The sequence below is a fragment of the Scyliorhinus canicula genome, chromosome 10 (assembly GCF_902713615.1).
Source record: "Scyliorhinus canicula chromosome 10, sScyCan1.1, whole genome shotgun sequence".
NCBI classification, from domain to species: domain Eukaryota; kingdom Metazoa; phylum Chordata; class Chondrichthyes; order Carcharhiniformes; family Scyliorhinidae; genus Scyliorhinus; species Scyliorhinus canicula.
Genome location: NC_052155.1, coordinates 165,989,935 through 166,062,023, shown reverse-complemented (window position 1 = coordinate 166,062,023; position 72,089 = coordinate 165,989,935). Strand labels below are relative to the sequence as shown.

Sequence of the window (72,089 nt, the reverse complement as noted above, 5' to 3'; positions counted from 1 at the left end):
ATTGGAAGACACTTCCAAGGAGCATTCATCAGACAAAATACGATATTGAATCACAAGAATACAGCTTAGGACAGGTGATCAAAGACTTGGGGCAGGGATTTCTGGTCATTCACACCAGCCGGATCTTTGGGCCATGCTGACTGCGCACCCCCACCACGGGTTTCCCGGCGGTGAGGGATGCATTCAACCGGAAACTCCATTGACAATGGCGGAACCAGAAGCACCCACCACTGCAAAAAACATGGAACAAAGAACATAGAGTGCAGAAGGAAGCCATTCGGCCCATCAAGCCTGCACCGACCCACTTAAGCCCTCACTTCCACCCTATCCCCGTAACCCAATAACCTCTCCTAACCTTTTTTTGGTCACTAAGGACAGTCTATAATGGCCAATCCACCTAACCTGCACATCTTTGGACTGTGGGAGGACACCGGAGTACCTGGAGGAAACCCACGCAGACACAGGGAGAACGTGCAGACTCTGCACAGACCTGGCACTCTGGCTCTGTGAAGCCACAGTGCTATCCACTTGTGCTACCGTGCTGCCCTACTGACTGCAGCAGGATTCGAACCTGCAATCTTCTGTTATCATCATGACATTTACCGAAGTTAGACGCCTTATCCATTAGGCCATGCGGGTTGTATGGAAAATCCCACTCTTGGTCAAAGAGGCAGATCTTAAAGGAGGGAAGACAAGTAGGGAGGCAGAGAGATTTAGGGAGGGAACTCCATAGGTCAAGATCTGAGCAGTTGAAGGCATGGTCACAAGTAGTGGAGCATCGAAATTGTGGCCACAATTGCAGGAGTGCAGGGATCTTGGGAGGTGTGCAGAGCTGGAGAAGGTTACAGAAATAGTGAGAGATGAGGCCATGGAGTGTTTTGGAAATAGGTGGCATAGCTTTCATTGCAAAACCGTTTTTGCAATCATGATGAATGAACGAAATATCACAATCAAAATGTAATTGTCTATGAGAAGTTAGAAAACTGGAGTGCCCAATCAAGTACTAAATTATAATTTTTGATTAATTGGCTGTGAGCTCGAGATTTTGCAAGTGTTGACAGAACTGGTTTGATTGATAAGCTACTCTGGCTATCAATTAGATGTTGAAGTACTGATGACATTGCATTAATTATAATCCATTGGCTGTCTTGAATGGATTGTGTGTGCAACTTTGCTGCTCTGCAAGGTTGTGAAAACAAGTGAGAAGGAATCACATTCGAAGAGGACAATAAAATGAAAACAAGGCTCAGTCCACACCAGGGCCAGGATTGTCCCCTACCCGGCGGGGTGGGGAGTCCCGGCATAGCGGAGTGGCGCCAACCATTCTGGCGTCGGGCCTCCCCAAAGGTGTGGAATTCTCCGCACCTTTAGGGGCTAGGCCCACGCCGGAGTGGTTGGCGCCACGCCGACTGCCGCCGAAACTGGCGGCAACGGCCTTTGAAGCCCGTCGCCCGTCGTCGGGGCAGCCAAAAGGCCTTCGCTGGTTCGCGCATGCGCCGGTGCGTCAGCGGCCGCTGATGTCAGCACCGGCACATGCGCGGTAGGGGGGCTCTCTTCCGCCTCCGCCATGGTGGAGGCCGTGGCGGCGGCGGAAGAAGAAGAGTGCCCCCACGGCACTGGCCCGCCTGCCGATCGCGCCTGTCAGCGGCGGGACTTCGGCCCATCGCAGGCCGGAGAATCACCGCGGGGGGCACGCTGACCGGCGCGGCGTGATTCCCGCCCCTGCCAATTCCCGGGTGGCGCAGAATTCCGGCCACGGCGGGGGCGGAACTTACGCCGGCCCCAGGCGATTCTCCGACCCTGCGGGAATCTTCTATGATTCTTCTAGTCCCCGGAGGTGCGGAGGATTCCGCTACTTCTGGTTGGCCCGACACTGGAGTTGTTCGTGCCGTTTTTGACGCCGGCGTTGGGTCATCGCGCCGATTCCGGAGAATCCCGCTGAAGGAGTTTGGCCTGAAATTAATGTAGAAACCACCTACATCCACTTCTGTTTTGGGTTTTGTGAGGCCACTGCAGGACAGTGGAAAATAGCATTTTCTCAAATCTGTACAATATGCATGGGGCGCAATTCCTCCATTGGGTGACTAAATCCCGACGCTGGAATGAAAACCGAAGTGTTTCATGACGTCACCCGCGCATGCGCAGGTTGGCCGGCACCAACCCACGCATGCGCGGTTGCCGTCCTCCCCGCGGCCGCCCCGCAAGAAGATGTCGGCTGGATCTTGCGGGATGGCGGAGGAAGGGAGGCCCGCGTTTCTCCGAGCGGCTTGTCACAAAACCGGACACACCATTTTGGGTGGAGTGGGAGAATAGCGGGAGGTGCGGGAGCGGACCCCCCGCTATTCTCCCACCCATCGTGGTTGCGGAGAATCGCGCCCCAGCTCTTTTGTCCATGTTTGAACTGAGGTTGTAATGGGGTCAGGAGCTGGGTGACCCTGGCGGAACCCAAACTGAGCATCAGTGAGCAGGTCATTGCTAAGCAAGTGCCACTTGATTACACAGTTGACGAGGCCTTCCATAACTTTACTGATTGATGGGGCAGTAATTGGCCAGGATGGATTTGTCCTGCTCTTTGTATTCAGGACATACCTGGTTAATTTTCCACATTGCTGGGTAGATGCCAGTGTTGGAGCCCCCCCCCCCCCCCCCCCCCGGCTCCAGCGGGTCTCCCGGCGGCATAGAATGGCTTCAATGGGAAATCCCATTGATCGTGGCGGGAACAGAGAATTCTGCCACCAACGAATGGCATGTTGCCTCCCTCTGCCAAGCACCATGTGGCTGGGAGGCTGCAGAATCCCGCCCCTGATGCATTGATTGTGGAATCACTTAGCTCTGTCTATTGATTGCTGCTTCTGCTCTTTGGCTTGCAAGTAGTCTCTTGTTGTAGCTTCACCAGATTGACACCTGAAACATTCAGGCCGTACTGGGTTGCAGAGCAGAGTCATCCACCAGGTTTCGAAAGGGTATTCCTTGCTGACAAGCAGCCATCCTCTTTTGCAACATGGAGGCTGAAAGACTGATGGAAGAGCGATCTGGAAGAGAAAGTACTATTCATGGCTATTGCCAGGATAGTGGGCATTCGCCAGCATAATGTTCTCAGCATGGATGGGTGCCAACTGTTAATTGACTGGCTGGCAAGTTTTATGATTTCAGTGCATGTCAGTATTAGAGATGCAGTGTCAGAAAACTGTATGAGTTTCTGCAGAGTTGTTGGAGCTGCACTTATCCAGGCAAAAGGAAAATATCTCATCATCCGTCATGACTTGTGCCTTGTGCATCATGGACAAGCTTTTGGGAGTCAAAGGATGAGTTATTCACCACAGGGTTCCCAGTTTCTGACCTGCTCATGTAGTCATAGTATTTATACAGCTGAACCCGTTCCGTTTCAGATCAATGGGTCAACAGTGTTAACAGTGAGGGTTTCTATGATAATAATGCAGTTGAAAGTCAAGAGGAGGTGCTTAGATTTTTCCTTATTCGAGGAATTGCCTGACACTTATGTGGCACAAATACTTGTTGTCCTTTATCAGCCCAAGCTAGTCTTGTTGCAACAACAGCTTCACTATCTGAGGATTCACAAATGATACCAAGCACTATGCAATCATCAGCCAAAATCTCCATCTCTGACCTTATGTTGAAGGGAAATTCATTGATGGAGCAGCTGCAGATGGTTGGGGGCCAGGGTATTGCTTTAAGGAATTCTGCTGGTAATGTCTTGCGGCTGAGATTAATGGCCTCCAACACCAGAACCATGTTTCTTTGTACTAGATATGACGATAGCCAGTGGAGACTTTTTTCCCTGATTCTCAGCTACAGATGTGCAAATTGTATTTATTCAAGCTAACAACACACACAGATATGGTAATATAAAAAGCAAATTGACTTTTTTGCATCTAGAGGCATAGAATACAAAAGCAACAGGGGAGAGTTGAACATATATGAGGGCGTAATTAGGCCTCAGTTGATCTATTGTGCAGGCATTTGAACATCAAATTATAGGGAAGAGAGTAAAGTGTTGGGAAAAAGTGCAGCACAAATTTAGTTGAATGTTATCAAGGACAAGAGTTTATAGTTGTACACTTGAGAAGTTAATGTTTTCTCACGAGAATGAGTAGTTTAAGGTAATGCCCAGAAGAGGCCTAAAAGCGAATGAAAATTTATGATAATGTCAATGGTGATAAATGTTTCTATTGGCCCATTAGATGGCAATGAGAGTGTGGCTAGAATATAGAATTCTGCACACAAACCGTTTTGAAACTGAATGTTTATCTTTAGTACTGTTGCGGTGAGCAGTTGCGATATTGCAACGTTTTAGAAAAATCTCTTTTGAAAGTCGCATTTTGTAAACCTCGGATTGAGGAAGCAATGTTCTCATTTTTCAAGCCATGTGGCCCATTGGATGGGGAAACCGGCATGGAAACTGTGGGCCACAAGGATTATTCACTCCACTATACTGTTAGCCACTTATATAAAAGAAGATTTAAGGGTAAGGGGGCGGGTCCCATGACATCACGCCCACCCCGCCAGCAACTTAGTTTTTATAAGATTGTGGCGCTGTGTTTAAAGGGAGCTACGACACAAAAAGAAAATTGAACCCCCCACACCTCCGGAACACCCCCCCCCCCCCACACCTCCGGAACACCCCCCCCCCCCCCCCCCCCCCCCCCCCACCATGGAGATCTCCTCTCGGGACCTTCCGCCATACAATATCCCCTGCACAGAACAACCCCCTCCGGTACTGTTCTTGCACTTCCCCTGGCACTGCAACCTGGCACAGACCAGGCAGAAGTACCCAGGCAGTTCCAGAATGCAGGGCCACGGGGCAATGCCAGGCAAAGCAGGACCCTTTCCCATCTGGGGATTGTACGCAGTTGCTGCCTTCGGCGGGTTCACCTCACTGGGCACACATGTTTGTAGCAATAAATATTTTAAGGACCATTTTACAGTTCTGCTGGAGGCAAGCAGCCTTTCTGGTGCTGAGCTCAATTCTTTATGCAACTCTGCATGTAGATCAATAGGCCTGTGTTACAGACAGGAATGAAAGAGAACTGAAACCCCTGTTCTGTTACTGTTCACATTCAGTGTGTGTTTTGAGAAAAATGAGGTGCAGATTTCTAAACCCCTGAGTGCATGGACAATTTGAATAATCAGAAGCAAGCTTTTCATGGGTTTAAATAAAAAAGATTATTCATTCACATATTCACCCCAAAAATCTAATGATATGTCACTCAACACTCTAGTGTGCACACACACACATAGACATTTGAGGAAAATATCCTTAAAGAGAAAAGTGCACTCAAGAATAATTAGTAATTCATGTGATTGGTTCATCTTGAAATAAACATGGTGCAGGCCTGGTGAAGAAAATATTTTTACCCCCTGACAGTTAGGTGAATTCTATACCTAAAGTCAAATATCAGAGTCATTGCAGGATTCTCTCAAGGAGATAAACTTTCTGCAGGTCACAAAGTGAGTTACTTGTTGTCCTGTTACCAGGAAGTCAGTAGTAGTGAACTTGAAAAAGAACAGGCTTGGAGACCTTCATTTCCAATTCCCAGCTCCCAGGGCTTAGGTTACTGCCCCTCCTGCTGTGGCTCTTTCTGCAGTTATGTTGTTCTGCAGATCGGACTTAAAGATTAATAAAGGGAGACCAAATGGCTGACTTACCACGTGTTTTCTCACAGTCCTCTTTTGCAAATATGGTGGTGGCTTTGTGACAGCCTGGGCTCCTGTTTGCAGGCATTCCCCCTTGGTGTTTGAGACAAGCACTGTCTTGGTTTCACGTTCACCCATTCAAGACAAGCATGCCATTCGGATGTTCTCAGGATATAGTTATTGACACTTGTAAGTCTAGATCGTTATCTTAAGTCCCTGGAGTGGGGCTACATGAATCCCCAACCTACTGGCTAAGGCCTGACGGTGTAACCACTGGGCCATAAGTGCTGGGTAATCATGCTATTACCTAGAAGACACCTGCAGGCAAATGATATCACTGAGATAGCTCACTTTGCCATTTTGCTGGCCACTACTGCATTCAACTTTAACATTGGCACCACCACTAATCCACCACGGGCAACATATACCAGGTTTGCCCGTCAAAACTTTATTTTAAAACCGGAAGCGCATTTAGCAGTTTTGGAAAGAAGGGATCAGATTGACAGGGCATGAACTGTTTCCCAGGTAGCATTCTGACGTGTCCAAATGTATATTACAGACAGTGACCACCATTTGTTCTCAGACACATGCACTGCCATCTTCTGCAGTGGATGCCCTCTGCTGCTTTCTTGCAATCAAGTCATACAACAAAATTCCGACTGTATACGGCTCTGGTCAGACCCCATTTGGAATGTTGTGAGCAGTTTGGGGCCCCACGTTTAAGGAAAGATGTGCCGGCCTTGGAGGAGGTCCAGAGGAGGTTCACTAGAATGATCCCGGGAATGAAGGGCTTGTCATATGACAAGTGTTTGAGGACTCTGGGTCAGCACTCGATGGAGTTTAGAAGGATGAGGGGGGATCCCATTGAAACTTACAGAATACTGAGAGGCCGAGATAAAGTGGATATGGAGAAGATGTTTCCACTTGTAGAAGAGACCAGAACCGGAGGGCACAACCTCAGATTGAAGAGACGATCCTTCAAAACTGAGATGAGGAGGAATTTCTTCAACCAGAGGGTGTGGAACTCTTTGCCCCACAAGGCTGTGGAGGCCAAATCACTGAGTGCCTTTAAGACAGAGATAGATAGGTTCTTGATTAATAAGAGGATCAGGGGTTATGAAGAGAAGGCAGGCAAATGGGGATGAGAAACATATCAACCATGATCAAAAGGCGGGGCAGACATGATGGGCTGAAAGGCCTATTTATCCCCTTGTATCTGATGGTCTTATTGTCTGAAGCCAGGCACGTCATCAAACAATAGGCTACATTTCTTTCATTTTTAAGCACTCTTGCTTGACCAACCTGGACCATTTTGTAATCTATATGTGTGCGCATGTGTGAACTTTGTGTGCGTGTGCATGTGTCTGTATGTCTGAAAGTCTAGAGCATATTTTATTATTTTAAGATATGTTCAAGCATTATAAAGATAATGGGCAGGATTCTCCATTGTCCGATGCCGAAATCGTGTTCGCCGATCAGGCGCAGAATGGTCTCCGACGCCGGAATCGTGGCCGGCGCACGGTCAGCCATGCTCTGCCCCATCCAAACTGGCATCGTCGCTCGTCGTTGCAACGCCGTTGGCACTTCATCGGCCGGCCCACCCACCTGCGATGCTGCGCCCCCGATGGGCCGCGCTCCCGACGGCACGGGACATGTGTGGTCTCAGCCATGTGGGAACCCGGCGTGGCGGCTGCGGACTGTGTCCAGCGCCGCCACACTCGGCCGGGATCTGTGCCACTGGCTGAGGGGGGGGGGGGGGGGCTTCTGTGAGGGCTGTGGGGACTGGTGGGGGGGGTGGTCAGGAGGTGGACTGTAGGGTCTGATGTGTTGGGTATGCTGGGTCTGTGAGGACTGCGTTTACCAGAGCAGTGAGAGAGACAGGCTTCCAACACTTGTAGAAGTATAACTCTATTTTATTTAACTATGAGCTGTTAAACATACTTGCACTGTGGGTTGACACAATGTTAGGTTTACTGGAAAGATGTAGCGTTCAAAACTTTAGTTGACTTCGGTGTCACAGTGGCTGTCGAATTTGAGCAGGATTGTCTTGAACTTGGACTTGTCCTCACCTTCAGCGAATGTGAGGGAGTTGAAAATATGGATGGCGTGGTCCCCGGCCGTGAAGAGAAAGAGATCAATCTTTCTGGCATCTGAGGCAGCTTCCAGATCTGTAGCTTCGAGGTACAGTTGAAACCTTTGTTTAAAAATCTTCCAGTTCGCACCGAGGTTGCCGGTGATGCGGAGTGGCGGGGGAGGGCGGACGCTGTCCATATTACCGGATGGCTGATCGCTGGTCGAAGGCAGATTATTTCAGGGTAGATCCATCAAACTCTAACATCATGTACTGGTACCATGGTGTGTTGGGTATGCTGAGTCTGTGAGGACTGCGTTTACCATAGCAGTGAGAGAGACAGGCTACCAACACTTGTAGAAGTACAACTCTATTTTACTTAACTATGAGCTGTTAAACATACTTGCACTGTGGGTCGACACTATGTTAGGTTGACTGGAGACCTGAGGCTAACCTGACCAGACTATACTGCTAGCACATGGTAGATGTTCGTGTTACTGATTACGGGCTCTGAATGTCTCAGAGGCTGCATCCCGAATGAGCGGGAAAACTAGTGCCCTTTGGCTTTATAGTGGCCGTTTCCTGTCTGGTGATTGGCTGCTGTGTTCTGTGTGTTGATTAGTCTTTCAGTGTGTCAGTCAGTGTCTGTCTATGCACCATCATATACTTGTATGTATATTATGACAGGGTCGTGGATGGCGGGTTGGGTCTGCCCAATGTTGTATGATGCGACCGTTGCTTGCAGTCAGCCGTGCGTATTCATGACCCGGGACCCGGCCATTCTCCGGCCGTTTTCAACGTTGGAGGTGGAAGTTTCACCCGGCACTGGTGCTTGCCCTTCACCGGTGCTGGAATCGCTGAGAGTTTCACGCAGATTTTTTGCTCGTAAAAGACCATGCATGCTCCGCTGGCGCTGGCACTTAGCTGCTGAAACGGAGAATCCAGCCCTGTATCTTTGTTAAACTCAAGAGGAACTCAATAATTTGTTATTTTATGATCACAGCACAGAAACAGTTAAGCACTCACTAAATTTAGAAATATTTTTTTTTTACAAAGTAGCTGCCCCTGTTGTAGTTAAATGATGAGAGGGACTACAGGGAAGATTTTCAATCCCTTCTCACCCGATTATAACAGTCTGGATGTTGGCAGTCTTCTTGGCTGTTGATGAGTAGGGGCTGGTTTAGCACAGTGGGCTAAGGCAGCTGGCTTGCAAGACAAGACAAGCAGCGTAGGTTCAATTCCTGTACCAGCCTCCCTGAACAGGTGCCAGAATGCGGTGACTCAGGGCTTTTCACATTAACTTCATTGAAGCCTACTTGTGACAATAAGTGATTATTATTATTATTCACTGCGAGAAGCTGCTGAGAGATTTGCAGGATGCTCTGGAACTGCTCTGGGCCTAGATCTCCCAGGTTGACACTACATCACCTTGGTGTGGGCTTGCTGTCAGGCAGAAGAAAAGGCTTGTCTGTGGTGGGAGCATGAAGGCAGATCATCCTGTGATAGGATGGCACTGCAGGGGCACGACCACTCCTCTGGAATGGCATATCAGCAATCCCTGTAATCTGGAGAGTGGACTGCTGGGCTGACATGAAAGCCTATACGCCCCTTTCAGCACTGAGATAAGAATAATAATCACTTATTGTTACAAGTAGGCTTCAACTAAGTTACTGTGAAAAGCCCCTGGTCGCCACATTCCAGCGCCTGTTCGGGGAGGCTGGTACGGCGCTGCCGGCTGTGTGCTCTGCATTACAAGCCAGCGATTTAGCCCACTGTGCTGAACCAACCACAGTGGAAAACCTGGAGGATGATGTCCGTGCTTTGACTGGTCGTATACAAGGCATGGATCATTCGATGAGAACCATGGCTGAGGGCCTCAATGTCATGTCCCAGTCACTGAGGGCCATATCGCAGATGCAGGCGGACATTGCCGAGGCACTGCAGAGCATGGCCCAGTCACTTACGAACATTAGTGAGCACGTTGACACCATGATACAGATAATGTGGAGCCTGCAGGACTGGCAGTGGCAGATGACTCAGAGGCCTCTGGAGCTCATTCCAGTTCTCCCTCATTCCATGGTGTCTCCCAGGCCCTTAAGAGCACTGTCAGGGAGGAGGAAGCGCTGGAGGCCAAATTGGGTCTTACCACCAAAGAGACTCCGATGGTCTCCAGTTCTTCCAAATCCCCTCTTCCTGACACTAGTGCATCTCAAGTGCAGCAGGCAGAACAGGGTGGCAAGCCGGCTGGGGTCCTCCGACCCCTGCCCCGCCAGAGGACATCTGCCAAGGGTATCAAAGGGCACAGGGCAGGGTTCGGAAAGCAGCAGGCTGCCACCACTTCCGAGGTGGAACCTGGGGACACCTATACATAGCAATAGATCACGAAAGTTCAAGAAGAGAGAGGAGCACTGGGTGGGCAATGGTCAGGTCACTGTCCATAGCTGGGGGGAATGGAAAACTTTCATAGTGAAGTGTTCACTATTAAAACATGTTATACCTGATACGTGTGAAGCCTCGGTCACGTTAATATTCACAGCAGGCCTGCCCGTACCACCACTCCCGTTCTCCTCTGCCACCCCCACCCCCGACACAGTGATCCAAGATCAAAAGCCCCTGATGCAGACCCCGTTCAAAGGATGGATGTGAGCGCGCTGTCAGCAGAAAGACAGGAGTCAGACTTTCGCAGAAACTGTGGAGCACCAGAGCTTTCCTCACAGTGGGTTATCATCACTCTCCTACCTTGTGTAGTGACCTGCTGACAGTGCCAACACGGGCCCATCACCCTGGAGTGTTGTTACACAGACTCTTGGAGGGGGGGGATATAGGGTGGTCGGGGAGAGGGAGGGAGATGGGTGGGGGGTGGTGTTGAGCTGATGACGCACCCTCATCCTAGGAGAATCTGGATACAATGAGGACTCCTCCAGTTCTCCTCAAATGTCAGACCCTCGTGTAGCATGTTCTCAATCCTTCAGTTCCTCCTCGGCCTCATCCTCCAGCCCCTTCAGGTCCTCCTCAGATGAGGCCACATGTCCCTCTGCCTCCTCCTCCTCCTCCTGCATGTGCCAGATTGTGGAGGGCACAGCAGACTACCACAGAGCAGGAGGCCCTCTGGGGGGTGTACTGCAAGGCATCACCAGAGCGGTGTTGGCACCGGAACCTTATTTTCAGGGTCTAATGAACAGCACAATAACATTATGGGTGGGCCTCATTATAACGGATCTCCGCATCGGTCTCAGGCCTCCGCTCCGGCATCATTAACCATGAACTGAGCGGGTAACCCTTGTCCCCCACAAGCCACCTGTCTTCCTGGGGTGGTCCTCAAAGACACTGGGGATCGCCGAGTGCCCCAGGATGTAGCTGTCATGCAGTCTCCATGGATAACTTTCAAGGAGTGGAACCCATTCCTGTTAATATAGGGCACTCTCTGATGCTCCGGTGGTCACAGGGTGACATGTATACCATTGATCGCCCCTGGACCGGGAGCATCCCGGCGACTGAGGCAAATCCGCAGCCTGGGCATCTTGGTGGCCCTGGCCCAGGTGGTCCCGTCCCAGGGGTGACTTCCAACCTGGAATGTTTCAGCCTCCTGACCAAGCCCAACGTCCCTGAGGGGTCGCTCCCCGCACCCGAGCTGCAGGTGCCTTTCAGAATTGGAGGCTGGTTGGAAAATGTGCCAGCCTCACATGTTGCTGGCCCCATCCAGCTGCACGTTCTGTCAGCTCGCATCATGGGTTAGGCTACGCTCAGTGCTGCCGTCAGCCAGATGAGGTGATGTTTGCATGCTGCCTGCCTCAACAGTGAGTGGGCAGATTGGCCTGGGTGAACCCCGAACACAATCAACTGGAACACATTTTTTTAAAGCCCATTCTGTACAGGGGTGTTCCCAAATGATCTAATATCTAACAACAGAATATGGGAATGTAACAGTGGAACTTCATTGTGATCTGAATCAAATATCTCAGCCGATGTACACCTGCACTTTCCTCTCCTGTCGCTCCAAGGGCAGAACAACAAATCACCAGCGGGGTAGGAGTTGTTATTTCATAGACAGCATGTGAAATAATTCTGATTGAATTCACTTAACTGAACCAGCACGACTTGTTTTCACAAATTTTTAAATTTAGAAACATAATTGTTCATCTTGCTTGACGTCAACAAAATAACTCCAATTTATCCCCTGTATGCACCTTCTGAGGCTAACCAGAGTTTCCCTTACAGCTTCTATTGAAAGTTTTAGAGGTCATTGTTTTTGTTTTCACAGCCAGAGAGGGAGGTTTTTCCGGGAACCAAAGAGTTCTCAACATAATGGATCAATGATGCCTGCTAATTACCCCAAATTACCTTGCGAATTGTTTGTTGTTTACATTTTTCGGAAAAGTTAGTATTTCAATCCCCTTCGGTATCAGTGCCTTTTGAAAACAATGTTGGGCAAATTTTACCACGAGCTCCGAGACTCTGATACCAGCACCAAACAGAGGTCCTGAGTCTTGACTTGCTCTTTTATCTTGTGTCTCCGCCACTCTCCTCGCACTCTTTTATCCGGTTATTGGCCTTACTGTCAAATTCTGTAACAGCAGGGGAGCACCTCAAGTTGAACACCTTCAGATCAATTTGAGATTCCTTGTTTGTTGCCCTCACCTTCAATAAATAAATGTGTATCGTGAAACTAAAGCACAGTTGAATAATATGGGCAAAAATGCATTCGTAATGCCTAAGACTTCAAACAGTATGTCCCGGGGGTGAGCCGGCTAGTTTTGTGTAAAAAGTAATGCCATTAATTCCGTTCTGATAATTGCGACTCACTGGGTGGCCCTCTCACACCTGAGTGAGCATGTTTTGTGTTCAAATCCCACTCTGAGACTTTCAGCACAAAGCCTAGGCCAACACTCCACTGTAGTATTGTGGGAGGGCTCCACTGGTGTCGACCCCGGGCTGAGATGTTAAAGCAAAGCCCCTGCTTGCTCTCTCAGATGGATGCAAGCAGTTCCATGGCACTATTTCAGGGAAAGGCAGGGGCATGCACCCCAATGTCCTGGCAAATCACCAACATCACTAAAACAGGTTACTTGGTCATTACCACACTGTTGTGTGGGCGACATATTGTCTGCTATCTTTTCTACATTACAATGACTATAATTCCAAAGCCCTTTGCTAGCTGTAAATTGCTTTCAGACATTCTGAAGTCATAAACGGTACCCTAGCAATGGTAATTCTTCCTTTTTGTCCATTCCTCCTTTGCAGTTTGCTGTAAAGAGTCAAGTGTTAATTCAGTTGGTGATCTCTCTTCATGCAGCTGCTACCTATGCTTTTGTGAGAGAGTAGCCATCAGACCTAAATAGAGCCACAGTTCCATGATACACATCCTCCAACAGGATTCCCAAATCTTCAGTATCAAAGGGAAAAAAGTTGCTCAAATGCTCTGCCATGCAACTCTTCTGTCGCCGTCAGTAATTGTGCTTTGCAACAACAAAGAGCTGCCGCCTCTGTGGATATTGCACTTCTTAGACAAATCTGCCAAGCTCTTAAGACAAGAGTTTCCTGTGCTGGCAACCTTTTCCCAATTTAAGGGATGGACCCACATTGACAAATTCAGTGTGGCTTAGACCCACATTGCCAGAATGCCACAGAATGGTGCAGCGATAATTCTGCTAGGATAACAAAAACCGGCGTCAACATTTTCTACCAATGTAATTTCAAGAAATACATTTTTTTTGGGAGATTAGGCTAAGGTCTGTGCCCCTGAATCATTCAATGGAAATTATCATGCATTGTAGATTGTGTTGGACAAAACTTGGCATTGAATCTATAGCCCAGCAGGCTCAAACATTTCTTTTATCAACATTGCAGTGATTAGGTTCATTACGAACGGAAAACAGTGGACTTCCAAAGCTCTGTTACTTTACTTGTGGACGATTTAAGAGGGCAGGGTCTATGAACCCCCCCCCCCCCCCCCCCCCCCGGCCTTCTCTTTCTTTTGTTCCTTTTCTTTTCCAGTTCTGTAAAAAGATCCAGACTTGAAGTATGAACTTGTTTGTTCTGCCCACAGACACTGGTGTTTCTGCTGGATGCTTGTGACACTTTTGTTTTTCGTCAGCAAGGACAAATATTGAAGGAAGAGCGACAAACCTATTGGCTCATCAGAATTCCTGGTCCACAAATTTAGTATTTGTATTTCCATTATGTATTGCAATGGCTGTTTATGCATGCGTTCTTTCTCGAAAGGCAAGAGATATTCACCCACCAAATATGGGCATATTTACTGGTGACTATATGATAATTAGGCATTGCATCAATCAATAACTAGCAATGGCTCATCGCTATTCATTTGCACGAAGTGTGTGGCAGTTAAGGAAACATGAAGGCGGATTTTACACTCACAGCTCATACACTGGATGTGTGCATCAGGTTGCCAGGCAAGCTGACCATCCACTTCTCAGGATTTTTAATCCGTTAAAATTAATTTGCCAGCAATTCAAATTTGCGAATGTCAACTCTAAAACCCAGGATTACAGAGCATGAAGGCTCTGAGAAAATAAACAAATGATTCGACAATGATCCATCAGAAATAAGATGGCTATCCTGGTGCTATGAAATTTGTAAATAACTGGGAGGATATGAGGCGATGATTCAAAGCAAATATAGTTGGGGGTAAAGTTAAAGGCACAGAAAGTTATAACGTTGTAAATTCAGTCTCTCTTCAAACTCAGTGACATATGGGGATAACAGCATGTGGAAGGAAATCTGTGTCTCGGCCATGCCAGCTGTACCAGCATTGCAAATATGACTGTAAGCCATCTGGTTCTGAGCTGTTTTCAAATAAGTCTTCACATGGCCTCTCACCAAAGTTATTTATTTCATGACTACTCAGTTTTCTGTCCAATGATTCTGCAACCCAGAGCGAAATGGCTCATCCACTGTCTTTTTTCTCTCAAATCAAAAGTTTTCAGGGTCTGCTTCATCATCGTCTGCTGAGGGAAGGGAAGCCTCATTTCTTCCTATTGTTCTGGGATAAAATCCTGACCAAGATGCATCCACTTCGGATTTTTCAGTGCTGATCCGTAGTGGAAGGTGTGTGGATCACTGTTTCTTAATGTTGTTCATGAGTCAAACTAATAATTATGGGGCATGAAATTGGTGTCTGCCGTTAGTGGGAAATCAGCAGCCTCTTTTACAACTTTTCCATTCAAATCGTTTTTCGATAAGACGAGAACAGGGTTAAAAAGAAAGTAAAAGAGGACCAAACAAATTGGGAAGCTGTGAGTAGTTTACACTAAGCTAAGGAGGGTGAAAAGAATGTGGGACAAAATTACAATGTTTTGAGCTTCTGATTGAATAAGCGGCTTCTGCAGACTATATGGGTCATTGTGACTTCAACATGATTAAGATGCAGGGAAGAAGAAACATTTATAAAGAAAAAGAAAATGCTTGCAATCAAATAGCACCTTTCATAGCATCAGGACAGAACGGTACAGCCTTGGGTGACTGTCTGTGGGGAGTTTGTACATTCTCCCCTCATCTGTATCGGTTTGCTCCGTGTGGTAAACACCACTAGTAGTATATTGTATGTATTACGGCACTGCCTGTATATTACAGATACGGCGGTAAATCCCTGCCCAGCAGGCGGCGTATAAAAGTGTGTGCTCTCCTGCGCTGTAGCCATTCTGGTTCCAGCTACAGGAGGCACAACACCTTGTTCAATAAAGCCTCGATTGTTCCACCATTCTCATCTCGTGGTAATTGACGGTACATCAATTTATTGAACAGGATTTTAAAAGATGGATTTCCTCATCCAGCCTGATCGCCTGCAGCTGAGCCCTCATGCAGCCAATGCCACGTCCACCTTCGACCACTGGCTAGCCTGCTTCAAAGGCTACCTCAGAGCAGCCACTGAAGAACCCTCGGACTCGCAGAAGCTCCAGGTCCTCTACTCATGGGTGAGCCCTGACATTTTCCCCCTCATCTGGGATACGCCCACCTACTCCAAAGCAATGACGCACCTGAAGGGACATTACGTTAAACCGGTGAATCAAGTGTACGCCAGGCACCCCCTGGGACGATTTCTTATGGGCCCTACAGATCCTTGGCAGAAACTGTGACTGCCAGGCGTCCGCCAGCGACTACTGGAAGGGGGTACGCTCGATCTCGTGGAGACTAGGCAGCTTGCTAATTCATTAGAAGTGGCCTCCCGTAAACTGCAGTCCTACATCCCTGACCGCGCGGCACCCTTGTGGGCATCGTGGGCCCCACCAGCTGCTGACTCCAGCTCACCGCAAGCTTGCGCCGCGCGTCAGCCAGACAACTCTGGGGGGCCCAAGTGTTATTTTTGTGGACAAAGCAAACACCCCAGGCAGCGCTGCCCGGTGCGGAGTTCGACTTGCAACGTGTGTGGGAAGAAAGGGCACTTTGTTTCCGTTTGCCAGGCCCGGTCGGTCGCCGCCGTTTCCAGGCCCGGCATTGCTCCAAATCCCACGTGCAAGCCATGTGCGGCCCATAGGTGCTGCCATCTTTGATGCCGCCCGCCATGTGCGCCCCGTGGGCGCCGCCATCTTCGGTGCCATTTTGGACCGTGCCTCAGGACCCCTGCTCATCTGGCCATTCGCCGCCTACTGATACCTCCGCCACCGCTGATCAGCCCAGGACCTCCCAGCATCTTCTGCAGCTCGCCTCCATCACCCTGGATCAGTCTTGGCCCCGCAACCTCGCGACTGCCACGACGACAGTGAAGATCAACGGGCACGGGATGACCTGCCTCTTTGACTCCGGGAGCACAGAGAGTTTCATCCACCCTGCGACGGTAAGGCGCTGCTCCCTCCCGGTACACCCCATCACCCAGAAAATCTCCCAGGCCTCCGGATCCCATTCCGTTGAAATCCGGGGGTACTGTATCGAGACCCTCACCGTCCAGGGCGTAGAGTTCAGCAACTTCCGGCTCTACGGCTCCCCCACCTCTGCGCTGCCCTGGAATTTCAGTGCCAATTCCAAAACCTGACTTGGAAATTCGGCGGACCCCTGTCCACCCCTCACCGTCTGCGGCCTCACGACCGTTAAGGTCAATCCACCTTCCCTGTTTGCGAACCTCACCCTGGACTACAAACCCGTCGCCACTAGGAACAGATGGTACAGTGCCCAGGAGAGGACCTTCATCAGGTCGGATATCCAACGGCTTTTGTGGGAGGGGATTATTGAGCCCAACAAAGCCCCCAGAGAGCTCAAGTAGTGGTAGTGAAGACTGGGGAGAAACACAGGATGGTCATTGACTACAGTCAGACCATCACTCGGTAAACGCAGCTCGACGTGTAACCCCTCCCACGCACATCTGACATGGTCAATCAGATTGCGCAGTATCGAGTCTTTTCCACAGTAGACTTGAAGACCACCTACCACCAGCTCCCCATCCGCCTGGGAGACCGCCAATACACTGAGCTTAGCCATCCTTGGCTATGTAGTGAAAAATTGAGCCCTAGGGCCTGACCCTGACCGCATGCACCCCCTCCAGGAACTCCCTCTCCCCTACTGCCCCAAGGCCCTCATATTATGCCCAGTGGGTCCCTAATTATGCGGACAAGGCCCGCCCACTCATCACGTCCACAGTTTTTCCCCTGATGGTTCAGGCCCGCCAGGCCTTCAACCACATCATGTCTGAGAGCGATGCATCGGACATGGCTCTGGCTGCCACCCTCAACCAAGCGGGCAGGCCCCTGGCTTTCTTTTCCCGCACCCTCCCTGCTTCCGAAATTCGGCACTCCTCAGTCGAGAAGGAGGCCCAAGCCATTGTGGAAGCTGTGCGGCATTGGAGGCATTACCCGGCCGGCAGGAGATTCACTCACCTCACTGACCAACGGTCGGTTGCCTTTATGTTTAATAATACACAGTGGGGCAAGATAAAAAATGACAAGATCTTGAGGTGAAGGATCGAGCTCTCCACCTATAACTATGAGATCTTGTATCGCCCGGGGAAGCTCATTGAGCCCCCGATACCCTATCCCGCGGTACATGTGCCAGAGCACAGGTGGACCGACTCCGGCTCTCCACTATGACATCTGCCACCGGGGGTCACCCGGTTGTTCCATTTTGTCAAGGCCCGCAACCTGCCCTACTCCATTGAGGAGGTCAGGACCGTCACTAGAGACTGCCAAGTCTGCGCAGAGTGAAAGCCGCACTTCTACCGGCCAGATAGAGCACACCTGGTGAAGGCCTCCCACCCCTTTGAACGCCTCAGCATGGACTTCAAAGGGCCCCTCCCCTCCACCAACCGCCACGTGTACTTCCTCAATGTTATTGATGAGTACTCCCGGTTCCCCTTCGCCATCCATGCCCCGACATGATTTCTGCCACGGTAATTAAAGCCCTGCACAGCATCTTCACTCTGTTTGGTTTCCCCACCTACATCCACAGCGATCGGGGATCCTCTTTCATGAGCGATGAGCTGCATCAGTTCCTGTTCAGCAAGGGCATTGCCTCAAGCAGGACAACCAGCTACAACCCCCGGGGAAATGGGCAGGTGGAGAGGGAGAACGGGACGGTCTGGAAGGCCGTCCTGCTGGCCCTGCGGTCTAAAAATCTCCCGGTCTCCCGATGGCAGGAGGTCCTCCCCAACGCGCTCCACTCCACCCGGTCGCTCCTCTGCACCGCCACTAATGAGACCCCTCATGAACGTGTGTTTTCCTTCCCCAGGAAGTCCACCTCTGGGGTCTTACTCCCAACATGGATGACAGTTCCTGGACCCGTCCTCCTCCGGAAGCATGTGCAGAGCCATAAATCAGACCCTCTGGTTGAGAAAGTCCACCTCCTCCATGCAAACCCGCAGTACGCCCACATGGCACACGTCGACGGACGCCAAGACACAGTCTCCCTCCGGGACCTGCCACCCGCTGGGTCCCCACCCACGACCTGACACTGCTCCTTCCCCCCTCCCGGTTGCCTCATTCACCCCTTCGCCACTCACGCTCCCTCCAGCGAACCTCACCGCAGCCTCCACCCCAGCAGGATCTGTCCTCCCACTGGATCCACTCAGGGGTGGCGAAGACGAGGGCAACACGCTCCCGGAGTTGCAGGTGACCAGGTCGGTGCCCACATCACAACCAGGACTCAGGCGATCACGACAGACTTAATTTGTAATGTTTCCGTCACTCCCGCTGGACTCTTTTTAACAGGAGGTGAATATGGTAAACACCACTAGTAATATATTGCATGTATTATGGTACTGCCTGTCTATTACAGGTACGACGGTAAATCCCTGCCTGCTGGCTCCGCCCAGCAGGCGGCGTATAAAAGTGTGTGCTCTCCTGCGCTGCAGCCATTCTGGTTCCAGCTACAGAAGGCACAACATCTTGTTCAATAAAGCCTCGATTGTTTCACCATTTTCGTCTCGTGGTAATTGACGGTACATCACTCCGGTTGCCTCTCATTCCAACTAGGCGCAGGTTATGTTGGGATTACTGGATAGGGCAGGGGAGGGAGCCTCGTTGGGATGCTCTTTCAGGGGGTCAGTGCAGACTCGGTGCGCTGAATGGCCTCCTTCTGAGCTGTAGGGATTAAATGTCTATGTTTCCATGTCTGATGATCAGTGTCTCCTCGTGCTTTACAAACAATGAAGGATTTTTTAAAGTGTGGTCACTAGTGTAGCACAAAAATCATGAAAGAAATATCCCACAAGCAGCGATGAGGTAATGATTCAGCACTGAAGCGCTGGCACATTTGCTGATATACTGCTTTGACACCATAAATGGCATCCGTGCTCCTCATGCTCACTTCTGGTGTGGCCATCTTGTCAAGACCATTAATGTGGGTATTACAGTCAAGTGGCAGAAGTATGTTGAGTTGACAGCTTGTGATATAATGTTGATTTTATGCTAGCCCTACTATTATGAAGTTCACTGCCCCACCGGATACCCCTTCTTACACACAGCTGAACATGTGCTGAGCAGCAGGAAGGATCACCCTCACTTGCCCCAAACATGTGCTACTTGAACGGATCATGAGTTGCATCTAGCCATTGAATGTTTTTTACAGGCCCTTTTCGAGCTTGTTGAAGTGTTTCTGTTTTGAGGGGTCGAATTCCATTGGAGATTTTTGTAAGAAATTCTGTTGTGAGTGGGGGAGGCATTTGCTGTAATTGAAAGGTTTCTGGGTACACTATTTACCCCCAGTCATGATGACCATACTAGGAGACAGCCAAGGGTGCAGACACAACAAGCAAAACAATAAATGGATCACCAAGGCAGGAGGAGGAGAAAAGGGCTCTCAGCTGGCAGGTTATCAACCTAGAATCTTCTGGGAGCTCTTTTCTTACCTTCATTGAGGTAATTCACGAAGGAGATGCTCACAGAACACTGGCACCTCTCGCAACCAGACCTGCAACCTCAGAGCAGGACAAGATCGGCATTGTCACTGGCTGAGGGAGTTTGACCATCGCCCTGAATTTCTTTGCATTGGAAATCTTCCAGACAAATTTTACACCGCCCTCCATCACTGCCTCAGAGAAATGAAAGATGCTCTTTATGCTGGGAGAAGGGAGTTCGTTTTACTCTCTCTGAACAGAGAGAAATATATGGAGCACTCCTTCCTATAGAACAAGGTATCATTGACAACACATTCACGGTTTTGAGGAGCCCTGCATCACAATGTGGTGATGTATTAGGGCCAAAAACTCACAACCTGTGGAGGTGCTGTGTAACCACACTCTGTATATCGTGCTGGTGACCGCTTGCTACCTTGGAAGAAGTCACAATGCATCCACTCTCTGCCAGTCTTTTCTATTTTATTCATTTTTCCGGTATGCGAGCTTTGCTGGCTGGGCCAGTATTTGTGCCTGTCCCTAGTTGCCTTTGAGAAGTGGTGGTGAGCTGCCTTCTTGAGCCGCTGCAGACAATGTTGTGTAGTGAAGGAATGACGATATATTTCCAAGTTGGATGGTGGGTGACTTGGACGGGAATCTCCAACTGGTGGTGTTCCCATGTGTCTGCTGCCCTTGTCCTTCTCAAAGGTAGTAGTCGTGGGTTTGGAACTTACTGCCTAAGGAGCCTTGGTGAGTTCCTGCCATCATAAAGCAGCCACTCCATACCAACCTTATCCAATATAATATCCTATTTTGTACAGAACTGAATAAATCACTCTTAGTGCCTGCCTTACCAGGCCTAATCTCAATCTCCTTGGCATTTTCTGCGCACATAGCTGGTGGAAGGTGACTGACTTTCATGGGGACGCTGCTGAGACCCTTCCGGGACGAACTCAAGCAACTCTGTGCTGATACTGCACCATCTCAGCATGCATGGTAGTATTCTGGCGGGATTGACTGGCAGGTAACAGAGTGGCGGCTGTGGGACGGGGAATACTATCGGCCTGTGAGAAGAAAGCAGGTTTGTGTTCTGTGGAGCCATTGCTGTTTCCCCAAGGCGATGCCTCACCAATCCAATTTCATCCACTGGAGCACAGATTGTTGGACAGTTGTGGGAGCCTGCTCACCATTTGCTAGCACTGGTGTCCAGCCAAAACGGTAGAAGCCTGAACCTGGAAGACAGCAACGCTGGGTTTGCATGCTCTCAGTTTGAGTTTCCACTCAGCTTTCAGAGAAGTTAGGAGGGTTCTGCTAGTGTACCAGTGGAAGTTGAGACATCGGCCATCGGCCAACAGTATTCTGTGCAGTATACAGAACCATCATACCAGCTCTGACCCTCCGAAGAAACCTAGTAACACTTGCCTGCCTTTTCCCCTTAATTCTGCACAATTCTCCTTTTCACCTTGTGATACAATTCTCTTTTGAAAGCCTTAATTCTCTCTTATTTCACTAAATGCTGAGGCAATGCATTTCAGGTCTTAATACCTGGCTGTGTCAAAAATATATTGTCACATCCCCATTGCTTTTTTTGCCACTTACCTTAAATCCATTCCCTCTCGTTATTGATTTTCTCACCAAAGTGAACATTTTCTCCTGATCTACGCTTTTCAGACCCCTCATGAGTTTGAATACCTCTATCAAACCTCCTTTCAGCATTTCTCTTCTCCAAGAAAAACAGTCCGAACTTCTCCAATTGATCTGCATAACTGACGTTCCTCATCCCTGGAACCAGTTTGTGAACCTCTTCTGCATTTTCCCTCACACCTTCAGATCATTCCTAAAGTGATCAGTGCCTAGAACTGGATCCAGTACTCCAGCTGAGGCTGAACCAATGTTTTATACAGGATTAACATAACTTTCTTGCATTTGCACTCTTTTCCCCTATTAATGATGTATCCTTTATTAACCACATTCTCAACCTGCCCAACCAACTTCAATGGTTTATGCACAGATACACCCCAGTCCCACTGCTCCTGCAGCTCTTTCAGAATTGTACCCTTCATGTATATTGTCTTTATGCATTCTTCCTGCCCAAGTCAATCACCTCACACTTCACAGCATTAAATTTCATCTGTCACTTTCCACCAACCTGTTTAGCACACTGGGCTAAATCGCTGGCTTTGAAAGCAGACCAAGGCAGGCCAGCAGCGCGGGTTCAATTCCCATAACAGCGTTCCCGAACAGGCGCCGGAATGTGGCGACTAGGGGCTTTTTACAGTAACTTCATTGAAGCCTACACGTGACAATAAGCCATTTTCATTTTCATTTCATTTCACCTATGTCATTTTGAGGTTCCACTCAGGAGGCTCAAGGAGGCGATTCAAAATGGAGGGTTATTTCCATCCAAAAGAAAATACCTCAATGTGGCGTACAGCACATAGGTCCCGACCTGGACTACCGATCATGCCGGTCCCAATCCGGGCCGGCTTTTAAGGGTTGATTCAATCATCCCAGCTAATAGGCCTCCGCCCATCAGTGCAGGAGCTCAATCGAGTGTTCCCCGTGCGTCACGTGAGGGTTATGACTACACTATCCTTCTAATTGCTCACAATACTTATGAAGTCGTGCCCTCTACACCAAGGCTCAGGTCATTAATATATATCAGAAAGAACAGGGGTCTAAACACTGATTCCAGCGGAACTCCACCATAAACCTTCCTCTGACTTGGGAAACAACCATTCACCTCTACATTCTGTTTCCTGTCGCACGGACAATTTTGCATCCATGTTGCTACTGTTCCTTTAACTTTGCCCACAAGTCTGTTGTATGGTACATTCATATGCCTTTTGGAAGTACACCACATCAACAGCAACACTTCATCAACCCTCTCTGGTATCTTATCAGAAAACTCAAGCAAAACACCATTTGTTCAGTTTAATATATCTAGGATGGCTTTCCTTAACTGACCCACATTTACACAAGTGACTATTAATTATGTCCCGAATATTCCTTTCTGAAAGCTTCCCCACAGATTGCCCTGTAGTTGCTGGATGTATGATTCCACATCAGGTGCTGTGCCATGGCTAGGCCTGCAAGAGCTCTGATGGGGTTGGCCACCACTTTGCCACTGAAAAGGTTGGAGTCCAGCCCCTGGGTGAAGCTCAGTACCAAGTTAGAGCTGGACTTCTACAGCCACCTGGACAGTGACTGCAGGTTCTGTGGCAGGCCTTCGAATGCATCAAGGACTTCTGTGTGAATGCCCATGAGCTCTCAACTGGGGTGGGATTCTCCGACCCCCCCCGCCGGCCTCCTAATTCTCCGGCCCCCCAAAAATCGGCCTGGCGTGAGTTGCGTCGCCCGCCTCGGAGAATGGCGGGGTCCAGCGCAACTCAATGGGTGCCGGGGCTGCCTGAATTCTCCGGCCCGCGATGGGCCGAAGTCTCACCCAGTCACGCCGGCGTAAATTGGAGTAGGTCCCTTACCGGCGGGACCTGGTGGCGCGGGCGGGCTCCGGGGTTCTTGGGGGGGCATGGGGGCGATCTGGCCCCGGGAGGTGCCCCCATGGTGGCCTGACCCGCGATCGGGGCCCACCGATCCGCGGGCGGGCCTATGTCGTGGGGACACTCTATCCTTCTGCACGGGAGGCTGTACCGGTCCGCAATTCCCGGTGCTGAAATGAAGCCCTCTGCGCATGCACGGGGATGACGCCAACATGTGCTGCCGCTCCCGTGCATGCGCCAACTCACGCCGACCAGCGGAGGCTCTTTGGCGCTGGTTGGCATGGCGCCAAGCCCCTTTCCCGCTGGCCGGCGGGGCGCACACAACTCCGGGGCGGGCCTAGCCCCTGAAGGTGCAGAGGATTCCGCACCTTTGGGGCGTCCCGACGCCAGAGTGGTCCACGCCACTCCGTCCCGCCGGGACCCCCCGCCCCGCCGGGTAGGGAAGAATCCTGGTGTCTCGCCGCGGGACAGATTTCTCTTCTATGCTGCCCTCTAGAATTGACCGCGTCGCAGATTGAGTGATGGTGTTTCGCCTTTGTTGCTATCTTATTGTCGAACCTCTGCCTCCCTCTCATCACTGTCTGGCCAGGTGGCAGTTCTGGTGTGTCCGAATAAATCCACAAGTGAGGGTTGGGGTTGGGGTGAGGGAAATGGTGGGTGGAAGAAACAAGAGGCACGAATCAGAACGGATTACAAGGGAAGGGTGAAGTGGGGCGAGCGAAGCTAGATTTGGCAGGAACATACTGTCATCCTCCGTTTTCATCCTCACCGTTGCTCGTGGTCTCGCCAACGATTTTCAGCACCACCATCCCCATAGGGGGGAGGGTGTCCAGCTCTGTCTACATCCTTCCTCCCCCCACCCCCCTACCCCCGCCACCCCAACCATTTAGTTATCACTGCCTCTTGATTACGGGCCACCTTGTTCTGCAGGGGAGAGAGAAGTGTGCCAGTACGTGTGGTGCAATATGATGGGCAATGTGTACAAGATGAGTGATGTGAGAGTGAAACTTGCAGCAGTATGTGAGGGTCAGGTAAATCTATCAATTCGAGGTATGAATCGTGGTTGATAAAGTTTATGGGTAAGTGAGTGAACGGTGTGACGTGAATGGTACAGTGAGTGAGGTCAGTGGTTTATTTGCAAGGAGATGGCTTGTGAAGATGCATTTGCTGACCTTGATTACATGTGCGAGGTCAACAATCTTCCTCCTCTACTGCATTTAAATCACTGGCTTTTAAAGCAGACCAAGCAGGCCAGCAGCACGGTTCGATTCCCGTACCAGCCTCCCCGGACAGGCGCCGGAATGTGGCGACTAGGGGCTTTTCACAGTAACTTCATTGAAGCCTACTCGTGACAATAAGCGATTTTCATTTTCATCCAGTTCTTCAAGGCTAGACAGTGGATATTAACTGCAGTGATTAGCTGTTCCACTGTGCCTGAAGGATGAGGACCTCTCTCCGTCTATGCAACTCCTGCATGGAGTCTTCCAACACTGAATCAGTTGGCTTTGGGTCACACTCTTTGGTCTGTGACTCAATCTTTCTTGACTCTTTAACACCTCTTTCCTCACTTCTAGCCTTTACTGCAGCCATAATGCACCTCACCTTTAAGAGTTGCAGGCTGGCTATATTTAAACAATGCTGGTGTATCCTTGCTGTGGTCTGCAGACACTGGATCCACATCCCTTTCATTATAATTAACAAGGTTCACAAAGTTTGCATGCGACCTGCTTTGCTTTGGGCAATGCAGGTTACACATAACAATCCCCATGCATAAGTAAGTCAAATTTAATTCCCCCAAATGTTGCTCTTTCGGACCCCGGAAGGGTAGAAGATTTTATTTTAGATGGGCAGCATGGTCAGTGCAGGCTTGGAGGGCCGAAGGGTCTGTTTCTGTGCTGTACTTTCCTTTGTTCTTTGTTCTTGTTCAAATCTGTTTTTACTGATACCGGTTGAGGCATTCATATTAACTAGAAAACCAGAAAGAAATCCCCCATTGTGCTTGAATAATGCGATGGAATTTTATATCCTGAGAAGGTGTACGGGAACTCGATTTAATATCTCATTCGAAAGAAGGTACCTCTGACAGTAAAGCACTCCCTCAGCACCGCACTAGAAGTTTAAACCTAGATTTTGTGCTCCAGTCTCGAGCAGGATTTGAACCCACAAACTTCACGGTCGGGATTATCCCCTACCCGGCTGGGGGTCCTGGCGTGATGGAGCGGTGTGAGCCACTCTGGCGTCGGGCCGCCCCAAAGGTGCGGAAGTCTCCGCACCGTTAGGGGCCAGGCCCTCACCTTGAGGGGCTAGGCCCGCGCCGGAGTGGTTGGCGCTCCACTGGCTGGCGTGGACGGCCTTTGGCGCCACGCTAGTCGGGGCCGAAGGGACTTTGCCGGCCGGCGTAAATCCATGCATGCGCCGGAGCATCAACGGCTGCTGAAGTCATCCCCGTGCATGCGCAGGGGAGGGGTCACTTCCGTCTCCACCATGGTGAAGACCATGGTGAAGGCGGAAGGAAAAGAGTGCCCCCATGGCACAGGCCCGCCCGCCGATCGGTGGGCCTCAATCGCGAGCCAGGCCACCGTGGGGGCACCCCCCGGGGCCAGATCGCCCCGTGCGCCCCCCCCCCCCCCCCCCCCTCCCCCAGGACCCCGGAGCTTGCCCAGGCCGTCTGCTCCCGCCAGTAAGGTAGGTTGTTTGATCCATGCCGGCGGGAGAAGGTTGACAGCGGCAGGACTTCGGCCCATCGCGGGCTGGAGAATCGCTGGGGAGGGCCCGCTGACCGGCGCGGCGCGATTCCCACCCCGCCAAATCTCTGGTGGTGGAGAATTCGGGACACGCGGGGCCGGGATTGACTCCGGCCCCTGGTGATTCTCCGACCTGGCGGGGGGGTCGGAGAATCCTGCCCCTGATTTAGAGTTAAATGCTTGAAGTACTTCAATTCTGGAATGAACTAAGCAGGACCTGCTGAAACATGTTAGTGATCTACATCACTCTTGCTGATAAATGCCCTTCATAACATTGTATTAACATTATCTATAAATCACCCCCTCACACTGAAGAAACACTATGAGGTTAATGCTGAGCAAATGGCTCTTCTACAATCTGAATACTGAGCTTTGCACAGTGACAAGCTGAACAAAACACATAAAACCCTCGCACAAGTATTCCTGACAGTAGAAGACAAGAATACCCACATTTTAAAATCAGACGCACTTGTATCAATCCCCTTATTATAATACAATCTGCCTCAGGAACCAGCTACCTGCAATTCATACAAAATTCTATATTTCATCCTTTCCTGTAAAATTTATTTAGGTCAAATAAGGTCAATTTAATTTGGTTTCTTTAAACACTGGATGAAAGAAGTTTTCCTTTCAGTATATTGGTGAATACGCTTCTCTATCTAAATTAATTCCAATGCTACCTTGTGTCCAGGAAATGCTCCGGGTTGTGAAAAATTTGGATTAGCTTTTCAAGAATAGCTAAGCAAATTATGGAGATTTCTTTAATTAATATTTCCCATCAAAGGCATATCAGGGGCTGGTTTAGCACAGGGCTAAATAGCTGTATTTGAAAGCGGACCAAGGCAGGCCAGCAGCACGGTTCAATTCCTGTACCAGCCTCCCTGAACAGGCGTCGGAATGTGGCGATGAGGGGCTTTTCACAGTAACTTCAGTTGAAGCCTACTTGTGACAGTAAGCGATTTTCATTTCATTTCATTTCACTTAGCACCAAGGTCTATGGTCTTATTAATGTCCGCGGGTGCAAACCCCACATAGGTGATAGAGTTGATATATTTACAGACAATTGAACAATTAATTACAAGGAGTTCAGTGTAAAATTACCAAGAACCTGATTATAAAGGAAGTCTATTCAGGAGGCCTGACTAAAGTGGCTCCCACTAGGACCTGAAAAGTCCCAGAGGTGTGCAAAATCCTTTGGGTAAATCTTTATTTTACGTGATAGTGTAAAATGGGTGATAGTGAGTTAGCAGCATGTCTTTGAACAGATGTATTTCTTCACCCTGATTAACTTCATATTCTTTACAGCTACCACTTCTACATTTGTACTTTCCCCTTATACTTCAAGCCCAGATGTTTCAGTCTGTGGAGAACAATGTTAATGCCATAGTGTTAATGCCACCCACATCAAGGGCATTGAGTACTCACGTCCCCTGGGACCACTTCCCTCCACCTTGGTAAGGTGGATCAACTAGGTCGGTGGTAGCAGTCACTGATACGCATGAGCAGACAATGGTGGTGACTATCCAAATAGCCTCATCCCCTATACTTGGGATAAAGTTTTGGACATTGGGCAAAGAACCCACTCCACTATACTTAGACTAATTGAGCTGGACCCAAGAATTTCTAGGTTTCAGTGTTTCCTCACTGACCTCCCACCTTCTTGAATAGATAGAACAAAGAACATTACAGCACAGGAACAGGCCCATTGGCCCACCAAGCCTGTGCTGAAAAGGAAGGCTGTAGATTGTGGTATAAGCATGTTTCCAAGTTAGACTTTGTCTCCTTTAGGTTTAGCCTCCTGCGTGCCTCTCCCACCTCCTGCTCGTTCTGCTCTTATTCTGTAATTCTCCAATGGAAGAACAATAATCTGGGAATGTCCATGGGTGGAAATAAAAGACATCCCTGCCTGAAACTGTTGAAAATCAGACTGGGAAATGGGATTCTCTGATCGTGGGGTTAAGTGTTGACGCCGTTGTAAATGCCGGAGCGTTTTATGACAGCGTCTTCTGGCCCCTAGGATCATCGATCCTGCGCCGCACAGGGGGGCAGCATGACACTGGAGAGCCGCATGCTGCTCCAGCTGCCGATCCGGGCATCAGCACGGGCAGCACGGGTATGTGCATGTGCACCATGGCCGGTGCGAATTCACCCATGCGAGTGGGTTGCCTTCTCCGCGCTACTCGGCCTAACTCGGTTCGAGAACGACGCCGGCGGGACTCAGCCTAACTCGGCGGGCACTCGGCCCATCGCGTGGGGAGAATTGCCGGGGGGGGGGGGGAGAGGCATTGAGCGGCCCTTGACCGGCACCGCGCCAGCGTGGGGTCGGAGAATCCCGCCCCATTCTTCAGCAGCAAAACTCAAATTGCTTCACACAAAACTGAGGAATCAACTCTAATACTCTAATATTTATAAACACACAGAGCCCATGACAATAAATACTTCCTGGCTTGACAACTCAAGCAGGTAACCAATGCTACTTTTTATGAAGGCTTGGGTTAATGTGCTAGTAAAATAATTGATGGATCTGACATCTGATTGTTTGCTCATGTCCCAAACTGTTGTAACTTACCTCCACTCTCACCTCCAGTGGAACTCATTATCTGGTTGAGAATTGGTGCAACTTTTGTTCTATTTGAGTTCTGCTCCGAAAGACCCCTGGAATTCCTTAGTTTCTGATTTCAAACGAAAGTTGTGAATCTTTGTTTGATCCCCATCAAACCGATGTCATAATGACAGTTATAACTGATGGCAGGTGAGGTTAAAAAGATGAAGCATGCATAGAAGAATCATTTATACCTACATCAATGTATGCTAAGTGAAGTGGTTAGCACTGCTTGCTTCACTCCAGGGTCCCAGGTTCAATTTCTAGCTTTGGTCACTGTCTGTGCGGAGTCTGCACGTTCTTCTCGTGTCTGCATGGGCTCCCTTTCAACTGAGTGATTAATCAACATTTTTGATCGAAGGACCCATTTCCTCACGGTTTAGTAATCGTGGGCACCTCATCCAAATTAAATTACATAATAGTCAGACTATGAAATGTTGACATGTAAAGAGTGCTTTAATAATGCCCTTTAAGAAAATAGGTGCTTACATTATTCCTTCTTTCAAGGTACACACTTGTGTCAACACAGGCTCAAGATGGCCTCCAAAGGGTCAGGTGACCTTCTGTGATTTATGCACAGAAAAATAATTAACTCATGTCTAAACATTTTTCAACATAAATAACTGGTGGAATGTCCTCTTTGGATTAGACTTTCACAATGTGAAACCACTTGTGAATTTACACCTCTGATTTACTGGATATTTAATGAAGACCTCCGAGATGCAGGGCCTGCAAAATTGAGCCTTAACAAGGAAAAGGATAGAGAAACCAATGTATTTCAAGCAGGTGTGAATGGCTACTATAGCAACACTATGTGGCAGTGGCTTCTAACCTCCAATCACAATTGAGGTATTGACCATGGTTGAAACCAAATTCAGATAAAAAGTCTTTGAACTCTAATGTCCAGTGAGTCATTGCAGTCTGCAAACCAGCAAGAGGGATCATTCTCCAGCAAGGAGAATCTGACCAAAGAACCATCAAGACCAAGGATGGAGTAAGAGGGACTAATTTGTGTCCACCTGCAATGCTTTGCCTCAACAAAACCTGGTCACTTTCATGTGGAGACCCAGAAGCTCTCAACTTCCATTCTTCCAAAGAACCATCCGGCTCTGCTCTGCGTACATTTTTAAATGACTGAAACTTGGACACTTGAATTTCTTTAATATTTTCTGTTGATAATGATCTAAACATATGTATGCTTTGTCTCTGGAATCTACCTTTACTTGGCTGCATATCTGTGTGCATGAGGGAGTGAGCCCGTCCCAACATGTTTACATTTTGGGGTGCAGGTGAAAAACAAATCCTTTCTTTTGATTTATACTTACCTAAAAACCGACTTCGGCCGGATCTTTCTGGCCGTTCTCGCCAATGGGACCTGCCAATGAATTCCCGGCAGCTGGGGGTGCATAGAACTGGAAACCCGGTTTTCAGGGGCGAGATCAGAAGATCCCGCCGCCCCCGGCTTCGCAAAACATGCTAAGGCGGGGGAGGGGCAGAAAATCCTGGCCTTTGTGTTTATTGCTAAACGCCAGAACACAAGAAAGGTTTGAAACACAGGCCTGAATAAGACGCTCTCCTTCCCCACCGCGGTGAACGTAATGTGGAGTGTGCTGGAGCCGGGCAGCGTTTTCGACGTTATAACACCGGTTTTCACGAAAACATTATGGAGCTAAAAGCCAGAAACCTGCCTGTGTTAGTTCAACATCAATTTGGAAAGTCATTAAAGGCATTAGCAACCAAACTGATAGCAATAATATGCTCTGAGGGCAATAGTATGCCTCCAGGGTGAGAATCAAGGCATGTGGGGAATGATGCTTTTCATAGCCAAGCTTGTTTGGGTGCGTTTACAAACTGTAACCAAGACCAAAGTTTCAGCTTTGCAGTTAACCCTTTAATGACTGTGTGGAATGCTCGTGTGAATTAATATACTATCCAATTTGGAGGTGACGGAGGTGCAGGGCATTTCTCTGATCTGGAGAGCTCTTCCCAGTGCTTTATTTGTTTTCCTGACCGTTTTCCAGCAGTATAAAATCTTGGAGATAAATGAGAATTGTGGTCTTGTTTGGAGACACAACCCCCAGTGAGGAGAAGAAAATGATTAGGAGCAGGAGGCTGAGAGGAGGAGAAGGAGGGTGAGAGGAAGAAGGGAACACAGGGAGGCTCAGGTTGCTGTGGGACATGCAGGCACAGATGGTCTGTTGCAGTCCCTGGGGTGTACAGGCAGCGACTCAATGCAGCAGATGAGGCTTTCAAGAGCCGTGATCACATCATTCTGTGACATGCTCATGGGGCAGATCTCATTCAACTGCGCAAGGGGGTCACCCAAAACCTGTCGCACTGAAGGTCACTGTTGCCCAACCCGAATTGCCCTTGAACTGAGTGGCTTGGCTTGTTAGACCATTTCAGAGGGCATTTAAGAATCAATCATATGACAGTGGGCCCGAGTTCTTGCATCTCGAGAAGGTCAAATACACCATAAGGGGGCCGATTGAAGGGTTCTATCATTCACGGGCAGCACAGTAGTATAGTGGTGAGCACTGTGGCTTCACAGCGCCAGGGTCCCAGGTTCGTTTCCCGGCTGGGTCACTCTCTGAGCGGAGTCTGCACGTTCTCCCCCCGTGTCTGAGTGGGATTCATCCGGGTGCTCCGGTTTCCTCCCACTAGTCCCGAAAGATATGCTGTTAGGTAATTAGGACATTCTGAATTCTCCCTCTGTGTACTCAAACTGGCACTGGAATGTGGTGACTAGGGGCTTTTCACAGTAACTGCATTGCAATGTAAGCCTACTTGTGACAATAAAGATTATTATATTATTCATTTGGGACCATTTATAATATACTTTAAATAATTGGCCACTGCTCATCGTTGTGGGGGGATGCTTACTCATTGTTGGGGGAGTGGTTTGGACTGGGTGGAGTGGGGGAGGCGGGGTGTGTTTTTTGTTAATGTCTCCTGTCACCTTTTGTATGAAATGTTAAATAACTAATGAAAATCATTTCCAAAAACAAAATTAGCGATGCCCCACAAATATTACCCCAGCCAGTGATGCCTGTGGTGATATGCCTTTCTACAGTTCTGTATATAGTTCACGGTACAACCTCCAACCAACGGGTAGTGATAGAGATCTATCAAGGGACTCAACACACCCGCCAGTTGGTAGTAAGACGTACAAGAAGATAGTCACGCTTAGAGTAGCTCCAGGAGAATCCACTGAATTCATTTAGTAGCTAATTTCTGTATTTATCAGTAGTTCAGTAGTTATCTTTTCCACGTGCTTGTGAATAAATAATCTTTATAATTAAGGAACTATATGTTCTGTGTACATCATTCCAACGGTCATATCGCAGAACACACCAATGCCCACATGTAGAACATAGAACATAGAACAGTACAGCACAGAACAGGCCCTTCGGCCCTCAGGGGCTGGTTTAGCTCACTCAGCTAAATCGCTGGCTTTTAAAGCAGACCAAGCAGGCCAGCAGCACGGTTCGATTCCCGTACCAGCCTCCCCGGACAGGCGCCGGAATGTGGCGACTAGGGGCTTTTCACAGTAACTTCGTTGAAGCCTACTCGTGACAATAAGCGATTTTCATTTCAATGTTGTGCCGAGCCATGATCACCCTACTCAAACCCACGTATCCACCCTATACCTGTAACCCAACAACCCCCCCCCCTTAACCTTACTTTTATTAGGACACTACGGGCAATTTAGCATGGCCAATCCACCTAACCCGCACATCTTTGGACTGTGGGAGGAAACCGGAGCACCCGGAGGAAACCCACGCACACAGGGGGAGGACGTGCAGACTCCACACAGACAGTGACCCAGCCGGGAATCGAACCTGGGACCCTGGAGCTGTGAAGCATTTATGCTAACCACCATGCTACCCTGCATGCCCCATGTCATGAATGAATAAACCAAAAACACAATACTGGGAAATTTAAAGGGAGTAAGGGACAGGAAACATTAAAGGCGGGATTCTCTGACCCCGCGCCGGGTCGGAGAATCGGGGGGGGTGGGGGTGCGGGTGCAAATCACGCTCCGCTAATTCTCCGGCGACCGGAGAATAGGCGCCAGTGGCAGTCCCCCCAGTCATTCACCGCGCTCAATGGGCTGAATGCCTGCCAAGTTACGCCGAGTCCCGCCGGGGTCGTTCCCATGTGGTCCGACCCGGCGGGACCTCAGCGTTCGTGCTGCGGGAGCCGTCCTGGTATGGGGGAGGGTGGATCCGAATCTGGGGGCCCTGATCGGTACTCTGGCTAATTCCGGGGGGGGGGGGGGGGTGCCTATGTTCCTCCGCGCCGGGCCCATGTAGGGTTTGCCATGTTGTCCGGGGGCCGGCGTGGAGAAGGCAACCCAAGTACATGCGCGAACTTGCGCCGCCCAGGCTGACGCCCGGATGGGCAGCTGGAGATGCGTAAAGCGCTCCAGTGCCGTGCTGGCCCCCTGCGCGGTGCAGGATCACTGCTCCTAGCGGCCTGCTGACGCCGTCGTTAAACTCTCCAACATTTACGACGGCATCAACATTCTGCCGCTGGATCAGAGAATCCCACCCTAAGTTCCTGGAAAAAGTCTGACTCATACCAGAACCCGACACTGTAATTTTTGCCTTATTCAAATTGATGAAAAGAGTTTTAAGTTTAAAACAAAAAAATTATTGCCACGGCCAAAATGAGTTGTGCAAGTGTAGGGTTAATATGTGGATGGAGAATGAGTGTACGCAGAATGTGCGTTCATTCTTTACCTTTCTTTACCAGGAAAGTGAAAAAATATAATCAAGATTCAATTGTTTTCCCGTGTGTGGAGGCTTGTCACACCAAATTAAGACATATAATATTGCTAACTTTTTAAATGGACTGTATTCAGAATATAATTTTCTGGAATCACATTTTCTTTTAAAGATTGAGAATAAAATGCTGATCAGATGGTCAGGTGACTTTTGTAAATTTTTGAATAGACGCAAAAGTATCTCAAGTCTCCAGAAGGTTTCTAATTAAATGACCATGAGTGGAGTGCGTACCTTGAGTAGACATACCAAGACAAAACCCATTGCCGAATTCATACCACCTATTTGTTTGTGGATTTACTCAAAATCCCTGGGCCCCAAACACACTGGCTGAGATTTTACAGCCTCCCCCTCCAAAAAAGCATGTTTTCCAGGGATGGAGGCAGCACACCACTGGCCTCCAGCGGGATTTTTAGGTTCCGTCGATGTCTTTGGCTCTTTTTGTGGTTCGCCCCTCTCACCGTTGGGGCTGCCACGGGGGGGCCGTCTTCAGTGGGACAAGAAGATCCTGCCAGCTAGAAGGGCCAGAATACCCACCCACTGTCTCTGAGCTCATTGCATAACAAATCAGGCTACAGAAACCAGTAGGTGTGAATAGCCAGTATCCATTCCACCATTGTGCAGCAATGGCATTGACCTTCAAATGATTCTGAGTGAACAATAACGATATGGCAACTGTCTTCAGATATCTAATCATAGTTACATCAAGCACCAGGGAGAAACCAGTCAGTTTGCAAATAACACAACAAGAAGCATCAGAAAATGGATCTACTTGTAACAGGATGAGAAGCCACTAACTTTGTGACTGACTGAAAATCCACCTCTTTGAGAGAATTCTGCAATGACTTTGGTGCAGGATTTTGGTTATTGAATTCATCCAGCAATGCTTCAAGAGGGGAAAATGTCCTTTTCCTTGCCAGGCTTTCATGGAGGTGAGACAATCATGTGAGTTACACACTGTCATTCCTTTTGTTGTAACTTGTAAAAATGCACTAAATTCCTCAAGTTTGTAAGAGAGATGAATGGTTGACACAGCACTAGATTTTCGAGGTGAGCATGTGAATAAATAACTCTCTTTACATAAACGCACAAAAGCTTGCTGCTGGATTTTCAGGGGTCACGAAACATCTGGGTCTTCCCTTTTCAAAATACACTGATTATGGTCAGCACGGTAGCACAAGTGGCTAGCACTGTCGCTGCACAGCGCCAGGGTCCCAGGTTCGATTCCCCGCTGGTTCGCTGTCTGTGCGGAGTCTGCACGTTCTTCCCGTGTCTGCGTGGGTTTCCTCCGGGTGCTCCGGTTTCCTCCCATAGACCAAAGGTGTGCAGGTTAGGTGGATTGGCCATGGTCAATTGCCCTGAGTGACCAAAAAGGTTAGGAGAGGTTATTGGGTTACAGGGATAGGGTGGAAGTGAAGGCTGAAGTGGGTCGGTGCAGACTCAATGGGCTGAATGGCCTCCTTCTGCATTGTATGTTCTATATTCTATGTTCCAAGACAAGTGAACAGGGGTTTAATTTATCTCTCATCCCTGTCCGTAACACAGACATAGTCACAAGGAGAGCACTGGAGTATTGAGAGGGCATAGGATCATGGGGAAAGCTGGCGCATGGTGAAAACAGGGTCATGGAAGAAGTAGAAACACAGGGGAACAGAGTACATTAGAGTGGCACAGTGGTTAGCACTGCTGCATCACCACGCCAGGGGCACAAGTTCAATTCCGGCCTTGTTGACTCTCTGCGTGGGGTATGCACTTTCTCCTCGTGTCTGTGTGGGTTTCCTCTGGGTGCTCCGGTTTCCTCCCGCAGTCTAAAGATGTGCAGGTTTGGCGGATTGGCCACGTGTAATTGGCCCTTAGTGCACAAGGATGTGCAAGCTAAGTGTGGTTATGGCATTACGGAGAGAGGGCAGGGGGTGGGTCCAGGTAGATTCCTCTTTCCGAAAGTCGGTACTTACTCGATGGTCCGAATGGCCTCCTCCTACATTGGAAGGATTCTCTGGATGCTCAGTCTAGACTAGAACACTTTGACACCAGTCTGTGGATCACAGTTTTAGAATGACTACGCTTATGTATAGAAAAGTACAATTGTCAATCACCATCATTTTGAATTAGATAATGTGAGCCAAACTATTTTATTTTTTGTTGTACACTTTTCTAGAGTCTGGAACTCCTCAAGAAGAAGTAGAAGAAAGGTTAATTTTCCCTTACAAGCATCTAATAAGAGATCCAGAAAGGAATCATTGCAAGCAAGTAATTAAGTGATGTGTGGTTGACATTCTTTAACCTGTAAGTAGATTATTTTCTCTGTCATGCCCAATAAACCCTGAAGCGGGTGTGGCAATTTATTCGTTACTTTTATTTGATACTGCCCTGAACAATTCCTCTGGATATGACATTGAGTATGAAAGAAACCCCGAGAGTATAATTTTGGCAATATGCTGCCTCCCATCAGGGGGCTCTCTAGAGTTCATTAACGGCATGCAAACACATAACTTGATTTTAAAAAGGGTCAAATTTAAATGATCTGCATTATTAACAGTAGGATACTATCCCAAGGTACTTACAGCTTTTGAAGAAAGAGATGAGCTTCAGACTAATTAGTCCTTTGAACTCAACAAAGTTTCCACTTGTTTCATTTAATCTGATGTGCTGAAAATATGACAGTCTTTTCTATTCGATGTAGGAAGATAACATTGTCTCTCACTTCTCCCCGAAAGTTCAAGTGCTGCTATATATTTCCCATGGTACTTTGCTGTGGTTACGTAAAGGAAAGGATGCAGTGACATGAGCAGCTGAATTGAAAAGACAGCACGGCGCCGACTGAGATATATGTTGTGCATGTTATATTTTTAACTGGAACTAGTCAGTGTAAGCAAGGCAGTGACGGCTGGAGTATTGTTTACCACCTCACTGAAGCTGACACTCTGACTGAACCCATTTTTAAAAGGAACCTTACCCTTGTCGATTGGAGCAGCCACCTATTTCAGACAACAGGGAGATTCCCGGTCCATTGACACTGATGGGATTCTCCCCGCCCGCATATGTGAATGGAGATTTAGTTTAGCGCCAAATTCTCCCTTCTCCCGAGCAGCGGTAGCAGGGCACATTGGGATTGGAGAAATGGGAATATTAGCATCCTATGATATGGAATGTTGATGGACAATCAAATGAAATATGCACAATACATGCTTTGCATCGTTTTACCATCCAGTATAGTCAGTGAGGCATGAGAAAAGGAACATTTAAAACAATTTCTTGTGGGGCCAGGAGGAGTTCCTCACACCCACTCATCAGGCCCTCTCATCAGAGACTCCATCAGGACCTGCTTCAGAAACCCCCCATCAGAGATCCCATCAGAGACACCCATCAGACACCCATCAGAGATGTAGCCATGCTGGCCACGCAAAATGGACACTGAGCCAAACTAAAATGGAAGGCAGCAGGGAAAGCCTGTTTAATAAGAACAGACAGCCTGCTCTCAACTAATTAGCATTTTGCAAGCAGCAAACCAGTTTTCTGGCCAGGTGCAGATCTCCAGCCAAAGGTGTTAATGGCAAAACGCTTAACATCCTGATGAGGCAGCCCAGATCCAGACACAAACAATGGCAACATTTCCATCTCAATGTAGCAGTTAATTGGTGGAGTAGACAGAATGGCACCAGAGTAACAAATATCGAAACCACCCCCCAACATCGAGGAAAGCCCCGCATTGGAGGATTTCGAAGGTAGCCGTTTGGAAACGTTCCAATCGGTACCGAAAGGTAGAGCCCGCCTAGAAGGGGGCAAGGACATGAGAGAGGGGTATAAAAGCAAATCCCCCACAGAGCCCCGGTCTGTTAAACCCGTGCTCCGGCTCTGACTGACATCTTGCATCCTGACTCCAGCCGTTGAGCACCAGCCGCCGAAACCGTAAGTTCAACGCTCGCTACGCGATCCAAGCCCACTAGACTCCCAAGTACCAGAACGCTTGCTGAAGGCTGCAGACAAAACCAGGACGAAGGCCTCGTTCTCTGACCTTGCCTGTTCCTGTTAGATAAGTATTCTGTTTGCTTAAGTTTAGTTATAGCTTAGTCTCTTAGTGTGTGCATGAGTATTTATTATAACTGTATAATAAATATTGATCGTTTGAACTTTACTAATCGGTGTATCGTCTTTATTACTTTGAACTTGACCTTGGAATACTTGTGACGTTGCCTATACGGCAACTGGCGACTCCAGAGCTAAATAATTACATAGAACAGAGCCTAGTAGTGTTAAGCACACGTCGAACTCGGAGGCGTGTTAATACACTCCAATAAACGCGTTTTACGCCCATAGTAAAACGTGCAACATTTAGTGGCGACATCCGCCGGGACCCTGTTGTAAGTGGAAACACCACAGTGTCCAGGACCCTGAAATTTGAATTAGAACTCCAAATTGCAGAGAAAGAAAGAGATCACAAGTATTCAAGGTGTTCAAAATAATAAGCGAAATTCGGAAGTGTGTTTAGTGCATGCGTACTAACAGGGCTGTAAGGTAAAACTGAAAGCTTTTTGTTGCGACAAACTTTCGGTAGTTTTGTGATCGGAAAATAGCGTAAGCCGTACCCTTTTCTCGAAACACCACCCCAGCAACCCCCTGTTCCAAATTATAAAAAGAGAGTCAGAGGAAATGGCCATGCAGGCAATGGAACGTCTGATGGATCCAGCAAAGTTTGTGGTCGCAGCGGCCAGCAGCAGTAGCAGAGTAGGCCAGTGTCCCACGTGGGAGCTGGAACTCCGCAAATATTTACAAGGAAAGGGATGGCCCCTTTGGAAAGAGTTTTGTGCAAATGAGGAGACAGGTCCCGGGAGTATAGGTCATACTTGGTGGGAGAACCTCTCTCAAATACACAAAAAGAGTTTAGGTAAAGCACGCAAGCCGATGGCGATTGTGTCCTGCTTGGCACAGTTGCGAGGCGCAGAGGAGGTCATCAGGACGCTCCGGACAGATTTAGAGGAAAGGAACCGAATGAGTAAGGTCGATGTCAGGGACATCGAGAAAGAAAACCTGGAATTAAAAGGGAAGTTGGCAGAGAAGGATAGAGAGGTGGATGATGCCAAGAGGGCTCACCAGTCTTGTCTAGCTCATCTGAGCAGTTCCCAGACCCAGTATGAGAAAGCCTATCAGGACGTGCAACGTGCCGTTCTGATAAGACAGGAATCGGAAAAGCAGGTGGAGGCATTGCAGAGGCAATGTTCCGATCTCAAAGCAGCTTTGAGAGCACTCCACGCTGCAACGACCGAACAAAGACAAAGCACAGTTGACCACGCGAAATGCAGGAAACAGATTGCGGAACTGCAATCTCTGCTTTCGGTGCAGAATGGCTTCCAAAGCACCTTTGGAGCTCAGTTAGATGGGGAAAATGCCCCAGATTGGCAGGAATTAAGCGAGACAGCGCAGCGTTATGTTCAGGGAACATGTGCGCCAGCAGCTCAGCAGAAACGACAGGCACCCCAACCCCCCACAGCTCAGATCATAACCGCACCCATGAATCCCGTAACCACACAGAGGAAAGCCGAATCTGAAGGCGCCCCAGACATAACTTACACCACCCCTTTAACAGTAACCCAGCTAAGGGACGCTTGTGAAAAGATCACTCCGTTCCTCCCCACTGCAGAACCCCACCAGTTTTTCGCTAAAGTAAAGCAGCAGGCTACCATGTACGGCCTGGATGAGAGAGAGCAGGTTAAGCTCACCGTGCTGAGTTTAGACCAGAGTGTAGTGGCAGCCCTCCCCGACCCACAGAACGTGGCAGGAGGCAGCCTAGAGGAGATGCACACTGCCATTTTAGATGCCATCGGGTACAATAGAGGTGACCCCGTAGAAGGATTGAATAAGTGCAGGCAGAAGAGATCCGAACACCCCACAGCATTCGCAGGAAGGCTGTGGATTCATTTCAGCGCAGTTTTCGGACAGCTAGATAGAGCGCATTTAACCCGCGAAAACATGGTTAAGTGGACGCGCACAATTATCTCACACGCAACAGAAGCAGGACAGAGCGCTTGCAATAGTTACGACCCCTCAGAAGAGGCCCATAACGAAAAATGGGTCCTCAAAAGATTGTCCCGCGCTTGGGAGCAATCGCTTCAGGCAAAAGGAAAGGTTAGATCCCCAGAAGAGGCTCAGGCTGCTGCAGATATCCAAGCAGTCAGAGAGCACCAGAAGCCCGCATGGGTAAATGAAGGCAAGAGCAGCCCTCAACAGAAAGGACAGGAATGCTATAACTGTGGACAGTTAGGGCATTGGGCAAAAGAGTGTATTGCACCCCAGCGATCTCAGAGAGGCCAGCAGACAGGCACTCTGAACCGCAACAAGGCAAAACCCATCCACAATGTAGCAGTACAGTCAGGACCCACCAATGTGGACGAGACGAACTGACGGTGTTCGGGCTCCCCCACTTGGGTCTGTGACACACTATGGGACTCATCAGGGAGGCCCGTAGTCACGGCAAAAGTCAAAGGGAAGCCCATAGAGTTACTGTGGGACACAGGAGGATCCCGCACCACCATTAACTCCACAACCACGGCACACGCAGACACGTGGCCGACCACCTCCACCATCACACTTAGCGGGTTCACCGGATCACTCGCAGCAGGGGCACATTACAGCACCCATAGCAATTCAGCTAGGAAACATTAGCACAAGGCACCCCGTAGTTTTAGTAAATCTTCCCCGGACAGCAGAGCACATCCTGGGGATAGATTTTATGAACGCTCATAGCTTGTCGTTCGACCCAGTGAACCAGTGTGTCTGGCGAATGGCGAGATCAGACAGAGCCCCAGCCACCCTCACAGTAGGAGACTACGCTAATCGGATTAGCGCAGTGGGAGAGTACTCATTCGACCTGACTACACTCCACACCGACCGACAAATTAAGGCCCTACTAAACAAACACAGGACAGCATTTGCAAGTCACCGTCATGACTGTGGCAGAATGACTGGACAAGTTCATGTTACCGGACAGGACCCCCGACCGCAAAAGCAATATAGATTTCCCCTCGAGGCAGAGGTGGAAATAGAAAAGGTTATAGGCAGCTTGTTGGACCAAGGTGTACTGAGAACGGTAGCCTCCACCAACAATGCCCCTATTTGGCCAGTGAGGAAGCCCGATGGATCATGGCGTCTGACCATCGATTATCGGGAACTCAATAAAGTAACCCCCGCAGTAGCCCCAACGGTAGCTACTAGTCCCGAGACCATGCTCAAGCAGGGTCTCAACACCAAGTACTTCACGGTATTGGACATCAGTAATGGATTCTGGTCAATACCATTGGCAAAAGCGTGCCAATACAAATTCGCATTCACTTTTAAGACTCAGCAGTACACGTGGACATGCCTCCCACAAGGATTCCACAATTCACCCTCCATTTTCCACCGACAGCTGGCAAGTGGATTAGAGAAATTTTCCCGACCCGAATGTCTGGTACAGTATGTAGACGACCTACTACTGCAGACAGACACAAAGGCAGAGCACATTTCGCTTCTGGCCGAACTCCTAGAAATCTTAACTGAAATTGGCTGTAAAGTTAACCCGAAAAAGGCCCAAATATTGGAAAGTAAAGTGATGTATTTGGGATCAGTCATCACGCACGGCAAACGCGAGATCGAATTCAAAAGAATTGATTCGATCGTCAAATTGCCCCTTCCCCAGAATGTTTCAGCCCTCCGGTCGTTTTTAGGACTGGTTGGCTATTGTCGGAACCACATCGACGGATTCGCGACAAAAGCCGCCCCACTTTCAGACCTCCTTAAGAAAGGAGCCCCCTGGGAATGGCTTCCGCAGCATACAGGCGCTGTGGAAGAGTTGAAACGAGCCCTTAGTGCAGCACCCGCGCTGCTAGTCCCCGACCAACTTTCACCGTACGCAATAGAGGTAGCGAGCACCGATCTGACCCTCTCGGCCGTGTTGCTTCAGGAACGGCACGAGCAGCTAAGACCAGTGGCTTATGCCTCCCGACTGTTAGACCCGGTAGAACAAGGATTTTCAGCCTGTGAGAGGCACCTCCTTGCTGTCTTCTGGGCAGTACAGTATTTTTCATATATAACCGGACTAAACCCCATCACCATTCTAACCGAACACACACCCACACAGCTACTACTAGACGGTCGACTGAAGGACGGTTCAGTTAGCCAGATTAGGGCAGCTAGGTGGACCCTACTTTTACAAGGACGGGACATTACAGTGAAACGGACACGCACCCACACATACTTAGCAGACAACCTCCAATATCCCGGACAGCCCCATGACTGTGAAATTGTAGCTCCCCTGCATAACACAGGACCCTTTTTAGCCAAAACACCCCCCAGGAAGATAGGGAACCCGAAACAAAGCCCCCAGCCCACAGACACGTGTGGACCCTTGAGGATTTATGTAGACGGTTCCTCCACAGTTTTAAATGGTGAGCGTATCACAGGATGCGGCATCTATGTAGAGGACGCGCAGGGGCGCGCTCTCGAAGAGATAGCTCTTAAGTTACCAGGTCACTTAGGCGCGCAGGCAGCAGAGCTAGCAGCCATAGCGTATATAGTGGACCACCCCGATTCTTTCCCCAGCCCAGCAGACATATATTCAGACAGCTTATATGTCTGCAATAGCCTAACAGATTTTCTGCCCCTGTGGAGGACACGAGGTTTTGTCTCCGCAGACGGAAAACCCCTTCCATCAGCCCCCTTACTCCAGCATATCCTTGAGAAAGCGAAGGACAGGACCTTCGGCATTATAAAAGTTCGCAGCCACCATAGGTCATCACCCCCTGGGAATGTAAAGGCCGACGCGTTGGCTAAGGCAGGTTCCAGGAGAGGACACTTATGGACCCCCCCAGCTAGCGCACCAGCTAGCGCCCCTGTGAGCGCAGTACAAGTCTCACAGACTGATATTAAAGACCTCGTGGCAGCACAGAAACAGGACGGAGACCTCAGGGAGGTTTTCAAGGGAAATTTTGTGCCTGCGTACGAGCACTTTAAACACGCACTGACCACACATGAGGGTGTGATCATTAAGGACCAACTTTATGTGGTCCCACAGCAGGACAGGAATCAGATGATTGCCTTGTTCCATGACGGACACGGGCATCAAGAAATTGATGCAACAACGAGGCACCTCAGGCAACTCTGTTGGTGGCCTAATCTCAGGAATGATGTAACGCACTACATAGAGAATTGCCTGATTTGTGCTCAGAATAACCCGGAGAGGTATTCTAAGAAAGCACAACTTCGGCATACTCGCCCAGTTAACGGCCCTTGGACAAACCTCCAGATTGACTTTATAGGTCCATTGCCCCCTTGCAGGAATGGCTATAAATACGTTCTGGTGGTGATAGATACCTTTACCAAGTGGGTAGAGGCATTTCCCTCACGAACAAACACAGCTAAGACAGCTGCAAAGATCCTGACCCACCACATCTTCACGAGATGGGGTTTACCCCGAAGTATCGATTCGGACCAGGGATCTCACTTTACAGGACGGGTCATGAGGAACGTCCTGACAATATTCGGAATCAAACAGAACTTCCATATTGCGTATCATCCACAGTCCAGCGGGATTGTGGAGCGCATGAATCGGACCCTAAAAACTACCCTCAGGAAAATGGTCCAAGAGAATAATTCCACATGGGATTCAGTGCTCCCATTTGCACTTATGTTCATAAGGAACACTGTCTCCACATCGACAGGATACACACCACACACACTCATGACCGGACGCCCTATGAAAGGTACAGAATTCCTTTTAGGACTGGACATGACAAGCCCCGAAGTGACGGCCCTCACACATGAAAAGGCAGTTAAAGATCTAGTTGAGACTGTGAGGTCTGCACAGCTCGCAGCCGCAGTCCAGCTAGGGAAACGCCGACAGCAACGGACTGCCTGTTTCAATAAGACCGTACACACCACAGAATTCCAGGTTGGGCAACAGGTAATGTTATCTGTTTATAACCCCAGCAGTTTTTTGGCTCCAAAATATTCCGGTCCCTACTCAATTTCGGACAAAATTAGCCCCTCCGTTTACAGGATAAAGTATCCTAATGGGAAGACCGCGTGGTTCCATATAAACCAGTTAAAGGCATATGGAACACAGGCCAACCATGCTCACCATGTCCTGCTGGATGCAGCAGAACAGTTCACCCCGCCCACCAGAAACACTTTTCCACCATCCCCCTCACAGACCAGTTCATCCACGGACTCGCCCAAGACTCCGCCCCCAGACCACTACAGACCACGCCCCGACACGCCCACAAGCTGCCACAGCAGAGACAGTAGGACAGACACTGACTCTGAAGACAGCGACACCACACAGCCATACAGCCCACACTGCACCAACTACGACCCCGACTCCAGTGACCCCATGGAAGTCACTTACCTCAAAAACCCAGAACCACCACCCGACCCCGACTACCCCGACAACACACTCGACACTACACAATGGCACAGGGACAACTTCTACAGACTTGTCCGCAATGACGAGAGTGACCCCCGGTCACACAATTCCAAAGTTGCATGCCTGATCCACACAAGGGTGTGGGATCCGGGAGAGCAGGACGACACGGTGTCTGACTCCCGACACGGCAACCCCTTTGTGACCCTGTTCACAGAGGCAGAATCAAAGTGAGGTGTCCAGATGATGTAAGATAGGAATCGTTTGAGGGAAACGATGTCCTTTCTGATGGAACCTGCACGTATGTTTGTCTTCGTTTTATGTTTGTTTGTTTTCAGGAATGTAAATGTTTCAGTTGGAGGATGGACATCTTCTTTTCAGCTGAAAAGATTGTGACCACCTCACATACACGTTAGTTTGTCCGCAGATACTTTTGAGAACTTCAGTTTGATTGGAGATCCTTCCCAAAGTTGTAAGGCTACACGCCAAATAGCTTGTCCGCAGATATCTCTGAGAACTTCAGTGATGTCCTCAGTTGGAGCATCTTGGCTCCCTTGGTTTTTTTAGGTGCCCCTCTATTCGGCGAAATAGAGGCTGCAAGTCATGGTAAACACATTCGTACCCGTTTTTTCCAGGTTACTCAGGCAGTGGACAAACGGCACTGAGGACCCGCCCTGTCTGAGAACCCACCCTTGGTCAGCCAAGCTCGGGTATGGCACAGCACGCCCTACCCGGGGATCCCATCCAACTCGTACACGTAGCGGCCCATACGCAACTCATTCGGATGTTTATTTCAAAGTTTGTTTTCATTTTACGTTAGGTAGCCCTTCGGCCGCCATCCCACATGCTATTTACATCCGGGAACATTCGGATGGTAAATCAGCAAAGCCTGCGAGACGGCTCGCAGAAGGAAGGATTGTTAGGTGTATGCTGGTCTTTAAATTCGCTTTTTGAAAAAAAAAAATGAGGGGAGTCACAGGGTGTGACTTAGCCAGTCATTTTAAAGGGTCAATTGGGATTTGAAAGACAGATGCACTAACAAGTAAAGGTCTTAAACTGTGTATTGACAGATACTGTGCTTGATCCCAAAGGTTTCAAAGGACGAGACAGAGGTCGAAGCCAGGATTGTCAATACCGGAGGAAGAAGGAAGAGAAAGAAGAAGAACAACAAAAGATGATGGAAGCCCACTTATTACTGTTTAATGTCATATGTATATGTGTGGAAACAAGACACGTTTCCCCCACAACCCCCACCGTAAATGTTTCCATTACAGCAAACCCCCAGTGCTCAGCTCTGATCAGCGAGGTTCAGACCTGGTGTACTAAATTCATGACGTGGTACTCCATGTCCTACATAATCGAATCACTGTTGGTGATCGCGATCCTCATCATCCTAGTGCAGACCCTCAGGTTGAGGAAATGGAAGAGGAGAGCCTCTCGTTCCAGCACCTCACCCATCTATAGAGTGCAATCCCCCATCTTCGGATTCCACCAAACCCCTCAACCCCTCACTGATTACAACACTCTGTAAATAAAATTCAGCCATGTATTATATTGTTCCATACTCGACTGCCGAGTTGGGAAGTGTGATGTTGTGGTGTGAATGGTTAAGGTTTTAGAGTGATTAAATGTTTAAGTTAAGGTTAATAGTGATAGGTAGAGGTTCCCAGTTGTAGTAATGCATGTCCCTTTGACATAGGGCCAAGTAGAAATGTTAGTTAAAAAAATTTTTTTCTCTTCTTCCCATAGTTTAGAACAGAGTAGAACAGGAACTGGCAAGAGGTCAGAACACAAGGAGGCAAAGTACATAGGTGATCCTTCACAATAGTATGATTGTGAGGATCACAAGGAGGGAATGTAGCCATGCTGGCCACGCAAAATGGACACTGAGCCAAACTAAAATGGAAGGCAGCAGGGAAAGCCTGTTTAATAAGAACAGACAGCCTGCTCTCAACTAATTAGCATTTTGCAAGCAGCAAACCAGTGTTCTGGCCAGGTGCAGATCTCCAGCCAAAGGTGTTAATGGCAAAACGCTTAACATCCTGATGAGGCAGCCCAGATCCAGACACAAACAATGGCAACATTTCCATCTCAATGTAGCAGTTAATTGGTGGAGTAGACAGAATGGCACCAGAGTAACAAATATCGAAACCACCCCCCAACATCGAGGAAAGCCCCGCATTGGAGGATTTCGAAGGTAGCCGTTTGGAAACGTTCCAATCGGTACCGAAAGGTAGAGCCCGCCTAGAAGGGGGCAAGGACATGAGAGAGGGGTATAAAAGCAAATCCCCCACAGAGTTCCGGTCTGTTAAACCCGTGCTCCGGCTCTGACTGACATCTTGCATCCTGACTCCAGCCGTTGAGCACCAGCCGCCGAAACCGTAAGTTCAACGCTCGCTACGCGATCCAAGCCCACTAGACTCCCAAGTACCAGAACGCTTGCTGAAGGCTGCAGACAAAACCAGGACGAAGGCCTCGTTCTCTGACCTTGCCTGTTCCTGTTAGATAAGTATTCTGTTTGCTTAAGTTTAGTTATAGCTTAGTCTCTTAGTGTGTGCATGAGTATTTATTATAACTGTATAATAAATATTGATCGTTTGAACTTTACTAATCGGTGTATCGTCTTTATTACTTTGAACTTGACCTTGGAATACTTGTGACGTTGCCTATACGGCAACTGGCGACTCCAGAGCTAAATAATTACATAGAACAGAGCCTAGTAGTGTTAAGCACACGTCGAACTCGGAGGCGTGTTAATACACTCCAATAAACGCGTTTTACGCCCATAGTAAAACGTGCAACAGAGACCCCCACCAGAGACCCCATCAGAGACCCCCATCAGATTCCCCCCATCAGCGAACCCCATCAGAATCCCCCATCAGAGACCCCCATCAGATTCCCCCCATCAGAGACCCCCATCAGAGACCCCCCCATCAGAGACCCCCATCAGAAACCCCCATCAGAGACCCCATCAGAGACCCCCATCAGAGACCCCCATCAGAGACCCCCATCAGAGATCCCCCCTTCAGAGACCCTCATCAGACCCCCATCAGACCCCCATCAGAGACCCCATCAGAGACACCCATCAGACACCCATCAGAGACCCCCACCAGAGACCCCATCAGAGATCCCCATCAGATTCCCCCATCAGCGAACCCCATCAGAATCCCCCATCAGAGACCCCCATCAGAGACCCCATCAGATTCCCCCCATCAGAGACCCCCATCAGAGACCCCCCCATCAGAGACCCCCATCAGAAACCCCCATCAGAGACCCCCATCAGATTCCCCTCATCAGAGAATCCCCCATCAGAGACCCCCATCAGAGACCCCCATCAGAGATCCCCCCTTCAGAGATCCCCCATCAGAGACCCCCATCACAGACCCCATAAGAGACCCCCATCAGAGACCCTCCCCCCACCCCAAGCAAAGCCTGGCCGGAGGATTTCCCACTGTGGGGGTCCGTACATACTGGTGGTGGAGGGTGAAGCGGGCTTGCAGCCTGTTAATCAAAAGCAAATCAGCAGTTTGTATCCTCTCTCCGGTGCAGGGCAGGATGCGCGCTAAGGCTGTCGGCGGAGGATCGTTGCATTGCAAAGTTTTCCCCTCGACACATCATTCTCTGCCTGATCGAGAACCCCGATCGGAGCAAAGTTGAATGGAGAATCCAGGCCATTGCATCAAAATTGATTATCATCTGCGTGTCCATTGACTCCCTTAGATGGAAGGGTGTCATCACAAAGTTTTCTATTTGATGACAGTGGTGCAGGGCATTGTGCCTGCTTTGCACATTATTAGCTGACAGTCCAGTCAACGCGGGACTGACGTTTGTGATGATTTTTGAGGGGAAACCGGACCAGTCGGGAATACTGTCACCATGCCCTCCCCAATCCCAATATTCAACCACCTGAGCCCCACTACTCAGTGGCCTACATTCTTCTGACCAGGAAACTGGATTGCAGATTATTGCAGTGACTCAGAGTTGGTGGTCTTTTGCAGGGAAGTTGATTGTCATCACTGTCCAACCTGTCTGTCGCAACTATCTAGTTGTAGATACAATCACAGAATGAGAAGAGCACAGAAGCAAACCCATCTTTTATTAGAATTTTATTTAGAATCACAACAGTGCAGAAGGAAGTCATTCGGCCCATCTATTCTATACTGACGCACTGATAGAGGGCCCTACCTACCAAGGCCCACTACCGTACCCTATCCCTGTGACCTAGTAATCACATTTTGGACACTAAGGGATAATCTACCCAACCTAACCATGTTTGTGGTAGGAAACCGGAGCACCCGGAGGAAACCCAATGCAGACATGGACAGACTCCACACAGTCACCCAAGGCAGGAATTGAACCCAGGTCCATGGTGCTGTGAGGCAGCTGTGCTAACCACTCCCTGTGCGTGTGCTGGCTTGGTTGAAAAGGCTATCCTAGCAAACCTAGCATTTCCCAACTCGTCCTCCAAAGTCGTGCAATCAGCCCTGAATATCCTTTACAATTGAAAAGTACCCTTGTCCCTTCCAGACCTAGGGATAGAGATCCCGCTTTGGGATCAATTGCACCCATTTGAAAATTGTTTCCACACCTCCCCACACAAACATTATTTTCCACTCAAACTTGTTGCATAATACCACATGCAAAATCTGCAATTTGGTAGGGTTTTAAAATGTAGTTTAAAAAAAACACAAATTGTCTTGGAAAATATTCCTTGATCAGAATGGTAAGGTTTGAATGATATGGCTAAAAATAGGTCCATTGCAGCAAATTGAGCATTTCGAATCAAAGTGTCAATCCATCACTATCTGTGAATGATCAGATTTAAAATGGCTTTTCAAAGATATACTTAATAATAATCTGGTTTGATTGGGGAATAGTAATAAGTTCCTTCACAGATTTGACAAGCAAAAATATTGAAAACATTTGCAAATGCACCTATGAGTAGCTTGTACCCAAAAGTTCCAGTTTATTTCTGGAGCCTCCCCAAAGGCCTTTGAAAGAACACAGTTAGTGGAAACTCTCAACGGAGATTAATTCAATCTGGGAGAGCAATGCTAATTTTCTTTTTCAGGGATTGTTTCTTGCATGAAGTATCTTATGCATATGGTCACATAAACTGTTATAACCCTTACAAACATCACAGTATAAGAACTTGGTTAGCACAGTTGTTTCACAGCTCCAGGGTCCCAGGTTTGATTCCCGCTTGGGTCACTGTCTGTGCAGAGTCTGCACGTCCTCTCTGTGTCTGCGTGTGTTTCCTCCGGGTACTCCGGTTTCCTCCTACAGTCCAAAGATGTGCAGGTTAGGTGGATTGGCCATGCAAAATTGCATTTTGTGTCCAAAAAGCTTAGGTGGGGTTACTGGGTAATGGGGATAGGGTGGAGGTGTGGGCTTAGGTACGGTGCTCTTTCCAAGGGCCAGTGCAGACTCGATGGGCCAAATGGCCTCCTTCTGCATTGTAAATTCTATGAACTATCATAATTCCCGTGACCTTCACAGAGCATAACTTCCCTGGTAATGGAGGTGAGGCTTTCCCTTAACAAGGGATAAGCTCAATGGTATAAAAACCCCAACCTGGGTGCAGGTCAGGAAGTGAGACCCTTTGGGGAGTGGAGATTCTTGTATAGTGTAAATAAACCTTACTTCTGTTTTCAACCTGCTTGGTACATGCGTGCTACTTTGGCGGATTCTTCACTGTCGATGAGAATAAAGTGGAACTGGGCTTGGAACCAGGTACTATGCGCGGAGCCACTTCGTCTAGGCCTAGTGAGGCCTCTCAACCATCTGCTGAAATGCCACATATTGGTGAGCTCGAACTCTCTCAAGCAGGTATCGATGACTGGGGGCAGTATGTGGAACACATATAGTATTTCTTTTGATCAAATAGGAGTATCGGGGATGGACAGCAAGTTGTGATGTTGCTGACGGCCTGCGGTGGGCCGACGTACAGCCTCATATAAAGCCTCATCCACCAGAATGCACTGGATTTGTGGTCTTTCGCTGCATTGGTGGCTCTGGTATGGGAGCATTGTGACCAAACGCTGCCGTTAACCGGCAGGCGTTTCCAATTTCACATGACTCCTCAGGCCCAGTCAGTGCCAACCCGTGACTTGCTAGCCCGCCTCCACAAAGTGGCTGAAACATGTGAATTTGGTGCCATGCTCAACGAGTCGTTGCGAGACCGGTTTGTTTGTGGAATCCGCGATACCGAGACGCAGAGAAAACTGCAGGTTGTCACTGCCCTGACTTTGACTGTGGAAATTGCACTGTCCTGAGAGAATACGGAACTCTGAGGAATGCCATGAGGAATACAAGAGCTCTGAAGAATGAAAGTACTGAGTCTCGGCTGCCAAACTGCGCACCACTCGGATCCCATCCAGGAAGAAGGCCCCCGACAGTGGGACACTCCTTGCGGGGACACGGGCCGCTGGGGCCCAGATCACCTGCAAACATTCTCCCCCGACCGCGAGGACCCAGAGTACGGGTACCAACAGGTGGCTGTTGGCCATAGAACCCAGGAATGCAGCCGACCCAGAGATGGCCCACCGCCCTGCCTTCCGCCAGGCACGACCACCGTCCCAGGGACCAGATCGACTACGTGGATGACGACGATGGTGCCTATAACCAGGTACATTGTGTGGCTTCCCCTCGGGGAGCTCTCATTCAGCTTTCATTGCAGATAAATGGGCACTCCATCTGCATGCAGTTAGACACGGGTGTGGCGGTATCTGTGGTCAACCGCTGTACATTCAATCAGATCCGATCTGGCCTCCAGACGCTTACTCTCGAGGAAGCCAACACCCGCCTCGCTGTATACACTGGAGAACCGCTGGTAATTGCGGGTACCCCCATGGTTCTAGTCGAACAGATGGCACACCTGCTATTGGTGTTTACCATGGCAGCGGTCTAAGTTTGTTTTGGACTGGCTGCTGGCTGAGCTATCAGGTGAATTGAGGAAGGAGCTGCGCTCCGAAAGCTAGGGATTCAAAACAAACCTGTTGGACTTTAACCTGGTGTTGTAAGACTTCTTACTGAGCATTTTAAAGATCTATGCACCTGAACTCCCAGGTCTCTTTAGACATCCACTGAATTTAGTTTCATACCATCCAGAAAGTACCCTAAGTTGTCCTTTTTTGGTCCAAAATAGATAACCTCATACTTGCATACATTTAAATCCATCTGCCACAGTTTAGCCCATTCACCTAGTCTGTCAAATCCCTTTGTAACATTATGTTGTCATCTACATTGTCTACAATGCCACCCAAATTTGTGTCATCAGGAAAATTTGGACACATGACTTTCTATGCAATTAGTCAAGTTGTTAATGAATAATGTGAACAATTGAGGCCCTAACACAGATCCCTGTGGGACACCACGGGTCAGATCCTGCCAATTTGAGTACCTTCCCCTTATCAATTCCATGGGCTTCTTCCTTCGTTAACAGCCTCTTATGTGGGACTCTATCAAATGCCTTTTGGAAATCCAAAGTCCATCTAATCAACATCAGTAGACATTCTCTGTGCATTATCTTAGTCACCTCTTCAAAAAATTCAATGAGGTTTGTCAGGCATGACCAACCTGCCATGAATCCATGCTGGCTCTCCCTGATTAACTGAAAATGCTTGAAGCATTCAGTTAGATTGTTCAGTCATTCAGCTAGTATTTAGCTAGTTAGATTCAAAGGTCAGCCGGGTGGCCAACAGTGAGGTTGCGTGACTTGGGCTACTGGAAGATATCAATGGGATCGGCGAATGGGCAGAAAAGAGGCAGATGGAATTTAAGCCTGAAAAGTGTGGGTGATACACTTTGAAAGAAACAATGTGACAAGGACGTATTCAATGAATGACATGACACTGGGAAGTTTTGAGGAACACAGGGGCCTTGGCGTGTTTGTCCATGATCTGTGAAGGCAGAAAGGGCTGGTTAATAGGCTGGTGAAAAAGGCATATTGGACACTTGCCTTTATCAATTGTGGCACAGATTACAAAAGCAGCGAGGTCATGTCGGATTTATATAGAACTTTGGTGAGGCCACAGCTGGAGTACTGTGTGCAATCCTGGTCGGCACATTATAGGAATGATGTGATTACACTGGAGGAGGTGCAGAGGTGATTTATCAGGATGTTGCCTGGGATGGAACATGTAAATTATGAAGAGAAGTTGGATAGGCTTGGGTTGTTTTCGCTGGAGTAGAGAAGACTGAAGGGAGACATGATTGGGATGTACAAGAGGGTCATGGACAAGACAGATAGGGAGCAGCTGTTCCCCTTAGTTAAAGGATCAGTTACGAGGGGGCACAAGTTCAAGTTAAGGGGCAGGAGGGATTCTCCCGTCGCCGACGCCAAAATCGTGTTCGGCGATCGGCTGGAGAATCATCGTTTGCGCCGAAATTGGAGCGACACCGCTTATGCAATGCGTCGCCCATGACACTCAAAAACTGCATATTCTGTGAGTACGTCACATGCCGTTGGGATGGCCTCCGGATGTCACCTGAGACCATCCCTGATGCTTCACCCCAATGGGCCGAGTTCCCGACAGAGTGGAACACTTGTCCTTTTTATTTTCGTGAACCCGGCGTGGCGGCTGCGGGCTGAGTCCAACGCCGCCACAGTTGGGTGGGAGCCGTTCCACAGGTGGGGGGGGGGGGGGCTTTGCCGGGGTCTGGGGCACTGGTGGGAGTGGCCATGTCGCACGGCGCAGCTGATACAGGCCTCCGCCGTGCGCATGCATGGTCATGGATCTGCCAATTCTCCGGCCGTATCCGGGGACTTTACCTTGCGTGCCTGCTAGCACCCTAGCAGACGGAGGATCGGTGCTGCTTTGGCGCTGTTTTATCAGGCGTAAATCGTCACTGTTCCCACACTGGCGTCAGCACTTAGTCTTCAGGTCGGAGAATCCAGCCCTTATCCTCCCAGAAGGTAGTCGTGCTCTGGAATGTAATGCTTGGGAGGATGGTGGAGGCAGGTTGCCTCACATCCTTTAAAAAGCACCTGCATGAGCATTTGGCATGTCATAACATTCAATAGAATCAGGTTGTATCTTTCACAGGACATGTATCTTTCACATGCCGGTGCAGACTCAGTGGGTGAAGGGCATCTTCTGCACCCTTTTATTCTGTGAATCAGTGATACCCTATCCTTGACTATAGACTCCAACAATTTCCCCATCTCAAACGTTTGGCTAACTGGCATGTCATTCCCTGGTTTTCCTAATTTGTTCTTCTTCAAAAGCGGAGTGGCATGAGCTATTTTCCAATCCAGAGGACGGACTCCTGAATCTAGGGAACTCTGAAAGATTATAGAAAGGGCATCTACAATGTGCTGCCCTCCTTGCTTTAACACCCTTGAATGGAAACCTTCAGGTCCTGGGGATTTGCTACTCTCAAATTAAATTTTTTACTTATCAATGTTTTACTTATATTAATTTTATTTAGTCCCTGTTCCCCATCCCCTCTTAATGTCCTCGGGACTTCCCCCTTTTCTACAGTAAATACTGTGGCAAAGTAATTATTCAGCATGTTTGCCATTTCCCCATAGTCTCGACAATATCCCCACTTTCAGTCTTTAGTGAGCTTTCCCTTCACATAACTATGAAACTCTGCCTTATTAATTTTGATGTCCCTTGAAAGTTTTCTTTCATAGCTGCCTGTAGCCATTCGGTAGGATCCATACTTTTTACTTTGCATTTTTATAAGCTATTTCTTTTAGTTTTATGCTGTCCCTTACCTCTTTACTTGTCCATGGTATTTTTTCTGTGAAGTGGAGCTTTTCCTCTTAGGGGTATAAACTGGTTTTGTGTTACGTTAAATATTTCTTCAAACATCTTCCACTGTTCTCCAGTTGTTTTATCCATTAGCAGCTTTTCCCAGTTTACTGTTGACAGGCTCTGTCTCATCTCGTGAAAGTCGACCTTACCTAAATCTAAAATTCTAGCAGCTGATTTGTGCTTTTCACTTTCAAGAATTATATTGAACTCAATCATGTTACGTTCGCCATTTGATAGATATTCACTCACAATGAAGTTACCAATTAAAACTGGCTCATTACTAAATCTAATATTGCTTGACCCTTGATGCATCCAGGACATATTGCTGTAGAAAATTATCCCAGACACACTCCAAACATTCAAAAATTGCCTAATTTCTGCTTTTAGACAATCTACACCTTGTGGCACGGTGGCACAGTGGTTAGAACTACTGCCTCACAGCGCCAGGGGCCCGGGTTCAATTCCGGCCTCTGTCTGTGTGGAGTTTGTGTCTGCGTGATTCTCCGAAATCCCGGCCAAGTGTTGACACCGGCGTCAAAACTGGCACGAGAGATGGCGGCGTCAACAGGCCACCAGGCCCAATCATTTTCCTCTTCCTCGGGGGCTAGCAGGGCGCCGGAGTGCTGTGCGCTGCTCCGGCACCGAAAGCCAGCCGGACATGGCCATCGCGGGTCCGCACATGCGTGCCACGGCCGGCGCGGGTCCGGGTGGCGCGGATCCGTGCATGAGCGCAACAGCCGTCTCTATGCCGGCCCATGGGCAACATAGCGGATCCCTACAGAGGCCTGGCAGGGAGGAACATAGCCCCCCCCCCCCCCCCCCGGAATGAGCGCGCCCGCTGATCAGTTGTCCGTGATCGCAGGCCTGGCCACAGTGGAAGCCCCCCCCAGAGTAGCACCCCCCTCCCGCCCCCCCACCAGAACAGCCAGAACGCCGAGGTCCAGCCGGGTAGGACCATACACGAACGATGCTGGCGGGACTCGGCGGAACTTGGTGGGCACTCGGCCCATCGGGTGTGGAGAATCGCCGCGGGAGCCGCTTTCAACAGCCCCCAACCGGCGCTGTGGCAACCGCACCGGCATGATTGCCGCCGATTTCCCGAATGCCGGAGAATCGGCGGCCCGGCGTCAGAGTGGCCTGGCGTGATTCAAGCGCCCCCTGGCGGTTCTCCGACCGCCGCAGGCTCGAAGAGTCCTGTTCTCCCCGTGTCTGCATGGATTTCCTCCGGGTCCCCCGCTTTATCCCACAGTCCAAAGATGTGCAGGTTAGGTGGATTATCAATTGCAAACATAAAGACACCACACAGCTACAGTAACCTATGTATCTAACACATAATGAATTCCCCTTTGATGATTCTGCACTATAGGGATTCTATTCTATTCTATTGTACACTTCCTAGCTGCTACCAGGTGGTCTATACTGTCATGTGAGTGTCCCTTTAAGGAAAGTTTAGTCTCTTACCATGTGACTTGTAGCACATTGGTCCGTGGCTGTCAGGTGAGAAGGTTTTTTTTAGGTTTTAGTTTCAGTTTGATTGCTTTCTGAATCCAGAAAGAGAAAGAAGTGTTTTCCCTGTTTTTCTCTGTTTTCAATATGAAGGCTGTTCCAGTGCAAAACACATTGGGTGTAGCTAACCGCTTTAGTAATTTTAAAGATACAGTTGCTTTCCGGAAGGAGTTTGAAACTGCTGGTTGGATCTGGATCAGAATTTCAGGAAAAGGACCAGTCCCATTCAAGTGAGAATTAAGGACCAATCCCATTCAAGTGAGAATACAGTGTGCTGGGCCACGCCGTTGAAAAGGGGCTTTGGTTTATTGCATTTTGTTATTGAATTGGAACAGCTAAGGGGGGATTCATTACGTGTTAGATACATAGGTTACTGTAGCTGTGTGGTGTCTTTATGTTTGCAATTGATAAAAATTCTTGCTGTGTCTTTTGATATATATGTTAATTATATTCTTAGAATAAACCTTGTTTTGATTAAAGTGCCTAGGAAGTCTGATGAATCACACCTGCAGTGAAGGTTTTTGAGCTCATCCTCGCCAAATTCAACATAAAGGTTACTGATCAGGTGAACTTCATAATACACATCAGAGATTCTAAGCCCTGGCCTGTAGCAAAATACAACACCTATTACAGTTTGAGATCCTTTACTGTTCCTCAGCTCCACTCACAAGGTCTCCATTGGATGCTATCCTTTCACTGTACCCTCTCTCACCAATGAATTGATTCTGTTTCTAATCAGTAAGGCTACTCCCCTCCCCACCATCTCCCTACCCTGCCCTCTGCCATTTTCCCTATCTGTCCTGTAAACCTTATAACTTGGAATGTTAGGTTTCCAGTCCTGACCATCTCGTAGCTACTTCTCAGTAATGGCTACTACATCATAGTATCCAATCGAATGGCCTCGACACGTCTGACTCGGGACGCAGCAAGGCCATTAAACTCGAAAGAGACCTTTCGTGGTATTGGCGGCGCTTATGGACCTCTCATGGGATTTCACAAGACATGCGATCTGGATCTCGCCCTCGTTGGGCAGTATCTAGATTTGCATATTTAAGTGAGCAGTTAGGCTCACTTAATTATGTCTGCGTCGGATTCTCCTAAAGTCTGGGATTAAACACCCGTGCTTTGGAGACCTCACCATGGCGTCATTTGGCAATGGTCCACATAAATGTGGACCGGGGGTGGTAACAGCATCTAGGGGGTCCTCTTCCAGGCTATATGAGGCCCCGGTGTGGCCAGGTTCTGGGCGGGGTGATACCCTGGCACTCTCGTTGCCAACTGGGCACATTGGCACTGCAGCTTGGTACTTTGGCACTGCCACCCAGGAACTGCCAGGGTGTCCAGATAGCACTGCGAGGCTGACAGGAGTACTGCTAGGGTGCCAGGCTGGCAGTGCCAAGGTGCCTGGGTGCCAGGTTGGAAATGCCAGGAATCGAGCCCGGGGGTGCCCTGCACTTATGAAGTGGGGTGAGGGGGTGGTGGCTCTAGGACACCTTAACAGGTACGCTTGGGCATTGTGGGGGTCCGTAGGTCACTGTGAGCAGGTGGGGGGGGGGGGGGGGGGGGTGAAGAGATCAGGGAGATTAGTGCAGCATTTAAACATGGCTCGAGCCTGTCAGTGCAGGAAATGAAGGTAAGTGCGGCCTAGGTGGGGTGTTCCTTGTCCTGGCCAAAAAAAGAGGCCGGTTTTATCGCGGGGCCTTCAGTGCTGAGATACATCCCGCTATACGTGCCTAAAACGGGACTCTTTTTTCCCCCCGCTAAATCATACCCATAATCTCCAATTCGAATTTGTGCCTGATGTGTTGGGTAAGCTGTGTCTGCGAGGACTGCGTTTACTGCAGTAGTAAGAGAGACAGGCTTCCAACACTTGAAGAAATGCAACTCGATTTTATTGAACTCTTAACTATAATACATACTTTAACTGTGGGTTGACACTATGCTGACTTGACTAGAGACCTAAGGCTAACCTGACCAGACTATCTTACTACCACATGGTGTTTGTCCTAGTTGCTGCTCACGAGCTCTGTCTCAGAGGCTGGATCCCGAGAGAGCAGGAAAACTAGTGCCCTCTGCCTTTATAGTGGTCGTGTCCTGTCTGGTGATTGGCTGCTGTGTTCTGTGTGTTCACTGGTCATCCTGTGTGTCAATCACTGCCTGTCTGCACACCATCATATACCTGGATGTATATTATGACAGTGCCTGCAGCTCATTTAATTTATTCCTTACACTCTGTGCATTTGTACAAAGAACTCTTATTTAGGCTATACACTCTAACCTGTCTCTCAGCACTGATGCTTTATTCACCTACTTATTATTTCTCTCTTCTGGTTTAATCAATATATTTCTTGTAGTTTTGCCATTACCTGCGTAACTGAAGTAGGATTCCTGACTGTTTCTTGACTCTCTGTCCTGTGACTTGTTTTTGAAACTATATCGACTTCCCCCAAGGCAAGGTTCAATACAGGTTGAGCATAACATTCCTCCATTTAAATTCTGTCACCTAAGAAATAAAACCGAATGCCTGATGACCTCACTAACTTGTGGTGAAACTTTTCATGATTGCTGCATTTGTACGCTTGAGATCCTTTTGTTCATCTACCCCACCTAGACCTTCACCTTCCAAATAATAAGCAACCTCCCTTTTTTTCCAATCACATGTATACCTGTATCAATCTTCGTTTCATAGAATCAAAGAGTTAGGGGGCGCGATTCTCCGGAAAGGTTCCTAAGTGTGGTAGTGAGCGGGAACTGCTGAAAGCTTCCTGGCACTTCGCCCAGAGAGGCTGGCAACGCCATTGAACGTTATTTGGTCCACTTAATGAGGCACCATGGGCTTCACGCTGCAGGACATCACTGCAGGAGCTCCTCATGATAGTGTCCGAGGCCAAACCATCTTCAGCTGCTTCATCAATGACCTCCCTTCCATCATAAGGTCAGAAGTGGGGTGTTTGCGGATGACTGCACAATGTTCAGCACCATTCGCGACTCCTCAGATAGTGAAGCAGTCCATGTCCCAATGCAAAAAGACCTGGAAAATATCCAGGCTTGGGTTGACAAGTGGCTAGTTACATTTGTGCCACGCAAGTGTCAGGCAATGACCATTTCCTACAAGAGAGGATCTAACCACTGCCCCTTGACATTCAGTGGCATTATCATCGCTGAATGCCCCACAATCAACGTCATTGATCAGAAACTGAACTGGACTAGCCATATCAATGCTGTAGCACGAGGGCAGGTCAAAGGCAAGGAATCCTACAGCAAATAACTCACCTCCTGATCCCCAAAGCCTGTCCACTATCTGCAACGCACAAGTCAGGAGTGTAATGGAATACTATCCACTTCCCTGGTTGATTGCTGCTCCAACAATACTCAAGAAACTTGACACCATCCAGGACAAAACAGCTCCCATGATTGCACCCCCTTCCACAAACATTCAAACGCTTCACTACCGATGAACAGTGACAACCATACCTCCATCTACAAATGCACAGCAGTAACTCACCAAGGTTCCTTAGACAGCACCTTCTAAACCCACAACCACTACCATCGAGAAGGACAAGAGCAGCAGATACCTGGGAACGCCACCACCTGCAGGTTCCCCTCCAAGTCACTCACCACCCTGACTTGGAAATATATTGCTGTTCCTTCACTGTTGCTGGGGCAACATCCTGGAACTTCCTTCGTCACAGCACAGTGGGTGTACCTACACCTCAGGGACTATAGCGGTTCAAGAAGGCAACTCACCAGCTCCTTCTGAAAGGCAACTAGGGTTGGGCAATAAATGCTGGTCTAGCTAGCGATGCCCATATCCCGAATTTCTTTCTTTAAATGAAGGCTTGCCAGCCAATTCGCCGGAGCCGTGCTCGCCAGCCCCCCCATTGACAAGGTCGAGCAGCACTTAAACAGCACTTGCACAACCAACCTCACTCAGCTCACAGCCATGACGCCGCGCTAACTGGCCTCAAAGTTTGGAAACCTGGTGAGGCTCCTTGATGCGGTGGAGGCCAGAGGGATGTTATGTTTCCCCGAGGGCCCCGGAGTGTGAGCCACAGTGCCGCCTGGGATAAAATGGCAGCGGCCCTCAGCTCATCCAGCATGACCAGGAGGACTGGCCTCCAGTGCCGCAAAAAGGTCAACAATCTACACCGGGCAGCTCAGGTGAATTGACAACCCCTCACCCCCTGAAACAACCCCGCCCCCCCCAATGAGACTAGCACCCCCGACCCTTCATCTACCCCCCAACCCACCTGTCACCCCCCCTTCACCCCAACCCTCTGATCACCCCAACCCTCCCTTCAAATCCCCCCACCAATATGAGGCGTGCAGAGCGTTGAAGAATCAAAACACATTTCTTTTTGACCATCTTCTTGCTTTGAAACCTGTTCGGTTCCTGGAAGGAGAGCTCATTCATGGTCTCTTGACTATTTTTGTTAGTGGAAAATTAGTGGCCTATGTCAAAATCTACCAGAATAACAAAGATTACATTGATTCATTGGGACTTTGTCATGAACAGAACACATCAAAAATGAGGCTCTTAACCTTGATGGGAATGGCAGTAGATAACAAGGAGATTTCCTTGGACACTCTTCAGCAGGAGCTTCAGATGGCGGAGGAGGATGTTGAAGCATTTGTTATTGATGCTGTTCGGACAAAGATGGTATACTGCAAGATTGATCAAACACAATGCAAAGTAATTGTAAGTCACACCACACACACAACCTTTGGGAAACAGTAGTGGAGCAGTTGTATGATAGCCTTAACTCCTGGAAAAAGAACTTGAACCAGGTGCGGAACAGCCTCCTCAGCATTTCCACCACATAAAGTCCAATAAAATGTCTGGACTTGTCATTGTCAGAATAAAAATTTGTTTTAAAAACTCAACAGCTATTTGAGAAAATATCCTGTCTGTAATGGTTCGCACAATTGCTTCACAGCTCCAGGGTCCCAGGTTCGATTCCTGCCTTGGGTGCAGACTCGATGGGTCGAATGGCCTCCTTCTGCACTGTAAATTCTATGAACTAATTTGTATGGCCCAACTATCTCATTAAAACAGTATGCGAAAAAAAAGGCCTGCACGGTAGCATAGTGGTTAGCACAATTACTTCACAGCTCCAGGGTCCCAGGTTCAATTCCCAGCTTGGGTCACTGTCTGTATGGAGTCTGCATGTTCTCCCCGTGTGTGCGTGGGTTTCCTCCGGGTGCTCCGGTTTCCTCCCACAGTCCAAAGATGTGTAGGTTAGGTGGATTGCCCATTCTAAATTGCCCTTAGTGTCCAAAATTGCCCTTAGTGTTGGGTGGGGTTACTGGGTCATGGGTATAGGGTGGAGGTGTGCGGTTGGGTAGGGTGCTCTTTCCAAGAGCTGGTGCAGACTCGATGGGCCGAATGGCCTCCTTCTGCACTGTAAATTCTATGAAACATCTGTATGTACACAAGGGCTCAATGTAAAGGCACTACAACTAAGTAAACACTAGAGGGCAGCACTAGAGATGTATAAATAGTCAGACTCAAGGGAAGATCCGCCTCTTCACAGGGACAGGAGCTAGTGACCACAGCATACAAGGACAGCTCAGCATAGGTGTAGATAATGATAAGTACTTCTTAGTTAATCTTATTCATGTAACATCTAGTTTAAGCATTGGAGAGAGAACAAACTCCCTGCTAATTCATCAACATTACTCGATAAAGTACTTGCTCGACTTAGATGACTACGAGTGTTGATCAACATCGAATTAAAGATCATTCTGGAAGACTCAAATGAGTAACTTATATTGCACAAAGCAAGACAACATCACTATCAGAAATAGTAACATAATATGGTCCCCGGACGTGACTTCAAGAAAGCTTACTAGATAGATTAGATGGAACTACAAAAAAAAATTCATCACAGATATTCTACTTTGGAAGGCTTTGCAGCATTTGGATCCCTCAAAGAACAATCGGCTCGATGGACCAAGTTCAAGCTCCACGTCTACTCCAAACTAACAGTAATCTTAAATCTAATTGGAAACTTTTTAAACAGCAATTCCATATCTTAATGGAAGCACATGATTTAAACACCACTTCTGGAGCTAGAAAAATAGCTCTGCTTTTAGCCCTTGCAGGACAGCAGGCTGTAGAAATGTACAACTCTTTCAGTTACTCTGAAGGGTAGGACAAGAACAAACTTGATGTGATAATTTAAAAAATTGAAACCCATTGCAAAATGCAGAAAAATGAAATCTTTGAGAGATTCAGATTCACGAGACGTTTGCAAAAACATGAAGAATCATTCATCAGCTTTGTCACAGATTTACAGTCAATAACACAGGCCTGCAACTTTGCTACTTTAAGAGACTCAATGCTCAGAGACCAAATTGTAAAGGGAATATGTGATGAGGGACTCAGACAATCATTATTAAAAGAGAACGATTTACCGCTGGAAATCGCGATTCAAAAGTGTTTAACTCACAAAAGGTAAAGAACAGTATAATGAGTTTTACTACCATGAAAGCGGCACAAAGGTCCACCACGAGGTTGAGTCTGTTAAAATGGTAGTCTCTGCTTTCAATCCAGCTTCCTCATCACGGCACCTCTGATTCAAACAAGTACGCACATCAACAAAAGACGCAAACCGGCAAAATTCCGATTTGTGCATGCGCAGTTGAGAAAACGCGCACTGGCTGAAGACCGATCTGCGCATGCGCAAGAAGCTGCGCATGCACATATGAAAAAAGATCGCACACCCTCCAAAGACCGATTTGCGCATGTGCAAGAATCTGCCATGCGCAGTTGAAAAAGGAGCGCTCATCATCCGAAAATCGATTTGCCCATGCATTATTAGCGTGACGTCACGAGCGTCATGACGTCAGAAGACTCAGACCACGTCCACTTAAGGGAAAATACCCGAACATCACAAATAATACTCTCAAAAGTACAAAACCCAAATGTTTTACCTCAAAACGCACAACAATGCCTGAATTTCAACCAGCAGCTGAAAACAACGTTTGCACCACCCGAGAACATGCAATCTGCAGCATTCAAAGTGAAGAGCACATTAACAGATCCAAAACATTCTGGGAGACACAAGTGAGTAACTTATACAGCACAAAGCATTACAACATCACTATCAAAGAAGATGATTTGTTTATTAAAGAATACTACTCAGACATGGCTGAGTTATTTGGATATGATGATCATAGCATCAGCAACAAAAAAACGCAAGTGAGTAACATTCTGGAAGATGCAAGTGAGTAACATAAACTGCACAAAGCAATACAACATCACTATCAGAAATAGTAGTATAATAAAGCGCACATGTGGCTAATGATGCCCTCTCTGCGTCTCCGCAAGAGACGTTCACTCACAATTGCCGGGAGAGGGCCCAGATCGGCAGAAGGGTGCTGGACATAAGAATCTTCACGACCTTCGAGGAAAGGGCCCTGCAGAGCGGTCAGCAATGTGGAGGTCGGTGCACGCTGCAGAAGTGAGGATCCACCCGGCCCCACCCAGATGGACTGTCACACGTGAATTATTAATGACACACAGACTGACCATCCCTCCCACTGGCCACCTGTTAATTCCCCCGCAGGTCCTCCAGCTGACGTTGCCGGGCCATTCAGGGTGGCCTCTCCTACCTCCCATGAGACCACTTCGGAGGAGAACTCTCAGTATGCCACAGTCGATGCGTCACAGCTGTCATACCCACCCTCCACCAGCGCAAATACACACACCTCGGTGGGCAATGTAAGTAGTCAGACATCTGGGACACAATTAGTGAGCACCACACAGTTACTGATGCACATCAGGTGGAGGCAGTAATGCGCAAGCGAGACAGCAGTCGGACGGCTGCTGGATCCCAGGATCCAGCTGGGTCCCAGTCAGATGCTGCTTCAAGAACAGGTTTATCCAGAGCTGATGTGGACGTTAGGGTGCGGCCGGGACATCTAGAGGGAGATGTAAGCGACACTCCAGCAGATCTGCAGCCGATTGGAGGAGTCCCTGAAGCTATTGGCGCAGGAGATGTCGCGAGCAAGGCGGGGCACCGGGGCCGACACTGCTAGAGTGGCGACCGCAGTGGGGAACCTGGTGCACGTTGTCGGCACCATAAGTGAAGGTGTATAAGGTCTTTCACAATCGGTGATTTCCATGGCTAAGGGTCGGTTGACTGTCCGATTCACTGAGGAATGTCACCCAATACCAGGTTGACCTTGATGAGGTGCTGTGGGATGTGCCATGCTCTCAGATGGACTGAGTCATTGCAGAGCACAGCCCAATCAATGAGGAGCATCGCTGCCAGAGGAGGTGATGGAAGCAGGTACGATAGTGACGTTTAAGGGGCGACTTCACAAATACATGAATAGGATGGGAATAGAAGGAAATGGGCCCTAGAAGTGTAAAAGGTTTTAGGTTAGATGGGCAGCATGGCCAGTGCAGGTTTGGAGGGCCAAAGGACCTGTTCCTGTGCTGTACTTTTCTTTGTTCTTTATTCAGTGCCGAGGGCATTGACACCATGGTATAGATATTGGGGAGCCACCAGGGCTGGCAGAGCCAGATGACACCGGGACAGCTGGGGCTCAATCCAGCTACCTCTCCATCCCAAGGTGAACCCCCCTTTGAGCATTGATCGGAAGGAGGGGGCACTGGGTGGCAACTCAGACCCATCCTGTGGACTGATGCCGGTGGCCACCAGCTCTTCCAGGTCCCACCCCCCGGAGGCTGCGTCTCATAGCCAGCACCCGGAAAAGGCAGCAGGGCTGCGCATGTGCCACCAACAGGTGCGCAGGGGCCCTCCAGCCTCAGAGCCCCAGAGGATGCTCGCCAGTGACATCGAAGGCCATGGGACGTGGTAAGCAGCTGGCGGCCTCCACCTCTGATGTTCATACTGGGGACACACTAGATGCAGTGAGAGAGCACGGAAGGCCAAGCGCATAGAGGATCACTGTGGGCTCTGGGGTGGAGAGGGAGGAGAGAGGTGGGGGGTAAGGAGTGGAGGGGAGAGGGAGGGGCATTGTGGGGGATTTGAGATAGGGAGGGAGGATGGGGATAGTTGGTTGGCACCATCGGGATAGTAGAGCAGTGGTGTACACTTGTGCGAGGGACATTAAAATGCCCTCACAATAGCACAGTGGGTTAAACAGCTGGCTTGTAAAGCAGAACAAGGCCAGCAGCACGGGTTCAATTCCCGTACCGGCCTCTCTGAACAGACGCCGGAATGTGGCAACTAGTTTCACAGTAACTTCATTTGAAGCCTACTTGTGACAACAGCAGGGGCAGCAGGGTAGCATGGTGGTTAGCATAAATGCTTCACAGCTCCAGGGTCCCAGGTTCGATTCCCGGCTGGGTCACTGTCTGTGTGGAGTCTGCACGTCCTCCCCCTGTGTGCGTGGGTTTCCTCCGGGTGCTCCGGTTTCCTCCCACAGTCCAAAGATGTGCGGGTTAGGTGGATTGGCCATGCTAAATTGCCCGTAGTGTCCTAATAAAAGTAAGGTTAAGGGGGGAGTTGTTGGGTTACGGGTATAGGGTGGATACGTGGGTTTGAGTAGGGTGATCATTGAGGGCCGAAGGGCCTGTTCTGTGCTGTACTGTTCTATGTTCTATGTTCTAAGAAGCGATTTTCATTTCATTTCATTCAATAACCAGTTTGATGCCTCTGGCTCTTTGTTCCACGAAACGGGCCGATTGCCAATCCCTTGCCCCCTTGCCCCATACCGCCAGGCGTGCCCCACCCCGCCATCCTCCACCCTCTGATCTCCCACCCGAAATGCCCTGCGCACGCACACCCAGCTGCGGATATGTGCCTGGGGCTGGGGCCGATCCTTTGGCTGATTGAAGGTTGCCTGCTGCACCTGTGGTGCGGCCTCCCGCAGTTTTCAAGCACAGTGTCCATGCATAAAGGTGTGATCAGGTTGCTGGGCAATGAGCCCTGCATGCAACATGGCTCACCCACCCACAGGAATCCACTTGGTATGTGTGATGTACTCACTTAACTACGATTGCCAATTCCCATTAGCAAGATTAAAATTCTAACAGGACTAGACAGGTTAGATGCAGGGAAGATGTTACCAATGATAAGTGTGTCCAGAACCAGGGGTCACAGTCTGAGGAATCAGGGTAAACCATTTTGGACAGAGATAAGTAGATACTTCTTCACACAAAGAGTGGTGAGCCTGTGCAATGCATTACCACAGGTAGTAGTTGATGCTACAACTTTGAATATGTTCAAGAGGTGGCTGGATATAGCACTTGGGGAGAATGGGATCAAAGGCTATGGGGAGGAAGCAGGATTAGGTTATTCAGTTGGATGATCAGCCATGATCGTGATGAATGGCGGAGCAGGCTCGAAGGGCCAAAAGGCCTCCTCCTGCTCCTATCTTCTATGTATCTATGTATGTAAGAAACTTCAGCCAGAGATCTCTGTGGTCAGTGGGGGTTATGGGTGGTCGGAGGAGCAGACAGGCACGGGCGAGGGTTGCTCCCAGTACCCCTGTATGGGAACACACGGTCCAGGGGTTGGCATGGTGGACTCATGCACATCCCCCCCACCCACCCACACCTCGCAGGGCCCCCCCAATACCCCTAGCCCAGGCCCCATGGCACTTCACCCCCAACCGAGGCTGCACTCCCTGGCCCCCCCCCTCTCCCCCCGCCCCCCCGCACCCACGAGCACTGGGGTGGCAAGCCCAGTGCCCACGGGCTCATTGCCTGTAAGCGAAGATGGCTGTTCACCTCCTTGGCTCCCCGAGGCAGCCCATCCACCAGGTTCACATTTTTCAAACGGAGCACTAATCGGCGCCAGAGTGACCACTTTCTTGGGAGACCGCTGAATCACAGGCGGCCGTTGGATGTGGGGTGGCTCTCATAAATTGTATGGAATTAGGCTTAAGTGGTGATAATTGGTTTCTCGACGAGTTACGGTGGGATCCCGATTTGATCTACGGGAGCGAGCCAGTTGCATCACGGTTTTCGTTTTCTGCCTTTCTGCTATTCACTGGCCTTGTTTCGCTCAAGTGTGAGCGCAATGAGGCTGATAAATTGCACCCACAGAATCCCTATGAAGCAGAAGGAGGCTATTCATCCCTCGAGTGTGCACCGACCCTTCGAAAGAGCACGCTACCGAGGCCCAATCCCCCACCCTATTCCTGCAACTCCATCCCAAGGGCAATTTAGTTGACTAATCCACCTAAACTGCACATCTTTGGGTTGTGGAAGGAAACAGGAGCACCCAGAGGAAACTCACAAAGACACGGGCAGAACAAACAAACTTCATACAGACAGTTTCCCGAGGCCGGAATTGAAGCCGGGACCCTGGCGCTGTGAGGCAGCCGTGCTAACCATTGCATCACCACGCCGCCCCATATAAATTGCCAATTATATTTCTATTCTGGATTATTAATGCCCTCTCCTGTGTATTTTTCAGAATTATCTATCCCCCCAATTCATATGGAAATTGAGGTTTTGATTCCAAAGTCTAAATGGTTAATGTATATTTTGAACAGCAGTGATACCAGCATTGATCCTGGTGGAACACCACTTCTCAGCAGAATTAACTTTTCCATTCACACTTTGCTTTCTGTCTTGAAGCCATGTAGCAATCCATCTTCCCTCTGACTCTCCATTCTCTGATCTTATTCATTAGCATGTTAAGGGGCACCTTGTCAAAGGTCTTTTTGAAAATCCGGTTAAATTACATCTATTGCACTGCAATTGTCTCCTCTCTCAGTTACCTCCTCAAAAAAACTTAATAGGGTTGGTCCAGCAAGATTTTCCCTTTTGAAATCCATGCTGGCTATTCATGATTATATTTTTCATTTCTAGATGATCTTCTATTTCCTCCCTCGGGGAGAATTCTATTACTATTATTAGCTGACTGGTCTATCATTCCTTGTGCATGTTCTGTCCCTGTTCTTAAGCAGAGGAATGTTATTAATTTTCCAACAGTCCTTTGGTTCTCCACCTTTTCCTATTCAATTATTAAATATGTGTAGTCATGGCTCCACTATCTCTTCCCTGGATTCTTTTAAAGTTTGTCCAATGTATGCCTCTTCCCAAGCCCTCAATTGTTCTCTTATGTCTTTACCTCGTCTCAGAATTTCATTACTGCAGAGTATTTTTTCTTCTGGTAGAATATATTTTTCTCACACTTCCTTGAACACTGATTTAAATGTTTTTCATTATTATTCCACATTGTTATTTGACATTTTATGTTTTGAAGTTCTGTTCTCAGTCACTCAAAATCAGCTTACCCCCAGTCTACAAAGTTGGTTTTCATCACACTATGCTCTTCTTGCACAGGACATAATCTATCTTCATTTTAAAGCACATTATATTATAGTCAGTATTGCCAAGATGGTTCCCTACCTTCACTTCTCTTATTCACAGTGGTTCATTCCCTATTTCTAGATCCAAAGTGAATCTTCCCTTGTTGGGTTTTTTACATATTGGATTTGAAATGAGTACTGTACACATTATCAGAACTCCATTTCCTTAAACCCGTTATCTTCCTCTCCTGGGAAATTAATATCAGGAAAGTCGAAATCTATGCTTTGTACTCAATTCCATAATTTGTCTGCATATTTATTTTCTCACCTCCCTCCTGCAGTGATAAGGCCCTGTTTGTGCTATAATGACTGATTGCAGGCATGATGGGAAGTTTTTGGTCAACCAAATGAGACCTTGAGACCAATAACCTATTTAAAGGAGGGTTTGCAATGCCCAGATCGAAAGTTTACAGAATACAAGGAAGAGGAACTCCGAGCTGTCACCTGTGACTACAATATCTGAATATTGAGAAGCACCGTTTGGACTATGAACCTGTGGTTAGAAGAATGTCGCCACTCGACAGTTTGAAATGGAACAGAAGAGTTTAAGAGTCAAGCATCGAAAGATTTTGCTTCAGCGCCGACCTATGACCATCTGCACGTATGCAGAACCCTGAACGAAGGCTCAGAGAACAGAGCTGACCTCTGAGAATAATTTGGTCAATTCAGTTCAAAGGGGCAGTATCTACTTACGTCTGAAGGTGCGAGTTTTGAGACAAATTGTGATCAGTTGTACAACATAAGATTTGAATACATAGTACGCGGGATTCTCCAGTCACCGACGCCAAAACCGCGGTCGGCCGGAGAATCCTTGTTCATGACTGAATCTGGGGCGGTGCTGCTTTGCGATGCTCCGCCCCCTCCAAAGCAGCATGCTCAGAGAGCATCGATGACCTCAGGACATTGCCTGAGGCCCAACCCCTGATGCTGCGCTCCCGACCAGCCGAGTTCCCGATGCCGTCGGTCGCGTGTGGCCTCATCCGTCGGGAACTCGGCGTGACGGTTGCGGACTCATTCCAGTGCTGCCACAGTCGGAGTAGGGCCGATCCGCGGGCAGGGGGGAATTTACCAGGCCCTGGGGGCATTGTTGGGGGGTGGTCCAGGGTGCCGAGCCGGCTAGAGGGGGGGGGGCACTATTTCACGGACGGGTCCATGAGCGGTCGGCACCATGTTGCACAGCACAGCCGCTGCAGGTCGCCGCCGTGTGCATGCGTGGCCACGAACCTGGCAATTGTCCGGGCCATATAGGCAGCTAGAGCTAGGTGCTCTACGCTGCCTTGATGCTAGCCCCCAGTCAAACGGACGATCGGTGGCTGTTTTATGCCATTTGTGCTGTTGTTAAACCCCACCATTCCCACAGTGGCGTGGGGACATAGCCTCAAAATCGGAGAATCCAACCCAGCGGAGAATCCAACCCAGTGTATTTGTGCAAGTTTTATTGAATAAATCTTGTTGAATCATAAGTTCAGTGTTGAGTGATTGTTTGATATGTGACTGTTGGACTTCTTGTGAGAATACAGAGGCCAGGGGATTAACACGTCCACTATTCGGTGGTCTGGAGCTTGCATCTCTTAGAGTAATTGATCCTTTTCTATTTTTTAATCTCTATTTATATGGATTCCATTTTTGAATGCTGCTAGCTCTGTCCATTTTCTCTACTGCCATTATATTATCCCAAACAAGCGCAGCTATTTCACCTTTCTTTTTTCTCTCTTAATCTTTGGCAAATACGTTATACATTGCAATGCTTAATTCCCAGTCCTGTTTATTCTGTAGCTGTCTCTCTGTAATCCCTGTTATTCCTTCCAAACATAGAATTGCCTCCAGATCCTCTGTTTCATTACGGACACTATGTGCATTGCTGTGCAGGTATTTTAACTCATTTTTAATGGGGTTTTCTCGCACTTTATGTCTAACCATCTTTTTCGATTCTGGTTCGACAACTTTATTTATTCCATTGCTGTCAATGCCCACCATCACTTTATTTTTTTTCCCACTGTGCTCTCCAGTCCTGTATTGCTTACATTTCAGCTACTTATAGTTCTTGCAGATCCCTTTCAGGCAATGTATTCAAGATCACAACTCTCAATCTTACCAGTTGTCTGTTTTTGTGTGGACTTCAGCCCTTGTTCATAATATCCATGTAGGGCTCCCCAAATCAGCTTCTGACCCAGCAAACAAACAGTGCAAATGGAACACGGTAGCACAGTGGTTAGCACTGTTCCTTCACAGCGCCAGGGACCTGGGTTCGATTCCCGGGTTGGATCACTGTCTGTGCGGAGTCTGCACGTTCTCCCCGTGTCTGCGTGGGTTTCCTGCGGGTGCTCTAGTTTCCTCCCACAAGTCCCGAAAGACGTGCTTGTTAGGTGAATTGGACTTTCTGAATTCTCCCTCAGTGTACCTGAACAGGTGATGGGGTGTGTCGACGAGGGGATTTTCACAGTAACTTCATTGCAGTGTTAATGTAAGCCTACTTGTGACACTAATAAACGTTATTATTAAGCGTTAGGGGCGATTTTCAGGCCCATTCGCCGCAGATGCAAATCCCGTTATGGCCGCTACCTCTCGTGAGATCTTCACCCCCCCCCCCCCCCCCCCCCCCCCACACGCCAGTGACGTAATCAAGTTCATGCCTAGCAAGAGCATGAACCTGATAACCATACATTTAAATGCATTTAAATACGTTTAAACGACACAATGCCTTACCTGTCAGTCACAACCTGACACTTTGCCATTTTTGGGGGGGAAATTTCCACCCACTGGCAAGTAATTATGTTTAAAGTTGGTTTGTATTGGATTTTAGAAATCTTAATTGTTGTATTCTGAATTCCATTTCTTTCATTTTGAGATTGATGGGACAAAGTGATTGAATCCTAGCTCCTTTATTAGTGAATCATTTGAATCACACTGACTCAGTAGTAGCTCAGTCATAGCACAATCAACTCTGAGTCTGAAGCTGATGGCATAAAGCTGAACTTCAGAAACTTTGTCATAAAAATTTAGATTGACACTCGGGAGCAGTGTCTACGCTCAGGGATGCTGCATTGTTGGAACTGGCAATGATTTGATGAAATCTTAAAGCAAGTCACCCTAAAGCCTCTCAGGTGAAGGTGGAAATGTTCCATGATACTACTGCAAAGAACAGTAAGGAAGTTTTCACTTCTGCTCTGGACATTGTTTACCCCTCAACCATTATCCTCATTCATTTCCCTATCCACCCACTCTCCATCTTCCACTCTACGTACATTCATGCAAATGAATGGACTTTTTGATCATTTTCTCTTTGTTGCTGGTGGAGACTTGCTGTGTGTTAATTGTCAGGCACAGTTTCTATATTACAGCAGTGGCCACACTTGTAAAGTTCTTTGTGATATCCTGAGGTGGCCAAGGCGATGAAAGGTTAGACTTGGTTGCAAGGCTTTCATTATTTTACTTTCATTATCATTTATTTTCCTACTTGCACTAGTTTGGTTTCAGCTCGAGCACTGCTTCCAGTTGTGGGTGCTACAATTTGGGAAGGGTGTGAAGATATTAGAGAGGGCGCAGAAAATATTTATGAGAATGGTTTCAGGGATGATGAACTTCAGTTGGCATGTTAGATTGGATCGGTTAGGACTGCTTGCTTTAGAGAGAAAAAGGCTGACAGGAGACTTGATAGAGGCATTCAAAATCATGAGCTTTCAGGGCCAAGTAAACAGGGATAAATTCTTCCCACTTGTGAAAGGAATGAACACGAACCTCCATGGGTCCACAGCCTCCACCTGTTCCATAAATGTTCCCAGTTCTCTCGCCATGCCTGCCGTCTTCCCCATTCTGGGATTTGACCTGTCCGTCAGTGGGTGCTGTACACCGTTAATGTTCGCCCCCCCCCCCCCCCCCACCCCGCCGCCCCCCCCCCCCCCCCCCCCCCCCATGATCTGTCGGTGCATATCTATGACGGGGACTTCCGCCGTGGCCTTCTTTATGAATTCCGTGTTGTCCTAGCTAGGCGCGCAGACATTGACTAGAACCACTGGTGCCCCATCTAGGACACCGCTGACCATGATGTACCATCCCAGTTCGTCTGTAACCATCTTTGTCAGGGTGAACACCGTCCTCTTACTTATCAGCATGGCTCTTGTTCCATAACATGAATGGTCATCTGACACACCCAGCCCTTTCTTACTTGCAGTGGATTCTTCCCCCTCAGGTGTGCCTCTTGGAGGAAAATCATGTCAGCTTTCATATTTTTTAGGTGCGCGAAGACTCTGGATCTTTCACTGGACAGTGAAGTCCTCTGACATTCCAGGTGACTATCCTGGTGAGAGGTTTTTGTTCCCCTCCTCCTGTGGGATCAACCTACTTACCTTGTGGTCGAGTTCCTGCACTCCAGGGTTTCGCTTTATTCAGGGACCCTCCAAAGTGGCTGCTTGCGGTGCCACCTTGTTCCACGTTTCTGAGAGTGACCTGCTGAATCCAGTCTAGAGCCCTTCCCCCCGCCTGCCATTTTG

The 72,089-nt window shown here is 48.7% G+C and overlaps 1 pseudogene; it reads left to right on the top strand.

The window, feature by feature from the left end:
- Nucleotides 1–28,976: 28,976 nt before the first annotated feature.
- LOC119972154 lies at nucleotides 28,977–60,185 on the top strand (annotated as a pseudogene).
- The last annotated feature ends 11,904 nt before the right edge of the window (nucleotides 60,186–72,089 follow it).